Source organism: Acinonyx jubatus, chromosome D4 (genome assembly GCF_027475565.1).
Source record: "Acinonyx jubatus isolate Ajub_Pintada_27869175 chromosome D4, VMU_Ajub_asm_v1.0, whole genome shotgun sequence".
Lineage (NCBI taxonomy): Eukaryota > Metazoa > Chordata > Mammalia > Carnivora > Felidae > Acinonyx > Acinonyx jubatus.
The window spans coordinates 66140202-66212290 of record NC_069391.1 but is presented as its reverse complement, the minus strand read 5'-3'; the positions used below and the strand labels follow the sequence as shown (position 1 = coordinate 66212290).

At 44.4% G+C, this 72089-nt stretch overlaps 1 protein-coding gene and 1 long non-coding RNA gene across 7 annotated transcripts; both read left to right on the top strand.

The window, feature by feature from the left end:
• Positions 1-37827: 37827 nt before the first annotated feature.
• Positions 37828-41971, top strand: LOC128312212 (uncharacterized; the record flags this gene model as incomplete). Its single annotated transcript, XM_053205189.1, is given in 3 exon segments — positions 37828-38911; positions 38914-40214; positions 40293-41971. Coding segments are annotated over 3 exon segments (3501 nt in total), but the record flags the coding sequence as incomplete, so codon positions are not given.
• A 113-nt stretch (positions 41972-42084) lies between these two features.
• LOC106978592 (uncharacterized) lies at positions 42085-70753 on the top strand. Of its 6 annotated transcripts, none has more exons than XR_008291215.1 (10): positions 42085-42159; positions 45634-46472; positions 46630-46847; positions 54639-54744; positions 58990-59709; positions 59833-60797; positions 61980-62105; positions 62217-62386; positions 64054-65959; positions 67814-70753. It is a non-coding gene; the product is annotated as an uncharacterized LOC106978592 (long non-coding RNA). The 6 variants fall into 6 exon arrangements; XR_008291218.1 differs by lacking the exon at positions 67814-70753 and having other exon boundaries at positions 58990-59089; positions 59598-59709; positions 60106-60797; positions 64054-66268; XR_008291217.1 differs by lacking the exon at positions 67814-70753 and having other exon boundaries at positions 58990-59089; positions 59598-59709; positions 64054-66268.
• The last annotated feature ends 1336 nt before the right edge of the window (positions 70754-72089 follow it).

The following is a 72089-nucleotide window of genomic DNA, read 5'->3' as shown; positions in this document are numbered from 1 at the left end:
CCTAGTCCAGTGGTTCTCAAATGTGGTTCCGGGACCAGCAGGATCTGTATCCTCAGGAAGCTGGTGACAAATGCAAATTCTTGGAAGTCCCAGGCCTATTCAGTCAGGAACTCTAGGAGTGGGGCTCAGCAACTGGTGTTTGCAAAAGCCCCTCCAGGGATTCAGACGTGTACTGCAGTTCGATCACCATTGTCCTCAGCCAGGGTTCTTTCCTCTGCACTGCGGTGCCCGTGTAAAGTATCCTCTTACAAATATTTTTGTTCCAAATGCATTCAGAGACCCCTAGATTATCTTCCCAACTCAGTCTCTACTTCTCCACCATCTCTGATGGATGGGTAGGTGCCTGGACTATTTTGCTTAGAAGAAGTAGTGACATGATTGATTAGCAAGGTCTGTCATTGCAAGAGAGGGACAGTGCTGTCAACAGCTTCAGCCCTCCTTAGCTCTGGGGGGCGGGGGAGGGCAATGCACGATTGGAAAAAAAAAATGACATGCTTTCACATTCTCTTTATGACAACATTGCAGAGGGAGACGCTTAAGTTGTCCTTGGTTTGTACTGTTTTATATCGTATTTGCAACCTTTGTAACGTTCGCAGAGATCTTATTTTGTATTAACCACAAATGTCTACATGAGGAAAATCAAAGCAAAACAAAACAACAGAAAGAATTTACTGTTTGCTTGGGTTTTAAGCCGATGCTGCAAATGGCCCACGTTGATGGAAAGCTCTGTATTTGTACTTGGCAACTGGACCAGGAGGGCCCGGGCTAGACTCGTATTCCCTTCCCAGGGCGCTCGCCCTGGGCCCTCCTCCACGCCCGCAGAGGGCTCTGTGGTTACTTTGCATAAGCTGCCATAATTTTCAAAGCCCACAGGGCTCATAATCAGATTTGGGAAAACTGCTCTATTTGTAAGCATCTGAGGCTGGCTTTCACGGGGTTGCTTCCCGAAGGGAGCGATGAGTGACAGCAAAGACATCCTTTTTTTCCCCCACTCAGGGAAAATCCTTTGTTGAGCAGATCTTTATGGCTGCAGAGGAAGTTTACTCAGCTTCTGATCGCACTGGCCTGATTCCACAGTGACACCAGCCTCGCACCCGACCCAACTGACTGCCCAGAGGGACGAGACTGGGGTGGGCGCGGGGCCGTGTTTAGGTTCCAGGCAGATCCTGTTCTCCCCAGGCCCCTGGATTTTGTCCTCCCACCTGAACCTCGGAGTCACCCACGCGGGAGCTGTTTTCAGCTAGGGTTCTAGCAAGATGCGTCTTGCGGCAGGGACCAGGCCTGTCCTCCAGGGAAAGAGCTGGGGCCCCCCCTTCGCATTCTTGCCACCACTTCTCCTCCGTCTCCAGAAAAGCCCCACCCGTGGGAAATGGAGATTCTAAATCACACCCAGTTTCTCAGTGTCGATCAAATGAGTCTTTGGCAAGGCTCCTCTCCTGGACTCCTTCCCTGTTCACAGTGTGCACTTCCTTAGGCTTCTTCAAGGACAGTATTTTTCACTCTGATCCGGTAAGACTCCCTGAGCTTATTGCTTAACTATTGTTTTCACTCTTGCTCTGGAGGACTTCTCCCTCAATTTCCAACGTCACGTCCCTTGAGTCTTATCAAGTAGCATGCTCACAAAACAGGACAATTCTCCTGACCTCTCGTTTATATTTTATAAGAAAATACAGTTGACCCTTGAACAACACGGGTTTGAACTGCATGGATCCACTTATATGTGGATTTTTAAATGTTTTTATTTATTTTTGAGAGAGGGAGAGAGAGATCGTGCGCATGAGTGGGGGAAGGGCAGAGAGAGAGAGGCACACACAGAATCTGAAGCAGGCTGCAGGCTCCAGGCTCTGAGCTGTCAGCACAGAGCCGGACTTGGGGCTCGAACTCCTGAATGGGGAGATCATGACCCGAGCAGATGTCAGATACTTAACCGGCTGAGCCACCCAGGCGCCCCTATCTATATGTGGGTTTAAAAAAAAAAATACATACAGTACAGTACTGTAAATGTCTTTTCTCTTCCTTAGGATTTTCTTAATAACATTTTCTTTTCTCTAGCTTATTTTATTGTACGAATTCGCTGTCTAATACGTATAATACCCCAAATATGTGTTAATTGACCATTTATGTTGTCGGTAAGGCTTCCAGTCAACAGTAGGCTCTCAGTAGTTAAGGTTTTTAGGATTCAGAAATTATATGCAGGCGCTCCTGGTTGGCTCAGTCGGCTGAGCATCTGACTTCAGCTCAGGTCATGATCTCATGGTTTGTGGGTTCGAGCCCTGCACTGGGCTCTCTGTGGTCAGCACAGAGCCCGCTGCAGACCCTCTGCCCCTCCCCCAACTCTCAAAACTACAGAAACATTTTTTTAAAAAAGAAGTTAGATGCAGATTTTTGACTGCAGTGTTAGGGGAGGTGGTTCAGTGTCCCTAACTCCCACATTGTGCAAGGATCAGCTGTAATCATATTCATTACAACTAACATTTATTGAGCACTGACTACATGCCTCACATTCTTCTGAGAGTTTTCCATTTGGTAATGCCTTTCTCCTTGGCAGTGAAACCATGTGTGGTAGTTATAAACTGCAATTTAAATACGAGGATGCGAAGTCTCAGAGAGGTTAAGTAACTTGCCCAAGGTCACATGGAATGCTTCATTTTTCCATTTGGCTCAGCACTTTGGTGTCAGTGCATCATAGTTTTTGGCAAAAAGGATCCTACTGCTAACAGTCTATTTAGGAGTAGATCAATCTTTGGCCATGAACGAAAGCTTTCTCATAGTAATATTTACTGCTAGGTGGGTCTTGTGGGTTTTGAACCCTTGGGCCTTGTTAAATATTAAGCTCCAAACAACTGAGGTTTTTGGCCAGTGAAGGGCCACGTATTTGCAAAAAGGAAAGCAAGATATCTTCACCCCCAACTGGTATGGCTTTCATCAGCTAAATCCTATTTCTTGTTTCATGGCTCAGGAATGCAAATAACATTTTTCCCTGACTGACACAGCTTCTCCAAATTCACCCCTCCCCCTTCCTTCTGGGCAGAGACCGTTTTTAGCCACCTTTCTGTTCTCTTGGCATTGACAGTGGTTCTAATGCTGGTTTCTTTGCATTTGTCCCTGGTGCATGCTTCTCTAATAGAGGCAAATACATGTCTTTTTAATTTTTTTTTAGAGAGAGAGAGAGAGAGAGAGTGTAAGCAGGGGAGAGGGGCAGAGGGAGAGAGAGAGAGAATCTTAAGTAGGCTCCATGCTGACTCGAGGCTTGATCCCACTACCCGGGAATCATGATCTAGAAGCCAAAATCAAGAGTTGGATGCTCAACTGACTGAGCCACCTAGGTTCCCCAATGGCAAATAAATGCCTTAATAATCAGTGTTTTTTTGAAGTTTTTATTTAAGTGTTTAGAATCTTAGAGACTCAACTCACCAATAAAATGCGGGATGCATTTTTGTCTCAAATGTACTTCCAGACTCGAAGATTGTTTCTTTTTTATTTAGAGAGAAAACAAGTCGCCATATTGAGATCATTCCAGTAACTTTCTATGAGTATGAGCTGTGTCTACTGGATGTTATGTTGTGTTCACTTCTTTCTTTTCGGCCTTAAAATGCAGGGGTGTCACCGAGAGCAGTGTGACTCACCTTCCCTGGGGGAAGGTATTGTGGCTGTCCCGGTCCCTCACTTACCTCGCAGATGTTTGTGAGATCACAGGCAGTGCTGAGCCTGTGGGAATGCGCTCCCCGTGGGTTGTAATTCTAGAGGCGCAAATGCAGTTGCACGCTCTATTATGCCATCATTCGACATGTTTCTGACTGCAGGAAGGAAACCAGAGAGAACTAATAATCATTCCCTGTTCAGGGGATGGTGCTGGATGTGGGATTCTAGTCAACAGGTGTGGGAACATCTGGAGCTACCCAGCAGTGCCTTCTGGAATAGGGCTTTACAAGCATAATTAATTCCACTTCCAACTGATTCAACTGTATTGACAGAGAAGAACTAGATCAGAGGAACAAAGTACTGAATGTAGCCCGTTGCCCTTGGTTAATTCTGTAACTGGAAATCTTGCTTTGTAAGGAGTACCTCTACACTTAGCAATTTACCAAGCATCATTTTTTTGGTTCAAGTTTTATTTTGTCACTTTTCATAATTTTCTCATTCATTTTCATTACCTTGTCAATTTCTTAAGTTTTTATGGAAAAAATTAGGTATAGTTTTAAAAATTCTTGCTTGAGTTTAAGGAGACGAAGTTTATTCTTTTTATTCCTTAGTGACCAAAACAGTGAAGAACACAGTAATTCTTTGTAAATTTTTTAATGCCTTATTTTATTTTTGAGACAGAGCATGAACACGGGAGGGGCAGAGAGAGAGGGAGACACAGAATCCGAAGCAGGCTCTAGGCTCCAAGCTGTCAGCCCAGAGCCTGATGCAGGGCTTGAACTCATGGACCGTGAGATCATGACCTGAGCCGAAGTCAGATGCTTAACCGACTGAGCCACCCAGGCACCCCAAGAACACAGTATTTTTCCCAAGTAGCCTGTCCATGAAAAGTAGGACATGATAGAGAGTCTGTATCATCAGGCATCTAAACTGGAAGGCGGGAGTGACCAGCAGATCAATGAACTGTGTTTGCCTTTAACTTTTTCTTTTTTCTCTTTAGAAAGATCTAATTGCTAAGTTGTTTCAAGTCCAATACACTTCCACAGGGAACAGAAATAAAAAGCATTCTCATTCATCCCTGCTTCCCGAATGAGCGGTGCTTGACTGGAACCCTTTATTTCAAAGGTTTGATGTTGTAATTTCTTGACCTGGTGAGGAATTATTATAAATCTTGGGTTTGAATTCTAGGTCCAAGTACGTGAGTTTTGGTTGTAACAGAGCACTTGTCAGTCATAATGCCGCCATGTGGCTGATTCCAACAGCTCTTGTCTTTCCTCTCCCCCAATATACAAATGCTTGCTTTTCAATTAGAACTTGATTTAGCTCCAGAAAGTTACCAAAATAAACTCACTATTAGTGAACTCCTAGGAAAATATTGCCCAGGTGCTGTGGCTAGCAGGGGTCGTGATCTTTAGCCTTGTCTCCTGCTTATCCTCTCTCCAATTCTCAAGAAAGGCCTCTCTACATGAATCGATGGCCTTTAAGTGTCCTTAGGAATTTGAACAGATTGAAACTGCCTGAAGCCATGGAGTTGACTGAATGGTTTTAAAAAATAGACATTTCAAAGAGCAGGGGAGAAAGCAGAGAAGGGGACCCTCCTTCAGAATGTCCCCCCAGTTTTCTTGGTTAACAATAGGCAATAGACATGTATTCCAAAGCTAGTAATGCTCAGGAATTAGTTTGACAGCCTACAGCAGATGCTACTAATGTGTGTGTGTGTGTGTGTGTGTGTGTGTGTGTGTGTGTGTGTGTTGGGAGGGGTAGCAATCTGTCAGCTAAAAACATTTTATATATATGAAAGCATACACCTCTGTATATGCATTACATGTATTTGTATATTATATTCATGTTCTATTATACCAATACATGAAGTACACTGAAACACGTATACAAATAGAATATTTAAAAGGATGAAGTAAAAGGGGTATCTGGGTGGTTCAGTCAGTTAAGCATCCAACTCTTGATTTCAGCTCAGGTCATGATCTCACAGTTCGTGAGATCGAGGCCCGCATTGAGCTCTATACTGACAGTGCATAGTCTGCTTGGGATTCTCTCTCTCCCACTCTCTCCTCTTCCCCTGTTTGCATTCTCTCTCTCTCGAAATAAATAAATATTAGAAAAATAAAGAAAAGGATGATGTGAGAAAAAAACTGACTAGCTGTTCTCATATTTTCTTACTACATGCTGTTGCACACCCCTGGGGCATGCTCACCTTACTTTGGGGTCTGCTTCTCTGGAGAACACAGTGACATATATCACCCTTGAATAACTCACGGTCTAGCTATGGAGAGTGTTGTGGAAACTAACCCCTGTGTGGAGCAGAAGGGGCATCGAACTAGGAGCAGGTACACAGGGGCTGGGCCCTGTCTTTCCAAATAGCTCAGAGCTGCTGTTTCACTTCCTTGGTCTTCTGCTTTGTCACATGAACACGAAAAGGGCTGAACTTACTTCATTCACCCTGGCTCTCTGGAAAAATGACTAAGGTCTGGGGAAGCTGGAGAAGGTGCCGGAGAGATGTTAAAAATGGGTGGGACTCAGACAATCGGATGGAAGGAAGGTGGGGATTCCTCTTGGGGGTGAAGACAGCTCCAGCAAAAGGCTGATGCAGGGATGGGAAACCGTGAAGCAGAAAAGTTGGGGTTTGGTGGGCAATGTCTTCGGGCAGGCAAGGAATGGCACTCCCGATTTTGGAGTCCTCAAAGGAAAGCAGAGAAGTTCAGCTTGCTGCTATAGATGAAAGTAAGTCACTTGAGTAACAGGTTAATTGCGATTTTTTGTAGTTTTGTTTTTTTTTTTGTTGTTGTTTTTTTTTTGTTTTTTGTTTTTTGTTTTTTTTTTTTTAAGGAACATAGGGTATGTAGGATGAACTGAAAGGAGATAAAAAATCTAGAATTAATGTTGTGGCCTGGAAGGCTGGTGCGTTTGTTCACTTATTCAATCAATCAAGCTTTCGGTCACTGGCCACTGATTATGGTATGCTTACTATATGTGAGGTTAACAGATTTGACCAAGAGTCATGCTCTTGGCTTTCATGAGCTTTTAGAATTGAGTGAAGAAGACACATACTAAACAAACAGACCTTTTTTTAGTTAGAAAGCGTGACGAACACTCTAAAGATGAAAACGTTGCTCATGAGGACAAGAATAAATCTGTGACAATTCATGGAAAGGGAGAGAAACAATGTTTTTAACAGAGATAGGAGAGGAACACTAACACGGTTTGAAGGCAGATGGAAAGGAAAGATGGAGGTATTAGAAGAATCCAAGATGACCCCAAGGTATCTAGTCTGGAAGACAGGGTTCTGTTACATCCCCCACATTCTGGATTTTGATGATTGTATCCTCTGGTGTTATTTTTCATGTCCTCCTAGCCCCTGTATTTCCTGTAGGCTGTCAGTATGATACGGAGCTTGATTAGATTCAGGTTCAATTTCATGGCTAGCATATTCTGTCCATCCTAGCACCTCGGCTCAGAAGGTGATGGATACTCTTTGATGGTCGTTCTTATGTTTGTGATGTTAATGTTGATTAGTGGCTTTGGGTGCTGTCAGCCTGATTTCACCCATTATATTGTTTCTTACCCACCTTTCCCCTGATGTTTTAAGCAGTCACTGATGATCACTAAGGGCTATCCGATGGTGATTTTCTGATTCATTTATTGGTTACAGTTCCCTTGTCAACTCTTTGGTTGTCCTCACAATCAGATTAAGTGAAAAAGCTAGAATGAATATTTTGATAATTTCTCTTTATTTACCAATTTTCACAAGGAGTTGGTTCCCTAACATCCTCCAGAGGTGACCAATGTTTGCTGTTTACTATTTATAGCATCATGAAGAATTTATTATTATTATTATTATTATTATTTTGGACAGAGAAAGAGAGAACGAGAGCATGAAAGTGGGGGAGAGGGGTACAGAGGGAGAGAGAGAGAATCTGAAGCAGAATCTGAAGAGAGAGAATCTGAGCTTCATACTCTGCGTGGATCCTGACACGGGGCCCAATCTGACAACCCCGGGATCATGACCTGAACTGAAATCAAGAGTCAGACACTCAACTGACTGAGCCACCCAGGTGCTCCAAGGATTTCTGAGTTTTTTAGCATAATTGATCTGTTTCAATTCATTGCAGTGGTAGGGAAGGAAAAAAAAAACCCAAACAAACCTTTTCTTCAATCCTCTTAGGTTGAGTGACTGGGGCCTGTGAATCAAACTGATAAAAGGCAGATTAATGGAAGAAAAGATTTGTGTGTATGCACACAGAGGCCTCAAAGAAAAGGAAGAGAAGATTTAAAGAGGGAGTTAGACCATGGGCTTATATATCATTTTAACAAAGAGCAATAAATTCGTGGGTAAGTGACAAGACAAAGGAAAAGGCTTGAGCTTGTAGGGTAGTAAATTGTGGAAAGGTAAATATTGAGAGAAGTGAACAGAAGATAAGGATTATTTTAGTAAGAGTTTCTGTGTAGGTCCATTTTGCCAGCATCTCTAACTCTGGTGATAAAGGTTGTTCTTTCCTTCCTGGTATGACAGAAGGGGACACTTTCAGGAAGGAAAAGAAAATATTTGGCATGTTGGAGAAAAAGAATTATGGTTTAGGGCTTTTTAAAAAACAATTTTCAAAATATTCCTTAATAGAGCGCCTCGGTGGCTCAGTCGGTTAAGTGTCTGACTCTGAATTTGGGCTCAGGTCATGGTCTCTCAGTTTGTGAGTTCAAGCCCCGTGTCAGGCTCTGTGCGGACAGCGGCAGCCTGCTTGGGATTCTCTCTCTTTCTGCCCCTCCCCTGCTCGTGCTCTCTCTCTCTCTCTCTCTCTTTCAAAATAAATAAATAAACTTCAAAAATCCCCACCCCGCCAAATATTCCTTAAAAATGTTATAATGCCTTTTTCTCCATTAAAAAATCATACAATTATGGAAACTCTGAAAGAGCACAAGACTCCCGAGTGTTGGAAAAACAGGGCTGCTGCTTCCACCAAGATTAGTGCTAGCCCACACAGACGCCAACCAGGGATTTCTCAGGGGATTTGACCCTGTGCAATTGTGGGAGCTGGCGAAATGGTCTCTGTGTCTGGTGTTGGAGCTGATGTTGGAGAAGATGGAAGGGAAGGTGGATGGAAGGTGGGGGAGGGGTGGAGAGACAAGCTGGGACCATAAGCAGGAGTTAGAAACCATGAGAATGGACTAGAACGCTTAGTCTCTCGCCACTTCCACCTTCAGTGAGGTGGATGATCTGGAGCAAAGCATGGACCTGGGCCACGAGCTGAAGAAGGTGAAGGAGAATTGGGGAAGGCGGGGCCACCGAGGTCTGGCTGCAACCCCATGTCATGAGGTGATATTCCATGGAGCCTGACATCTCTATGCTGCCCTTGTGAAGGCAGTGATCATTGCTGCTTCACTTACACTTTCTCAATCTCAGGATGCTTTTTGTGGCCCACTTGATTGATTTGTTTAGTCTTTGTCTTCATCAAGAGGGTGTGATCCCACATTTCTTTCTTGTTCCTCTTTCAGGTCTGCGTTACAGTTGTGTTGCTGCCTGGGGCAAGTGTTCTTAGCACTGAACTCACAAGGCTTACATCTTATTCCTTTGGTCTCTCATGACAACAAGGTCGCATAATGAGGTCTTTCCCGCAGGGTCACCACTTTGCCATGAGTGGGGGGAGACCCGAGGGAGTAAATTATAGTTTTAGTGAAAACACATTTCTCCCCCAGGGTGTGGATATGCGGTTACAACCCTCCCCTAGAAACGAATGAGAACTCACAGAAAATACCCGTGCCAAAGTACCAGAAAATAAATCTGCCCATGAGCTCACCGGGGATGGTGAAATCAGCAGATAGAGTTTATTGCTGATGCTGGATGACGTGCAAGGAACACATCGTCTCATAAAGACCGTGGGGATTTCAGACATTCTTTTGGGTTTTGTACTTGAGCGTAGCAACAATTAAGGTAATCTAATTAGGAACTTACAATACTCTTGATTCACGTCTCCGTGGCGGCTTTTACAGAAGAAATCTGACTGCTCTTGAAGGGAGGTTCCAAATCCATTGGAAGGCGACCTCTATTCATTGGTTCACTTCTGCTTCTTAATCTCCTCTCTGGGAGTGATTTCCACACTTGTGAAAATTGACTTCTGTTCTGCCCTAACTAGCCCTGTGATCGCACTCAGAGGCTCTGGAGCCCCACCTGCCACATCTTGAAATGACAGGGTTGGACATGAATGATTCCTAATGCTTCTAATGGCTTTAACGATATGTGTGACTATGATGGATTAAATGACCACTTTCCCGTAACCATTGGGTTTCTCTCTTCATGCTGCAGAAGACAAATTTATGGCCCCATGTGACACATAATTAGTACTAAGCTTATTTCTGGCTCCATTTAATGCATACCCTCGTTTTCTCTTTATTATTTCTCTTATCTCATTCTGTTTCATGCTCCTTCATTGTACTTTATATTATCTTTGCAAGCCATCTTAAATATACTTTGGAAAACAGCAGGGTGCAAATGCCTATTTTTAAAATTTCCATGTGCAGGATCAGTAATACAGGATTATAATTAAGAAAATAACATCCCAAGCGTTGAATGTAGAAGAAGGATTTCTATTATTTGAGGACTTGAGTTAGTTGAGTTGCATGAGGTGTTGTTGGGAAGACATTTCAATATGTGCTCAAGCACAGGCACATCAGAGAGAATGATGGGCTTTGCTTTATCTGTTCCCTCCTTTATATGGGCTCTGCCTGGTTTCTCTCCTTTCTGTGAGGGAAAAGTGCATTCTCAACTTCAGATCTTTGCTCCTTGCTCTTACATTTCTACTGACCCTTTTCTCCCTCTCTAAATCACGGGGCAAGAATATCTGTCCTCACGTATACATTTATTAGCCATCCTTCAAAGCCCGTCTCAAACCTTATCCCCTCCACCGACCATCTCTTTCTTCCCCAGTGCATGCTGGATAAGTCTGCATTGTGGAATGGAGTATATCAGTTCATACCATCCCACACTTCTCGAAAAAAGTACAGATTTTAGTACTTTAAGGCTTGCCAAAGCCAAGTTTTATGTGGCTTTGCTTCTGAATATGCTACAGGTTCGACCACAAAGAGCTGGAGCTCAGAAAACACCCCTTATTTGAGCAATAGTCATAATGAAAACAATAGTAAACAAAAGTGTAAGCTCCAAAGAGTCTAAAAATATTTTGAAAGGGGTGGGGGGAGTGGAGCAGGAGATGATTTAGTGGTCATTGAGAACCCTCAGTGTTTTGACTGAAAATAGGAACTCAGACATTTAAAAAGTGGCTCACACGTTTGTTTTTGTTTCTCGCCTAGGTTTCTGTGATTGGCAGATACGGCAGGGGATGCAATGGTCCTGCCCATCGTGGCTAATATGGGAAATAGGTGTTGTGGCTTGAGGTTAAGTGGCACACCTGAGCGCACACATCATTTAGGACTTCTCTGTGTCCAGGCTGAGGAGACTCTGGGCAACATGGCGATTGCTCATGGAGCTGCTGCTCGTTTCCGGGAGCAGAACTTGGGCCTGTCACTTCCACCACTGGTTGCCCAGACGAGGCCCACAGAGCCAGACACAGCCCAGACACAGACACCCGGGAAATGAATTTTGAACCACAAAGCAAACGCTTCCGGAGCAGGGAAGGCTTGACCCACCAAAAGGTGTTTGGGTATTTTTGTTGCCGGGCAAAGAGTTGTGGGAAGTGGGTTTTGAGACAGATGTTGAGACCCATGGCTTTTTGCCAACACAGCCTGCTGTCTGTGCACACGTTTAGCATAAGGTGCTACTCCTCCAACGTTGTTAAGGTTGGGATGCATGACTCTCTTTATTTGGCTTGTTAAACCACAATTCCCTTCTGAGACCCAAATTATTCAAACGGAGTGGAATTCGAGGATTAGTAGCTGCTTGGTGAATATGAATTTTGTAGCAATGCAAATCACAGAATTTAGAATAGAAGAAATTCATGCTTAGGATTGGAATATTACTACAATTTTGCTTCCAAAATAAATATAGCTTGTGTGTGTGTGTGTGTGTGTGTGTGTGTGTGTGTGTGCATGCACTATGAAGTCCTGGATCAAACTTGTCCAGACTGGTGTTTTCTCAGAAAGAAAAATTATATTCATTACTAGAGCAACTGTATCTCATTAATACTACCATACTTGTACAATGTATACTCAGACTGCTTCCCAAAGATATGTGGTTATTAATGTGAGTTGCTTCAAATATCACAAATTCTGATGTAGTGATTACTTCGTGGTGGCATTGTTCTCTATATATTTATTTATTTTTATATGTGGTTTGATTATATAACAGTATATCTGCGACCGCATTCTGTTTCTATGTACTAACTCATTTAACTGTCCCCATTTTACAAATAGGGAAACTGAGGCACAGGAGAGCTAATTAACTACCTCAAGGCCACACGGCCGGTGGGGGCCAGAGCCAAAGATCCAGATCCAGGTGGCTTAGCTTCAGAGTCCAGGCCTCTGCTCTCTACCTCTGTGCTGAATATGCGAGTAAAATCTGACACGTCACTTATTTCCGTCTACAGAGCAATGGTTCAGCTCACGCATTAGCTCTTTGAGGAATCTTTCTCTGCCCGTTTGTGTCCCTCTGTTGAAATAGCACTGCATGTTTAATTTTATTACACCACCCATCGGGATGTATAATAATTGTTCATGTCTTACCAGACTTTTCCAATAAACCCTATCTTCCTTGAGGGACTGTGTCTGATTTGTTTTTGGATCCCTAGTGCAGATCCTGACCTGTACTAACTCTTTAAATATTTGTTGAGTGAATAACGAATGAATGAATGGGTGAGCCAGTGAATGAGTGAATGACTGGATGATTCTGACCCTGTATCTTCAGCAGTACTTTTAGTGGGAGCCTTACCAGCTCTTGCCCACTGCACACTCAATAGAAGCTTGGCAAAGTGGGGCAGTGCATGCCAGAATTCAAGACTAGCTGTCTAGTGGATAGCTGCATGTTTCAAAATCATCACGAGAGGGGAAACCGTATTGTATTTGATAGGAGAAATGCTGGTGTGCAAAGAGAGGTCCACGTAGGTTTCGAAGAGGTGACTGCAAACTTTTTTGACAAAGAGGATGAGGTGCGCTGGGTAACTCCAAGGAATTTGTTATTTACAGGCACGTTCCTGACGTTTTGGCCATCAGGCATTTTTCTCAAATGAAATGCCAAGAATGTGCCTGAGAGCAACAAACGCCTTTTGTTTGGAGGCTATCACTGTGCTCCTGGTGAGGTGGCTCCCCCCTCGGGTGTGCCCTCTGTTCCGCCCCCCCCCCCCCCCCACTCCAGCTCAGGGAACACTCACCAACCTTCTCGTGTTACACTGGCCACACATACCAGCCCTGGGGAGTGCCATGACACTCCGCCATTTCCCCATAGAAACCCTGACTAAGCTGACCTGGTGGCGAAGCTCTCAGAACCCTCCCCAAACACTTGTATATTACCTTATGAGTTCAGTTTCAGGCATTGTGGCCTGATATACCCTCTCTGAAGGGTATGTTTCCATCTTTGCCTTGGCTGCCAAGAATTTGAGAATGACACTGAATTACAATAACTATATTTCCTTTCTGTCTATACAGAGAAACATGGCTTTAGAGAAGTGTGTAGTTTGCTAGGCTGACTTAACAAAGTATCACAGACTGGTGATTTCTACAATGGGATGCATTTTCTCATGGTCCTGGAGGCTAGAAATCGAGATCATGGTGTCAGCAGGCTTGGTTTTTTGAAGCCTCTCTCCTTGGCTTCTAGATAGTTCTCTCTGTGTCTTCTCTCGGTACCTGTGTCCACATTTCCTCTTCTCTTTTTTTAATATTTATTTATTTATTTATTTGGGGAGAGTGCAAGAAGGGGAGGGGCAGAGAGGGGGGGACAGAGGATCTGAAGCGGGGTCTGTCAAGTGGGCTCTGTTTGAACCCCCCAGCAGCGAGCCCGATGTGGGGCTCAAACTCACAAACCTGAGCTCGTGACCTGAGCCGAAGTAGGATGCTCAACCAACTGAGCCACCCAGATACCCGTACATTTCCTCTTCTTATAAAGACACCAGTCATATGAGATTGGGGTCCACCCTAGTGACATCATTTTTAACATAATTACTTCTTTAAAGGCCGTGTCTCCAAACACAACTATATTCTGGAGTACTCAGGGTTAGGTGTTCAACATATGAATTGGGGGCTCGGAGGCCCATAAGAAGTAACTTGTCCAAGGTCATAGAGCTAGAAAGTAGAAGCATGAGGAATTGAACCTGGGCATTCTGACCCAGAGCCTGAGTTCTTAACCACTGCATTGCAAATCTCCAGTATGTGTCTTAGAAAGCACACTGAAGCTGGCATAGGGAACATGCATTGGAGGGGACGAGGCTGGAGGAAGGAGGACCAGAATGGTGGCTGCCATTACGGTCCAGTTGAGAAATAATCACACTTAACTTGGACAGCAGCAAGGGGCGTGGCAGAAATGGATAACTTCAGGGGAGATTAAGGAGGGACAAGAACCTGATGATCCAGGGGGTCTGGGAATGGAGGAGAGGGAGGAGGGGAGAATGTCTGCCAGGCTTCTGGCTTGGGCACCTGGTGTGTGGGAGTGCTGCCTGGTGGGAAGGTAGGGAACCAGCCCAGGGCTGACCTCTGCATCCAAGCTGTCTGCAGACCCTCTGAGGAAGCTTGTCTTATCTGGTTGTAAGAATCCCTGTGGGCTGATGTAAGACAAACTACAACTATTCTCAGCTGATTGATGCTCTACAGTGCATTTATGTCTTCCTTCCAGAAAGGCTTATGGCATCCTTGAAATATGCATTTTCTTCTGTTTTCATTTAAACAGTCACTTTCTGGATTCCTCATGACTTGGATCATGGACTGATTTCTCTGACTGTCTCATTCTTTGTGTCTCATCTCAGTGAGGAGAATTCCAGGACTCTCCAGGTGTGTGTGTGTGTGCGTGTGTGTGTGAAGTCATGGGCTCTATCAGCTCTGCAGTCACTTGAAATTATAATTACACCGAATGTGGACAAAGTGCTTTCATTAGGGATGAAATTAAAACTGATAGTCTCCTTGTCACCCAGAAAGACTTTTAGAGCCAGCTATGAACTCTTCACCCATAGTCCAGATGATGGCTCCGTAAACTGCGGTGCATGAGCCAAATCTGAGCTACACATTTTATTTTTATTTTCATCGAGGTAAAAATCCACATAACATCTAGGTAACAACTCGGTGGCATTTCATACATTTTCGGTGTTGTGCAGTTCTCAGTGGAATGGCTCTTTGGTTCCAGAACATTTTCATCACCACAGAAGGAATCCTCTTACCTGTTAAGCAGCGACTTTCCATTTCCTTCTCTTCCCGGATCCTGGCAATCACCAATCTGCTTTCTGTCTCATTGAATTTGCCTAGTCTGAGTATTTCATATTGACAGAACCGTACGATATAGGAGCTCTCGTGTACATACATCAGGATGTATTTCATGTAGCATGAGGTGTGTGAGGTTCATCCATGTTGTAGAACGACTTGGTACTTCATTCCTTTTTTATTGACTGAATAATATTTCATCGTGTGTATATGCCTGCAACTTCTTTATGCATTCCCCTGGTGACGGGTATTTGAGTTGTTTCTACTTTTGGGCTCTTATGAACGGTGCTACAAACCTGTGTGTGCATGTCCTCGTTTGAGTCACTGTTTCCAATTCTTTTGGATAGACACCTAGGAGTGGCATTAGAAAGAGTCCTTTATATATTCTGGATCTTGGAGCCTTACTAGCCTCATAAAGGGAGTTAGAAAGTGTTTCCTCCTTTCCTGTTTTTCTGGGAGAGTTTGAAGAGGATGGGTGTTAATTCTTCTTTAAATGCTTACTCCTTGTTCTTATAAATAAAGTTTTATTGGAACACAGTTGCATCCATTTGTACACATACCATCGATGGCTTCTTGGGCACTGCTATCAATGGCAAGATCCAGCACTGCAACAGAAAGTATATGACCTGCAAGGCAAAAAATAATTATTACCTGTCCCTTTACAAGCAGTTTCGACCCCCAGCGTAGACCCTAAATCTTGTTTCCTGCTCCCCAAATTTCACTTTCATGGAAAGCTGAGCAATCTGCCTTTTCAGAATAGAATATTCACAGCAATTAAACAATTTCATTTGGCCGTTATATTGTGCAAGTGCTGTTTCATAGGTACATTTTGTAGAATGGAATGAGGCAGAGCCTTAACCTACCACCCTGTGAAATGATGCTGGGTGGCGTGGTGGTGGTGGGGAGGGCTGGAGTGAATTGCATGGAGGGTGCAGAAGTCAGGGAGGGAATGTGTCTGATCTGTGTAATGGGTGGGCCTGGGAGTGGGGAACCCCATTCAATAAGGGGAGACACGAGGAAGTCCATGTAGAGAGAAAGGTGATGTGTTCAATATTTGGTAGGATGAGCCTGAGGTGAAATTGACATGCCCAAGCAGAGATGGCACGAAGAGGGGACAAGTCACTATTAAGGAGGTCTCCTGCTAGCCTCTAAATAATTAATGTCCCCAGGCAGACTCTCAGATCCTTCTTGCTTGGAGAGGCATTTGCTGCCTAATTGGGCACTTCCAAAGAGATTGGATGTAGCTGACATTCCCCTCCCCCTGATTTGGAACCTTAATCCCATCTTCCTAGGCCCCTTCTGTCAGTCCCCAGAACTTTCTGCATGGTTTCCCTTTGGAGGCATATCACGTCCTCCACAAATTGAATTTCCAGTGACCTGCTGTGTTTTCTGTCTCAGGTGCCTAAGCAGATTATGTTTTTCCTAACTCACTAAGAGCCCAATTTCATGTACCCAATTTCCATGATTTGTATTAAGTTAAAAAAATTTCTAGCATGTTTCAAAAAATGTTTTTCTGCATTAAAAAAAATAACGCAGGGCAAGGGGTGAATCGTAACAAAGAACTCAAGAATAGAGAGGTGGTGGTAGAAAGACTAGTTATAAGCATGGGATCCATTCGAATACAGATTGAAGAAGAAACTCTGGGACATTTACAGTTTATGTAAATGTTTCAGATCCTGACAATATAGAAATCATATAAAGTAACCAATAGTAGAAGGTGTAGGGGCAGCAGGAGGAAGTGAAAGAAATTTCTCTTTCCTAGCAGGGAAATCGATCCAAACTGTTTAAAAATAAAATGTGTATTTTAAATCGTCAGCAGTCAATGACTTCAGACTGCTAATGACTTCACACTTTCTTCTCAATCTTACATGGTAAAGAAATATTTACCTAAAATTCTGAAATCTCCTTTTCTTCAGCTTCTTTTTCCTCTGTTAAATGTGTGCAAAATAAGGTTAAATGTTTTATTTTTATTTATTTTTTTGATGTTTATTTATTTTGAGAGAGAGAGAGAGGTGCAAGTGGGAGAGAGGGTCAGAGGGAGGAAGTGAGAGAATCCTGAGCAGACTCCACTCTCAGCACAGAGCCCCCCCCCCCCTCCCCCCCCCCGTCATGGGGCTCGATGGCGAGGTCATGACCTGCACCTAAATCAAGAGTCAGATGCTGAATCTACTGAGCCACCCAGGAGTTTCCAGATTAAGTGATTTAAAATGACACATGTTATATGAATTCATTCTAATGAAATCATTGTTTGTCTTTATATCTATCTATGTGTATCATGTGTATCAAATTTTAATTTTTTTCTTTTATATTTTCCAGGTTTATTGAGATAGAATTGACATATACTAGTCATTCTTTTATCTGTATATTTTTCATTCTGTTATAATAAAATTTGTAGACTTCAAAAAAAGTTTTTTAATGTTTATTTTTATTATTTAGGAGAGAGAAAGAGAGACAGAGCATGAGTGGGGGAAGGACACAGAGAGAGCAAGACGCAGAATTCGAAGCAGGTTCCAGGCTCCAACCTATCAGCACAGAGCCTGACGTGGGGCTTGAACTCACGAACCATGAGATCATGACCTGAGCCGGAGTCAGACACTTAACCGACTTAGCCACCCAGGCACCCCTGAAACTTGTAGACTTTTAACATTACTTATTTCTGGATGGTAAAATTGATACTGGGTCGTTTCTTTCTTGGAACTTTCTACTTGGCTAAGCCTTTCTACACTATTATTACAAATATAGGTATCACTTTGGGTAAATTTAGATGACACTTTCCCATGAATTCAGTTTTTAAAGGTTTCAGATTTTAAGATTTCATTTAAAATTCCTGAATGCATTTGGGATTTCACTTACCATCATGTCATGAAGACTGTTTTACTACCCGCTATTCATGTGAAAGGAAGATTCTGGTATTTTCCCAAATAGTGCTGAGCTCACACATTTAATCTTGCAGGTGAAACTTGCCCAGAGGTGTGAGCCTTTCCCTTAAGTTCCGTAGTCTCTCTTTCATAACCGGATCAGGCTTCTATTTCCAATACAGAATCCCAGCCCAAAGGGAGGAACATCACACCAGCAGTTTTAGTGGTCTTGGAAAAGAGTAAGGCCATTGAAAATACTCAAGGAAATGGAAAAAAAACAACAAAAAACCAAACAGTACATGTTACATGTGATATTTGGATCTATTGTAAAAGGGGAAAACAAATTGGAAATTAAATACAAACTGTGCTGTTCTGGTCGAATTCCTAATAACTAGGAAGTTTGTTTAGGGCTGACACGTGAGACTTAGCACGTTCCTTTGTGACTACGTTCGCATTTGAATGGAAATGGACTGTTTTAAGAAGGAAATGGAAGCTTTAATCCTTGCATTCTCAGCTTCTGTTTCTCTTATCCTTGTTACTTCTCTTCTTACCTTTCCTTTCTCTCTAGCTCTATTCCTCATCGTTCCTCTCCCCTGCATCCCGCCTCCTCTCTCTTTAGTTTTCTTCTTCTGTTCTTTGAGATGCATGGAATTGTTTATGTAGGCCTCCCTTCCAGATCCTGACAGATGCCCTAACACCTTGCATCCAAGTCAAGCTTCAGGTTACTCCCGCTCCACTGTTTATGCTGCCCATTAAAGGCATCGCTTTTTGGAAATGTATAAGGAGTTAAATGATCTCTGACAGCTGTGAACTGTAGAAAAGAAACAAAAAAGGACCGTATTCTTCAAAGAGCTGCCTTTAATACTGAGAAGCCCTTGCGAAACGTCCGAGTCTGAAGTATGGCAAATGTGAATTGGCCGTAAACCCAGAAGGAGCTGGTTCTCTTCCCTTCCCTCAACCTCCCCAGCTCACTTCCCCGCTGTCCGTTCTCCAATTCTCCTCTCCAATACAACACTCCCCAGTGCGTTTTAACTCACCTCTGATAGCCTCTCAGACTTTTGGGAATACCATCTTCTTCCGGTACTTTTTTCTTTCTAGAAACCAATAGTGTACCACTCAGACTCATGAGGCAAGAAAGCAGAAGTTCTGAACCTTTGATGGTGTCCCCGACAGGCTTCCCACATACTTCTGCCCTTGAAAACCATCAAATGTCCCTTTCCTCCTACTGCCTTGACAATGAACTTGAGGGGCATGTGGCTCAGTCGGTTGAGCCTCCAACTTCTGCTCAGGTCATGATCTCGTGGTTCACGAGTCCGAGCGCCACATCAGGCTTGCTGCTGTCAGCCTGTCTGTGCAGAACCCGCTTCAGATCCTCTGACCTCCTTCTCTCTCTGCCCCTCCCCCACTTGCACTCTCCCCAAAATATATAAATATTAAAAAAAAAAAAAGAGCGAACTTGATTATGCCTGGGCGTTTTATAGACAGGTAGCAATTGTAATAAGAAATAGTGTAGACCATTATTAAGTCATTCAGAATGAAGGAGAATCCTGCAACTCTTCATAGCCTTCTTCCTGTCTCTGATGTTCTACCTAATCTCTTCTATGATCTAAATCCAATGTGTTCTATTAGACTCAACTCAAGCCCCCATTGATCATACTTTTTCTGATTTCTCCTTTGGACACTGAGTAGCCACTGAGAGCTTTGTTTTCTGACCTACATTTGTAGTGCCTATAATAATTCAATACAGTTGACCTTTGAACAACTTGGGGGTAAGGGGCCTCGATCCCCTTGCACAGTCAAAAATCTGTGTATAACTTTTGAATCCACAGAAACTTAACTACGAGTAGCCTACCGTTGACCGGAAGCCTGACCCATAACATAAACAGCCAATTAACACATATCTGGTATGCTATATTTTTATATACTGTATTCTTACCAAAGAGTAAGCTAGAGAAAAGATATGTTGTTAAGAAACATTTACACCACTGTACTGTGTTTACTGAAACAACAACAACGATAACCACCACAACCCAAGTATAAGTGGAGCCATGCAGTTCTAACCCATGTCGTTCAGGGTCAGCTGGACTCATATGTTTTGCTAATTTATGTATATGTTTGCCATTATTTAGATCCCACATAGCTTTACTACTTTAAAGAATCATCCATTGCAAGTGTATTGGCGAATATGGTGAAATACTTGCACCTCGGAGGTCGGTTTCCAAATTTGAAGAGTGTCTTGTTTTTGGGTTGTATCATTTATGGACATCGTCTCTGGGGTCTATACCACATGGTTTGGTGCCTAGTTATGTAACGTCAATAGATTAACATTTCAAACGGCCTGCTGGGGTGGTTCCTATTGAGTACAGGTTTCTGTGCATTAGTTTGGTATCCTTAGCAAGGTTGTAAATTTCTTTTCTTTTTTAATGTTTTTAAATTTATTTTTGAAAGAGGGCAAGCAGGGGAGGGACAGAGAGAGAGGGACAGAGGATCTGAAGCGGGCTCTGCATGGACAGCACTGAGCCCATTGTGGGGCTTGAACTCAGGAATGTGAGATCATGACCTGAGTCGAAGTCGGATGCTCAACCGACTGAGCCACCCAGGGGCCCCAAGGTCGTAAACTTCATAAGAACTGAGACCATGGCATGTAGTTTTATCCTCCCTCCTCTTTCCATCCTCAGATCAGAGCTGAACACATTCAGGGGCTCCATCAATACTCTGAGTGCTCACAACAGAGGTTTTGAGAGCTGGAAGAGAGCTTCGAAATCGTCTGTCACTCTCTCACTTCCTGTTTAATTAGTGTATTTGCTTCTGTCTCAAATTCTTTCATGGGGCTATGCAAACAACAATTTTACTTTTCATTGTATAAAATTTCATTGAAAACTGTGTAATTACCTGAAAAGAAGAAAAAAAAATCTGCTCAATGGCTAAGTTTCAGTTCCCAAACCTCCCCCTTGGTAAAGCCTTCCCTGACTTTTCCTGGATGATTCATTTACTCATCATCCTAGGCCAGCCATTATTTCATAAACTATACTTCCCTGTAGGTTATATGCTTGTATAAGTTGATTGTTCTTCTCCTCACTAGACTTTGTAAGCTCCTTAAGGGAAGAGACCACTTCACTGAATTTTGCAAGCAAACACCGACACTTTCAAGAAAATGGCAATGATCCAAGAATGCTTCCCTGCATTCTTGGGACATTATGGGGCAAAGAGGGTGTCAGTGGGGGTTGCTGGACACGCATCATTCTCAAACTAAGTTTCCCCCTCTCTCTCTTTTACATTCTGTCCAACTCTACAGAGAATAGCAATGCAGCCAAGAAAAGATAGGACAGACTTAAAACAAAGAAACGTCTTTGCTTCTCTTTCATATTAGAAAAGCAATAGAAACTGATTGTAACAAATTTGTAACACATTTAACTGATTGTACAGACACGTACAGAGTTAAAAGGAAACGTTTTTTTCTTGCTCACTCCATTTCCAGTCCCAGAAATAAGTACTGTTAACAACTTGGGGGTGTCATTCTACAAGCTTTTGGAGTGCTTACGCAAATCTCTCCAAACTAATGCATATCCCCACCCCACCCCCCAAATTCAGTCGACTATTGTGTTGCTTTGGCAATCTACTTTTCTTTTCATTATGTGGCATAGATATATTAACACATCTAGAAGGATCTCATGAAGTAGAGTCGCTTCATAGTTTAGAGTGTTGTGAAATGCATTTTACCTTTTGACTGTGATTAACATTTAGGTCTTCTCTATAATTTTGCCAGTATCAACAAAGTTGCAGAATGTATATTTGTAAGAATAGCTTTAGGTCCACCTGCTAGTTGGTCATATTTCCTTAGTAAGTGCTCCTCAAAGTGGAATCATGGAATGTAAGGAGTCGTCCATTTGAGATTTTCTGGAATGTTGGCAAATGACTGTTCAGAAGGTCGTACTGATTCATCCTGCCAGTGTTCCAACTGAGTACGCTCTACCTTTGACATTTTGCTAGGCTGACAGTCATTGAAGTTTGCATTTCTGTAGTTACTAGTGATGTTCAACATCTTTTTTGTATTTTAGCCATATGCATTGGTCCTGTGAATTGTCCATTTATAATTTCCCCTCTCCTATTGTGCCACACATCTTTAACATTAATTTATAGGAATCCTTTATATACCAAGGATTTTATCTTTTTTGTTTTTGCAAATATATTCTTTCAGCTGGCTATTTCCCTTTTAAATTTTGTTCATGTGTTTCTTGCCTTATAGAAGTTTTATATCTTTATGTAGCCATTCCTATCCATCTTTTCCCATGAAGAAAGCGCTGTGATTTGTATACTCAGTGCCATTTAGTGAGATGCAAGGAAGGGACTTGGGCACTAATTGTGGCTGAGTGATCTTTAATAACTAACCCAGGCATTCAACAAGCATGGGAGCATTTTCTACGTGCTGAGCACTGGGATAAATGCTGAATGCGACACAGTCTGCCCCCTCAGGAAGCTTAAAGTCTCTTGTGAGAGACTCAAAATGTTTGTAGACTAGAAGGGTCGGTGCTACGTTAGGAATAAGCATAGAGCAGGTGGAGGGCGCTGCGGGAGGACTTGCTGGGCGGCCAGGGACAGAGTCAATCTGGAGGAAGACCTAAATGAGCTGCATTCTTAGCTTGTCCCAGAGAGAGGAAACGGAGCTGGAGGAAAGATGCTGGTGGCCTATCAGAATGCCTCCAACCAGCATGTCTCAATTTATCGTCCCACTAGGAGACACCCAGGTGTTCCTGAGCCAAGGAACATCACTCCAGGCCAGACACAGGCTCGGCGAAGCCACATCTGGGTCTGCAGTGCCAGTGACGGACAGACTCGCTTGTTATTTAACTTCTTAGTGCCAGTTTCCTAAACTGCAAAACTAAATGAGATATTAGCAGCTGCCTCACATAATGGGGGAGATTCGGCTGCGTAACAAGTGGGACGCCCCTTGCACGATACTTGAAGCCAAATTTTGTTTCTCCAATCTCCCCCTCGAGTTTTTCCTAGAGTGCCAAGTTCTGGTCATTTAAGGAATTTTTTTTTTTTGATATAGACAAAGATAAGCCGCTGACTTTGTCTAAAAAATGATCCCTAGGCTGTCACTAATGACTTATGTTAAAGGTGTTTGTGGATTAAAAAAAAAAAAAAAGACTAGGTTTCTATCTCCCACAAATATGAGATGTGGCATTAAGTATCCAAAAAAAAAAAAAAAAAAAAAAAAAAAAAGAGAGAGAGAGAGAGAAAATTGTATTTTTCTTCTTTATATGAAATCAGCTTCTCCTCTCTTCCTTATTTATTACATTCTGCCCCAAGCGGGACTCTGTTTCTGCTATTTGAAAAATGCATGCAAGTTATTTCAGAGGATTTAACAAATCCCTCCCCCCACCCCCGCCCCATACCTTCCTCCCTCTCTCTGCCTTTCTTATGTGTGTGAACACACCCTTATGTGCATTTATACATTTGACCATTGTGGCATGATGATTTCATGAAAAATTGATGTCTTTTTTTTTTTTTTCAACGTTTATTTATTTTTGGGACAGAGAGAGACAGAGCATGAACGGGGGAGGGGCAGAGAGAGAGGGAGACACAGAATTGGAAACAGGCTCCAGGCTCTGAGCCATCAGCCCAGAGCCTGACGCGGGGCTCGAACTCACAGACCGCGAGATCGTGACCTGGCTGAAGTCGGACGCTTAACCGACTGCGCCACCCAGGCGCCCCTGATGTGTCTTTTTTTAAATACTAATTTATATACTTTTGAGAGAGAGAGAGAATGGGGAGGGGCAGAGATAGAGGGGGACAGAGGATCCGAAATGGGCTTTGCATGGACAACAGCAAGGCCCCTGTGGAGCTTGAACTCACCAACCTGTGAGATCCTGACCTTGGGGTGAAGTCAGATGCCCAACTGACTGAGCCACCCAGGCGTCCCTAATGTGTTTTTTTGTTGTTGTTGTTCTGTGTTTTTTTTTTTTTTTGCCTTTCCTGATTAAAAAAAAAGAAGAAGGTGGGCTCTCTCTCTCTGTCTCTCTGTCTCTCTCTCTCTCTCTCAGCTTTAGAGATTTTACGGAATCTAAATATAAAAGCTGCTGCTTGTGAGCCACCTCTTTTGAAACATAAAGCTCATTGAAGTTGTTTTCTTTTTTTTTAATTATTTATTTATTTTTGAGGAGGGGAAGAGAGAGAGGGGGAGAGAGAGAGAGATCACAAGCAGGGGGAGGGCAGAGAGAGAGGGAGAGAGAGGATCCCCAGCAGGTTCTGCAATGTCAGCACAGAGCCTGATGTGGGACTCGAACTCACGAACCGCAAGATCGTGACCTGAGCCAAAACCAAGGGTCAGACATTTAACTGACTGAGCTGCCCAGGCACCCCTGAAGATGTTTTCTGAGACATCTCATGGGGTGGGGGCAAGAGGGAGAAGTACCTTGGAGAGCAGCATAGCAAGAGCAATCGTGAGGGGCAGTTTCTAAATCTGAAACAAGGTCAGAGGCCAGCAAGTTTCTCAAGTGACGGTACCTGCACCTACCAGGTGAGATATCTCAGGGAGACCTCTGAAAGCAAAAGGCTTTGTGGTGCTGTGGCAGGGCAAGGGCCTTAGCTTTAGAATTTCTGTAACCGAGCTCTCTTACCCTGCAGGGAGGCCTCTGGGCCTGACAGTGAGACCAAGGGACCATGGTGTTCTGAAGAATAGGGTCCTACAACAGGTTCTACTTCCTGAAGATGCTCTGGATGGTATGTCCCGTGCCACATGCCTTTCTTCAATATGGCCCTGCCACACCCTCATCAAAGGGAGGGGATTTATTTATCTTCCCTTGAATCTGGGCTGGCCTAGAGATTTATTTGGAAATTTAAGAAGCCTTGGAGCTTCTGGAAAGCTCGTTCTCTAGAAACTCCTTCCTGGGATGTTCTACCTCAGAATCCCGCTGCTCTGCTGTAATAAACCCAAGCTACGTAGACCGGCCACATGCCCACGCTCCAGTCAACGGTACTGACTGAGCTCATCTTTACAGCCAACTCAGCCCACTGTCCAGCCCAGTGCCTGACATGCCAATCAAGAAGCCTCCACAGGATTCTAGCCCCCAACCATTCAAGTCTTCCCATCAGAATCCATGGTCATTCTGGAGCAGAGACAAGCCAGACTCACAGTCCTAACTGAATTCCACCATAAGATTCATGACTGCAATGAAATGGTTCTTGTTGTTTTTTTTTTTTAAATGCAATTCAGTGTTATTTTATGCCACTAACTTAAAAAAAAAGAACAACAACCTAGTTTTATTGAGATATGAGGTATAATTTACGTAACATAAGATCAACCATTGGATGTGCACCATTCAGTGGGGTTCGATGTCACCCACAGTCAATTTTAGGATAAGCCCACCACCCCCAAATTTCCATTTTCATCTTTTCTAGTCAATGTTCACTCTCAATGAGTAGATAATCCTCCCAGCTGGGAACTCACTTAATATTATAATAAACCATAGTTATCCTCACTACTTATGGGACTGTCCTAGACTCCTTGATGTTTTGTAACCCAATCTACATTGTTCTGGAACTGAATCCAGGTGGCTTTCTCTCCAGTGACAATCTCCTCCACCAATGACATCTTCAGAGACTAAGAATTAAAAAAAAAAGAAAAGAAAAGAAAAAAAATTCTCATGGAGGTGACACTAAAGCATCTGAGAGAGACCAATAAAAATATGACCTAGGGTTTAAACAGTTTGAGACGTGAGGGGGTTACATGAAGCAAAGAACACAGCCCCTATCAACAATACTCTCTTTCTTCCTTGTTTTTAAATCACATCGATTTGCCAAGAGAAGACATGTGAGTGCCCTCCTTAGAGCTTTTGGAAAGAGTTCCAAGCATGCTGGAGTGTCTCAATAAATAGGGAACATCTCGATAGTGGCTTATTTGCCTAATCGATCCTTCCTCTCAGACATTTTGATATTTAGGTTGGCAAAGAATAAAAATAGGAAGTTCCTGAACTTCTAAGGAATTTTAAGTCTAGGATTCCCTGAGACGATGGAAGCACAATAGCTTCCCACTGGAGACTGTGACTTTCATTTCCTTGTACAATCCTGAAGCCGACCTGAGAAGCAGGTCCGTGTGGCGGCACCCAGAGAATGACCTGGTAAGATTGGTAGCATTTCCCACTTAAAGGTAGTCCATGGGGGTAGAGGAGACTACTCTGCTCACCATATTCTGTAGCTATTTGTGACTCATGGACATGTGTAGAGCCCTTAGATACTGTTCTAGAAATCAGTCAGCCCCTTGACTTCATCACATTATGAACCATAGATGAACCTGAGTCTATCAACTCATATAAACAGGGAACATCGAATCCCAATTTCCTTAAAATCTGGGTGAATTAGCCTAAAGGAGCATTCAATGATCTTTCCATGTAGCTTGGGTTTTCTCTAGAAAAGTCAACCCCAAATGAGGTCCTGGGAGGTCACAGATATTTGGAGGATCTTTGACTGTGTTATGGTCCTTAACTCTGTCTCTTTGAAAAAGTTTTATTGAGATATAATTGATATCACAAAAATTTGCATATATTTACTGTATGCATTTTGATCAGTTTGGCTGTGGATATACATCCATGACACCATCACTACAATCAAGGTACTAAACATATCTATCACCTCCAAAAGTCTCCTTGTGTTCTTGTGTGTGTGTGTGTGTGTGTGTGTGTGTGTGGTAAAAACACTTAACATGAGATCTATCCTCTTAACATATTTAAAGTGCATAATATGGTATTGTTAAACGAACTACAGGTACTGTGTTGTACGGGAGATATTTAGAACTTTTTCCTCTTGCATAACTGAAACTTTATACCTATTGACCATCAACTCCTCAATCCTCCTCTCCACAGCTGGCAACTGCCATTCTATTCTCCGCTTCTATGAGTTTGACTATTTTAGACACCTTGAATAAGCGGAACCACACAATATTCGACCTTCCGTGACTTGCTTCTTTCCTTTAGTGTAGCGTTCTCTAGGTTTCGGGTATTAACCTCTTATCAGATAGATGGTGTGCAGACATTTTCCCCCAATACGTAGGTTGTCCTTTCAGCCTGTTGATGGTTTCCTTTGTTGTACAGAAGCATTGTAGCTTGATGTAGTCCCGTTTGTCTGTGTTTGATTTTGGCTGGTGCTTTTTGTGTCCAATCCAAAAAAATCATTGCCAAGACCAATGTCAAAGAATGTTTTCTTCAAGTTTTACAGTTTCAGGTCTTGTGTTTAAGTCTTTAACCCACTTAGAAGTGAGTTTGTGTATGAAGTAAGATGGGAGTCCGGTTTCATTCCATTGCATGTGGACAGTTTTCCCAGCACCATTTGTCAAAGAGATGATCTTTTCGGCAGTGTACTTTTGACATCCATGTTGAAGACCAATTGACCATATATGCATGGATTTGTTTCTGGGCTCTCTGTTCTACTCCATTGGTCTATGTATCTGTATTTATGCCCGTACCCTGCTGTTTTAATTATTATAGCTTTGTAAATTATTTTGAAACCAGGAAGTGTGATACCCCCAACTTTGTTCTTTCTCAAGATTCCTGGGGCTATTCAGGGTGTCTTGTGGTTCTGTATGAATTTTAGGACTATTTTTTCTATTTCTGTAAAAAATGCCATTGGGATTTTGACAGGCATTGAATTGAATGTATCGTTTGCTTTAGGTAGTATGAACATTTTAACAATAGTAATTCTTTTTTTTATTAATTTTTAAAAAATGTTTATTTATTTTTGAGAGAGAGAGACACAGAGCATGAGCAGGGGTAGGACAGAGAGAGAGGGAGACACAGAATTGGAAGCAGGCTCCAGGCTCTGAGCTGTCAGCACAGAGCCCAATGCGGGGTTTGAACCCATGAACAGTGAGATCATGACCTGAGCCAAAGTTGGATGCTTAACCAGCTGAGCCACCCAGGTGCCCCACAATATTAATTCTTCCAATCCATGAACATGGAATGTGCTATGATCTGAATGTTTATGTCTGCCCCAAATTTATATGTTAAAATTCTAACCCCCATGGTGATAGCATTAGGAGGTAGGGCCTTGGGATGTGATTAGGTCATGTGGACAGAGTTCTCATGAATGGGAATAATGCCTTTATAAAAGAGGCCCCAGAGAGCTGGATCTCCCATTCCATTATGAGGACATAGAGAGAAGTCAGCAGTATACAACCCAAAAGAAGGTCTTCACCAGGACTCGACTATGCTGTTGATCTTGGACTTCTGGCCTCCAGAGCCATGAGAGATAAGTTCATGTTGTTTATAAACTACCTGTAGTATTTTGTTATAGGAGCCCAAATGGATGAAGGCAGTTTGTCTTTCCGTTTACTTGTATCTGCTTTAATTTCTTCCATCAGTGTTTTATAGTTTTCAGTGCACAACTCTTTCACCTCCTTTACTTATTCCTCAGTAGAAGAAGAGAGAGAAAATTCAAATAAATAAAATTAGAAACAAAAAAGGAGATATTAAACTGATGCCACAAAAATACAAAGGATCAAAAGATAATACTATGAACATTGATATGCCAACATGTTGGGTAACCTAGAAGAAAGGGATAAATTTCTAAAAACATACAACCTACCAAGACTGAATCATGAAGAAATGGAAAATTGTTCATGACCAATAATGAATATGGAGATTGAAATCAGTAGTGAAAAACTCCCAACAAAGAAAAGCCCAGGACCAGTTGGCTTCACTAGTGCATTTTATTAAACCTTTATAGAAGGATTAACACCAATCCTTCTCAAACTCTTCCAAAAATTTGAAGACGAGGGAACACTTCCAAACTCATTTTATAAGGCCAACATTGCCCTGATACCAAAACAACACAAAAAGGCCACAAGAAAAGAAAATCGTAGGCTAATACTCCTGATGAACATAGGTGCAAAAATCTCCAACAAAATTCTAGCAAATCAAATTCAACAATACGTCAAGTAGGATTTATTTATTTTTGGGATGGTTCAACATATGCAAATCAATCAATGTGATAAATCACATTAACATTATGAAATGAAAAATTAACAATCATATGGTAATCTAGGGGGCTGGGTGGCTCAGTTGGTTAGGCATCTGACTTTTTTTTTTTTAATTATTTTTAACGTTTATTTATTTTTGAGGCAGAGAGAGACAGAGCATGAACGGGGGAAGGTCAGAGAGAGAGAGGGAGACACAGAATCTGAAACAGGCTCCAGGCTCTGAGCAGTCAGCACAGAGCCCGACACAGGGCTCGAACTCACAGACCGTGAGATGGTGACCTGAGCCGAAGTCGGACGCTTAACCGACTGAGCCACCCAGGTGCCCCAGGCATCTGACTCTTGATTTCAGCTCAGGTCATGATCTCATGGTTCGTGAGACAGAAAACTGTGTTGGGGTCCGTGTTGGCAGAGTGGAAGATGCTTGGGATTCTCTCTCTCCCTCTTGCTCAAAATAAATAAATAAACATCAAAAACATTGTACGATCGTCTCAATAGATGAGGAAAACACCTTTGGCAAATTTCAATAGCCTTTTATGTTAAAAATGTTCAATGAATTAGGTACAGAAGGAATGTTCCTCAACATAATAAAAGCCATATATAAGAAGCCTCCAAGTAATGTCATACTCAGTGGTGAAAAACTGAAAACTTTTCTTCTAAGATAAAATCAGCCGCATTGTATACATTAACAACCAGCTATCTGAAAAGGAAATTATGAAAAGAATCCCATTTACAATAATATGTGAAAGAATAAAATACTTACGAGTAATCTTTATTCCCATGCTTCGAAAGCGCCAGGGAGATGGCAGTCTGCCACCTGTATATTTTAGTCTCAGCTAGTGTGGATCACATCAGAGCTGCCCAGGAAGCTCCATGGTGGACCCACTGAAGGGCACTAAAGTTCCAACCTAGAGAAGAGCAGCTCATCGTGTACGTGTGTGACTCCTGGGGGTGCTACATCAGGGATGGTGACATCTCCAGGAGTGGCCAGCAACGTGTCTGGTCATAACTCTGTTCTCTGGGTTCTGGTTCTGTATTCCACTGCCATGCATTCCCTTGCCCTTCACCATATGGTGTGTGGTCCACATCTGATTGCCATCAAAACTCTTAATAATATTGGAGTCTTCAGTCTCTGCCTCTAATTGCATGAAGTTCAGTTTTCTAAAACACAGAGATGTCCTGCTTTTCGGACTCACTGTTATGTGACTGTCTCCCTGTCCAGTTATTTCTCTTCCTATTTGTTACTGTATGGATCTATGCAATTCTGTTCACGCATATTTTGAGCGACTGCTCAAAATTCTCAAAGGAGAATGCTTTCTGCTTACATATGACCTTAGAAAAGCCTGTGGGAGAGGCTTACATTCAGTGACCTAGTTGCAAATTGAAACTTACAGACTACATGCTACTTGGAAGTTTTCTCGGTATTCAAAGGCTCTTTTTTTCTCTGGCCATTTTCAATCTCCTATTATTCAAGGTCCTTTGGGTTGAAAAAAAAATGCAGTTTAAAATGATGTAAGGAGGTCACAACACTTTGCAGCGTCCCTGTTGGCTTTCCTTTTTGCTAGGGACAGGACAGGATGCACTAAGGTTGCTGATGTTAATTAGTAAATAAGAAGAGAGAAGAAAAGATGGGAAAGGGGAGGTGGGAGGAGCAACTTCTCAGACAATCAGGGTACTTTAGATGCATGGGCCCCACTTGCTGTGGGTGCGTGGAAATGAGCGAGAACACACGTGAAGGTGTCAGAGTGGGCACGTCAGGCACTTTCAGTTAACCTTTACTTAGGTGGTCTTAGGTGCCTCTGCCTTTTATCCTTTGGAACGGTCTGCATTCATCGCCATTGGCTGAAATTTTGTTTTGTGTCTGAGCCAAAGCCCATCAAGCTTTCTTTAAAAATAATGAGTCGTCGTCATTTTCTTAAAAAGGGGAAAAGAAAAGGCTAATCAGTAAGAGTGATATGGAGGGAAAAATTGGCATGCACGCGTCAAGTGATTTAAGTCCCTTTGCAAGTGAGGGCTTCCTCCAAGGGGCAGACAGCGCCTGGTAGACTTAATTGGGAGTCGGGCGGGAGTCTGGCGGCAATCCAAGTCAGAGCAAGCCCTGGGGGAGAGGCGTGTGTGGGAAGCCGGGTGAGGGTGAGGGGCGGGCTGAACACCTGAGCAGTCAGGATTGCAAAGGTCTCCAGGCAAAGGCGGCCCTGGCCTCAACAAGAGCCAATTAGGGAGAATGACATGGCTTCCCAACTCATTAATTCCTGCCACTAGAGAATACAGATCCTTCCCCCGTCTCAAGGCCAAGGCCACAGTGTGCTTGTAGCTTGCAGAGTCACTGAGTGAGCCTCACTGCGGCGGGACTCTCCCCCACCCCCGCGGTTGAAGGTTGGGTGGGGCGTCCTTGTGATGGACAGGTGGCGAAGTCATGGAATGTGGGGAGAAAGAACCTCTCAGCCAGTCCCCACCAACCCTTACATTTTGCACAGGAGGAGAGCGATGCTCAGAAACCCTGACTTTTCTGGGAACATGACTTAGTGGCAAAGCCCCACCTGAACCCAAGCCTCCTCATTCCAAGGCCAAATGCTTTCTCCTCTTCTGCTCTGAGGCTTTGTGGGTGTGTGTGAGTCTGTTTGGGTTGCTGTAACAAGCACCATAGACTGGGGCTTAAAAAACAGAAACTTGGGGCGCCTGGGTGGCTCAGTCGGTTAAGCGTCTGACATTGGCTCAGGCCATGATCTCACAGTTCGTGGGTTTCAGCCTCACATTGGGCTCTGTGCTGGTAGCTCAGTACCTGGGGCCTGCTTCGGATTCTCTGCCTTCGTCTCTCTCTCTCTTCCCCTCCTCCACTTGCCCTCTCCCTCTCCCTCTCTCTCTCAAAAATAAATATATATTAAAAATTTTTTAAAAAAACAGATACTTATGTCTCACAGTTCTGGAGGCCAGAAATCCAAGATCAAGATATTGGCAGGGGTGGTTTCTCCTGAGGCCTTGCTCCTTGGCGTGTAGATTTTCGGGCTTTTATGCTGTGCCCTCGTGTGGTCTTCCCTGTGTGAGCAACTCTGATGTCCATGCTCAAGTTTCCCCTCCTCTTTTAAATTAAAAAAAAAAATGTTTTTTTGTTTATTTATTTTTGAGAGACAGAGTGAGATAGAGCACAAGCAGGGGAGGGGAGGAGAGAGAGGGAGACACAGAATCCGAAGCAGGCTCCAGGCTCTGAGCTGTCAGCACAGAACATGATGTGCGGCTTGAACTCATGAACCCTGAGATGATGACCTGAGCCGAAGTCAGACGCTTAACCTACTGAGCCACCCAGGTGCCCCACATTTCCCTTTTGTATCAGAACACCAGATTGGACTAGGGCCCAGCCTAATGGCCTCACGTTAACTAACTCATGTTTTAAAGGCCCTATCTCCAAATACTGTCACATTCTGAGACACTGGGGGTAAGTCCTTAACATATGAGTTTTGTGGGGACACAGTTTGACTCATAACCAAGTGTGACAAAAGCCACCGAGAGCATGGAAGGGAGATCCTAGTCTGTGCTTGTGTTGTTTCTGTGCAGTCACTGGCTCAATGTGAAAACACTCATTATGTAGCCGTAACCCTATGTCATTGTCTTTGTTTTGCCTCAGAAATGATCCTTCTCTGTCATAGACCTTTAGAAAGTGAGCCACATTCCACAAGGGGGCTGACGTTCCCTCTCCATAGTTGGCTATAGCTGCAGAAAGGTTGGGGGAGAGCTAGTGTGAGAATCTGTAAGGCATGGTGGTCTTTAAACTTCCCTGGAATGCTCCGGAGAGAAATCCTAATTTCCAGTCCTAATTTCCTTCTGTTTTGTACGTCCTTTTTTCCTTTCCCTCAGGAATACACTTTAAGTCGTGTAACATTTTTTACAATGTTTTTTCTTTGACATCTCGAACATTGTATAATTTCCCTTTGTATTTGCATTGCCATCTGTACACCTGCAAAGAAAAACAGCAGTTACAAAGGCCATTGAGGCCCTGTCCTTGGGGGGAGTTTAGGGTTATAGCTGGAATGGAATCTTGGATCCTAGATTTTATGTCTCAACTGTCACTGTCTGTGCTCCAGGTACAGAGAGTATAATGTTTTCTTTTCTTTCCTTTCCTCTTCTTTTCTTTTTAATGTTTAATTTATTATTTTTGAGAGAGAGAGAGAGAGAGAGAGAGAGAAAGAAAGAGAGTGTGAGCAGGGGAGGGTCAGAGAGAGAGAGTGGGGGACAGAGGACCTGAAGCAGGTTCCACGATGACAGCAGAGAGCCCCATGGGGGACTGTTCCCTAGGACCTCATTCACCCAACTGATTCCAGTCTCTTCAAATGTGAAACGGGAGAAATTTCTGCCAGGCCTCTTTCATGGGTTGTCACGAAGATACAATGAGAATATATGTGGAATCCGGAACTGTGTAATATACATCCATGTTTGCACAGTTACATCTCTATGTATGCTTGTATGTATAAGTAGTTAATGCATATGTGAATGTGTGAACTACTCTTACCATCTCCCAGTGATTGTTTGTTTTTTTTTTAAAGAATTTTTTTTTTCAACGTTTATTTATTTTTGGGACAGAGAGAGACAGAGCATGAACGGGGGAGGGGCAGAGAGAGAGGGAGACACAGAATCGGAAACAGGCTCCAGGCTCTGAGCCATCAGCCCAGAGCCTGACGCAGGGCTCGAACTCACGGACCGCGAGATCGTGACCTGAGCTGAAGTCGGACGCTTAACCGACTGCGCCACCCAGGTGCCCCTCCCAGTGATTGTTTTATGTGCGATGTGACAATAACAAAGGACTAAGATAGGGGAGACAAATTTGAGTTTCGAATTCAAATTCCAAAAGGATCCTATGTTTGGGAGGGGAAGAAGGTGTCGGTATATGACTTCATTTGTGGTAAGAGTGAAGGATGTGTGGCTTACGGATTGTCTCCACTTTGTTTTCCAAAAATTACATTCCTGGACATCTAGCTTTATAAAGATGAAATGTATCCCTGATGAAAGAAATGATTGTTGTCAGTCGGGGCTATCAAACAGAGCATGTAAGTGTGTGTCCTTACGATGTGGTTCAAGAGGCCTGTCATCCTCCCCTGCTTTCCACCCCCCCTCGAGGAGATGGCAGTTAATTAAAAAAAAATTTTTTTTTAATGTTTTATTTATTTTTGAGAGACAGAGGGAAACAGAGCACAAGCAGGGGAGGGGCAGGGAGAGAGGGACACAGAATCCGAGGCAGGCTCCAGGCTCTGAGCTGTCACCACAAGGTGACGCCCATGCTGGGGTGGGAGCTGGTCTGGGTCTGGCCCACCTTAAGATGGCCCCCGTCTATCTATCCTTGGCTGGGGCTCAGAATCCGGCCAGACTCATGGAAGGACACGGCCGGCAGCAAGACTATTGAAAGACAGGTCAGAGTTCTGGATTCTCCTCTCCGGGTGCCTCTGGAATGGATGCAGAGTTGATGCTGGGTTTCCCAGGCTGGAGGGGCACTGGCCGGTCCGACGTGGACAGAGCCATCCATGCCCGAGGGTTGTCTCAAGCAAGGAAAAAGCTCCCAGGAGTTCCTGTAAACTCCAATCTGTTTTGTTATTGTGTTTGTTTTTAATGATACCTACCTCAGTGGGCAATTTTTCCCCTCCCTTGAACCATGACTTATTAGTTTCATTTAATGGTTTCCTCCTACGCCAAAAAATAAAACGGAGCAGCTTACTGAGATACTAAAAGAGAATAAAGCAAATAAATAGAAAGACCCCTTGTGGTGCGTGGGAAGTACAATGAAGGTCAAGTGAAGGCTCAGTGTGCAGACTTATACAGAGATCATTTGCTTGGTGTGGGGTTGTCTCTGGTTCTCTAGGGAGGCGCCATGCCCTTCACCTTGGGTTTCCCATTGTACTGTATCCTGTGCAGGGCCCAAAGGTGTTCAGCGTGATGAGGGAGCGTAAGGCAAGCTGACAGACCACAACCCCCTCCCAGCCCCGAGGTGGGATGTGTGTGATACTCCTGGGCACTCCTGGCTGCCCAAGAACAAAGGAAAGGGGAAAAACAAAAGATTAACTGATAGCGATCACAGTCCTGTGGGACACCGGTCTCCACCCATTTACAAATATCTTAGTAAATTACAAGAAAAAGGCAGTCTAATCAATAGCCTAATCCCCAGAAACTTATAGATTCCGTTTCTTGGAGCCCCAAAATCACCCTCCCCTCCTTAGTGATGTGGGGAAGAAAGGCAGAAGGAAATGGCAGGTAAAATTACATTTCCTTATAACCTGCAGCCCATTGGCAAATACTTGAGGCAGGCAGAGCAAAATGTTTCTCCAGGAACTGCCTACTGTCTCAAGGTTAATGCTTTGCTAGAGGGAAAAACACCCTTAGCTAGACACTAGCTAGGCCTCCAGGGTCCTGGGAGTCTTCTTTAGCATATGAAAATCTCACTGGAAACTTCCCCTGGATTTTACCTCCCCCAACTCCCAGGTATATAACCAGTCTCTCTTCCAGGTTCCTGGGCAGCTTTTCCTGCCCACAGGCCCTGTCCCCGTGCTTTGATAAAATCATCTTTTTGCACCAAAGACGTCTACAGGAATTCTTTCTTGGCCGTCGGCTCCGGACCCCACGAACCCCACCATCACCCCAAAAAACTCATCAGTAGAGCTGCTTTGGCCATAAAGGCCGCTGCTTCGTTCGCTGTGCCCTCTCTCTCTTTCCTGACTGCTGGTCAGATGCAGCCGAAGGAATGGCCTGCCCGCCGACCGGGAACACGAGTTAGAACTTTATACAAATGAGAATAAGCTTCTGCTGCGTTTGGTCTTGCTTGTCGAAGCAGTTAATCTATGCGATTAACACACTTTCCACTGTACTCTGCGCAGCCTCGGGAACGAGAACTCGGGAGACAATCAGAATCGAGTGTTGGCTGTGAGCCTCTGAAAGGCCTAGTGGTCTTTGGGGATCACGAATTCTGGGCATAACATTTGGGGGCTCGGCCTGGGATCCCCAAGACCCCGAGGGACCCCCGACCCGGAGAGCCTGACTGGCCACGGTTAGTGTCTGTTTGTTCTGTCTTTTCTGTGTGAGCTCATTTCTGGAATTCTGGTAGTGCCCGACGCGGTCTAAGTGGACGCACTGGAGGACCATGGGCCGGGAGTTTCGGAAGACGTTCCGATTCTCCCTTCTGGAGGGACGTGGAATCCCCTCAAAGGTCTGAGACAAGGCGGGTCGCTCCCGCTGGTCGGCGTGAGGCCGTCGTCTTTGGAGGGACGTGGAATCCCCTCATCAGTTTTGGAGGGACATGGAATCCCCTCAAAGGTCTAAGCTAGCTTGCAGTTTTGCTTCCATGGAGTTGGAAGACTTTCTAGGGGCCCTCTGTTTGTCTGTTTTTGTGTTTCTCTGTTTTGTTCTGTGGACTTACTGGACGGACGTTATGGGACAGACTCACACTACTCCTCTAAGTATTATGATTGATCACTTTAAGGATGTGAGGGGAAGAGCTAACAACCTCAGTGTGGAAGTCCGAAAGGGTCGATTGCAGTTTTTTTGTTCTAGCGAGTGGCCAACTTTCAATGTCGGATGGCCACCAGAGGGGACCTTCGACCTCCCTACCATCCACCGAGTCAGGAGTATCATCTCTCAGCCTAAGGCGGGCCATCTTGATCAGCTCCCTTACATTATCACTTGGGAGGACCTTGTAGAAGACCCACCCTCTTGGCTTAAGCCCTTCCTAACCCTGCTCCCTCCGGAGCCAAAACCCATTCTTGCTTTGCAGGAGACAGAGAAGAGGAAAAGTCTTACCCAGCCTTCAGCACCCCTCTACCCTGTCCTACAGGGGGGTACTGAAGAAAAATTAATTTTTCCTCCCCCGTATAACCCCTCTAGGATGCGGAAGAACACCATCCTCCCCCTCCGGGGGAGGCAGACGCTGTTCCCAGAGCGGGAGGTGGAAACGCTCCAGGGGGAAGCCCGCCCTTTACCAGACAAAGGGCTCAGAGGGGGCAATCTGCCTCCGCCGCCGACTCCACTATTCTGCCCCTGCGAGCCACCGGACCCCCAGATGCGGAGGGGAATTAGCCCCATCACTATTGGCCTTTTGCCACTAGTGACCTCTACAATTGGAAAGCTCAGAATCCTAAGTTTTCCGAGAAACCGGCAGGGCTTATTGATTTATTAGACTCTGTTCTTTTTACCCATCAGCCCACGTGGGATGATTGCCAGCAGCTTTTGCAGGTCCTGTTCACGACTGAAGAAAGAGAAAGAATCCTCAGTGGGGCCCGAAAACTAGTTCCAGGCGCAGACGGGAATCCCACCACCAACCAGGCTCAGATAGATGCCTCCTTCCCCTTAACTCAGCCCCAGTGGGATTTCAACACGGCAGAAGGTAAGGAGAGGCTCCGGGTCTACCGCCAGACTCTAATGGGGGGTCTCCGAATGGCTGCTAGAAAGCCAACCAATTTGGCCAAGGTAGGAAATGTACAACAGGGAAAAGATGAATCTCTGGCTGCCTTTTTAGAACGGATCATGGAGGCATTCTGTACCTATACCCCCATGGATCCAGAGGCTCTGGAAAGCAAGGCAGCTGTTCTCATGGCCTTTGTAAACCAATCGGCCATAGACATTAGGAGAAAATTACAGAAAATAGATAGACTAGGAGAAAAAAGTCTGCAGGACTTACTGGTGGTAGCCGAAAAGGTATATAATAACCGGGAGCCTCCTGAGGACAAGCAGGCTCGCGCCATGGTGGCTGCCAGCAGTAAGCAGACTCGAGACCTGGCCACAATACTACTAGCTACCACTGCTGACTTCCCCGAGGAAGGAGACCGCCGTCTCCGGCAGCTGGCAGATGACACAAGAAAAGGTAAAAGCACCAACGGGGGGAAGCAGAGGCTGCAGAAGGATCAGTGCGCATACTGCAAGGAGATAGGGCATTGAGCCCGAGATTGTCCAAAAAGAGCTGGCGGGAAGGGAAGCAAGACTGATCGAGTAAAAGTCCTAGAGCTGGATGAACTAAGTGATTAGGGGAGTCAGGGTTCGGACCCTCTCCCCGAACCCAGGGTAACTCTTAAAGTGGAGGGGATCCCTATTGACTTCCTTGTCGACACCGGAGCACAACATTCGGTCCTCCGCACCCCACAAGGAAAACTAGCTAGCAAGAAGTCCTGGGTACAAGGGGCAACTGGTATGAGCCAGTATTCATGGACTACCCGAAGAACAGTAGATTTGGGAACGGGCCGGGTATCCCACTCCTTTATGGTAATACCAGAATGCCCCTACCCACTGTTAGGACGGGACTTACTGACCAAGATTGGAGCTCAGATAACTTTCAGACAAGGGGGGCCTCAGGTCACCGATGGCAAGGGCCACCCCATCCAGGTCCTGACCATGAAACTGGAGGATGAATACCTCCTCCACCAGGAGGCGCTCCCGAGAGAGAATAATATAGACAGATGGCTACGAGAATTCCCCTCGGTTTGGGCAGAGACAGGGGGGATGGGACTAGCCGCTCACAGGACCCCAGTCCTGGTAGAGCTCAAGCCAGGAGAGAGTCCGGTAAGGATCAAACAATACCCCATGTCTCAGGAGGCCTGGAAGGGGATCCAGCCACACATCCGGAGACTACGAAGCCTAGGGGTACTAGTTCCTTGCCAGTCTGCCTGGAACACCCCCCTACTGCCGGTCAAAAAGCCTCACACAAATGACTACCGACCGGTACAAGACCTCCGGGAAGTAAATAAGAGGGTCGCGGACATACACCCAACTGTTCCCAACCCATATACTCTCTTGAGCTCCTTAGCGCCCTCCAGTGTCTGGTATACTGTACTAGATTTAAAGGACGCCTTCTTCAGTCTGCTGCTGGCACCCTAGAGCCAACCTTTGTTCGCCTTCGAGTGGCATGATCCGGAGGAGGGCTACAGTGTGCAACTCACCTGGACACGGCTACCTCAGGGATTCAAAAATTCACCCACCATCTTCGACGAGGCACTACACGAGGACCTGGGTGAGTACAGAAGGGAGCACCCTGGCCTCACCCTTCTACAGTATGTAGATGACATCCTGATTGCTGCGGACACGGCCAAAGACTGTGAGCGAGGGACCCAGGACCTGCTGGTACCCTGGGGGCCTTAGGATACCGGGCATCCGCGAAGAAGGCTCGGATATGCAGGGAGAGGGTAAGTTACCTGGGATATATCCTGGAGGGTGGACAGCGGCGGTTATCAGAAGCCAGAAAAGAAACTGTCCTAAAGATCCCTACTCCCACCTCCCGAAGAGAAGTGAGGGAATTCCTAGGATCAGCCGGCTACTGCCGCCTCTGGGTTCCAGGTTTTGCTGAGATCGCCAGGCCCCTATATGAAGCTACCAAAGAGGGGAAAACATTTAAATGGGCTGAAAAAGAAGAAACTGCCTTTAATCAGTTAAAAAAGGCCCTCCTAAGTGCCCCAGCCCTGGGCCTACCAGACATTACAAAGCCCTTCCACCTCTTTGTAGACGAACATAAGGGAATAGCAAAAGGGGTTCTAACTCAAGCCTTAGGCCCCTGGAACCGTCCAGTGGCTTACCTGTCTAAGAAACTAGACCCAGTGGCTGCCGGCTGGCCGCCATGCCTAAGAATTATTGCAGCGACAGCACTCCTAGTCAAGGATGCAGACAAACTGACCCTAGGACAGGAGATCTGGATCACGACCCCACACGCCATTGAAGGGGTCCTGAAACAGCCTCCGGATAGATGGATGAGCAATACACGTATGACTCATTACCAGAACCTCCTACTCAACCCTCCACGAGTGCCGTTCCACCCCAGTGCAGCCCTCAATCCTGCAACCCTGCTGTCCGACCCTGACCTAGGTGCTCCATTACATGACTGTGCGGGAATCCTGGAACAGATACATGGTTTCCGGACGGACCTGACCGACCGGCCCCTCCCCGATGCTGAGGCTACTTGGTTCACTGATGGCAGCAGCTTTGTGCGAGACGGACACGGGTATGCGGGTGCAGCGGTGGTCACCGAAACAGACACCGTATGGGCGGAGGCTCTACCCTCTGGAACGTCAGCCCAGCGAGCAGAGCTCATAGCCCTCACCAAGGCGCTGATGGTGGGAGCTGGAAAACGGCTTAGCATCTACACAGACAGCCGTTATGCATTTGCCACAGCTCATATTCATGGGGCAATTTATCAGGAGAGGGGGTTACTGACGGCAGAAGGACGGACTATAAAAAATAAGCAGGAGATACTTAACCTGCTTACAGCCTTATGGCTTCCTGCCAAGCTAGCCATTATCCACTGCCAAGGGCACCAAAAAGCTGATAACCCAGTAGCTAGAGGTAATCGAAAGGCTGACCAGGCAGCCAAGGCAGGAGCCCTTACTCCAGTCCCCACCATGACCATACAACTACCAGACCCGGGAGACCCAGTTTTACCAGACCAGCCCAAATACTCCCAGGAGGAGTTACAGCGGATCAAGAAACTCCCTATGGCCCAGGAGATAAAGGGACGGTGGTATACACATAACAAGGAGCTCGTGTTGCCAGACCAGCTCGGAGTCTCAATATTAGAGCACATGCATCGGTCTACTCACATGGGGGCCCGAAAATTAAAAGACTTAATCCGACATGCTGGAATTAAGATTCACCAACAGGACACCAAAATAGAGCAAGTTGTATCTGCCTGCAAGACCTGCCAACTCACCAACGCGAGGGCCACATCAAATAAAAAAGGAACCAGGCTCAGAGGCACCAGACCGGGAGCCCAATGGGAAGTCGACTTCACTGAAGTCAAACCAGGAAAGTATGGTTTTAAATATCTTTTAGTATTTACAGACACCTTCTCTGGCTGGGTGGAGGCATACCCAACCAAGCATGAAACGGCTCAGACGGTGGCTAAGAAGCTACTAGAAGACATCTTACCCAGGTATGGTTTTCCTGCCATGGTAGGATCAGACAATGGACCAGCTTTTATCTTGCAGGTAACACAGGCAGTAGCCAAGGTGGTGGGGGCAAACTGGAAATTACATTGTGCTTATAGGCCCCAGAGCTCAGGACAGGTAGAAAGAATGAATAGAACCCTAAAAGAGACCCTTACCAAATTAACCATGGAGACTGGCGGGGACTGGGTGACTCTCCTACCGTACGCCCTTTACTCGGTTAAAAACACTCCTTACACTCTGGGTTTTACTCCCTACGAGATCATGTTTGGCAGGCCACCCCCTGTTATTCCCAGCCTTCGAGCTGAACTTATTGCTGAGTTTAAAGATCAAGAACTTTTTCTTTCCTTGAGCGGGCTCCAGAGGGCACACGAGGACATTTGGCCGCGCCTCCGTGCCATCTACGAGGCTGGCCCGATCCCAACACCTCATCAGTACAGACCGGGAGACTGGGTCTACGTCAAGAGGCACCACCGAGAGACTCTTGAGCCGCGCTGGAAGGGACCCTACATCGTGGTGTTGACAACCCCCACCGCTCTCAAGGTAGACGGCATCGCGACCTGGGTCCATCACACCCATGCTCAGCCAGCAGACCCCTCCTCGATCCGGAAGGACGTTGTCACGCGATGGGCCATCAGTCGGGACCAACACAACCCGCTCAAGCTCAAGCTACAGCGCATTTGACCTACCTAATATTGGTAACTCTGTTAACTCTGCTTGTCATTGCGCATGCTGCCGGGAGTCCCCACGCCCCCCAAAACATCACCTGGCAGATCACAGACACCAGCTCGGGGACAATACTTAATCAGACGTCCCAGAGCCACCCCAGGGACACTTGGTTCCCAGAACTTTGCGTAAACCTCCAAACTCTGTTCCCCTTGTCACCATAAATGCAGCCGGTCCCATGATTGGGTCCCTAAGCTACATGACAAGGGGGGGAAATGAAAGGGCGGGCCTACGCCAGCTGACTCCATCTTGTTCTGTGTCCTTCACCTTGACCACACCTCCTCCCCTTGAGTAACCCCCCCCTCACCTGCCTAACAGGACTCGGACCCTTCCCCAGGACCCTTCCCCAGCCAATCGGCTGAGGCCATAGCCATTACTTCACCAACTGCCCCCAGGCCCCAATAAAACCTTTGTCCTTTTGAAACTCGCTCTCTTTCCCTGGTATCTCACCGCTGCGTTGGTGCAGGTAGGGGATTGAGCTCGAGCTAGCTCGAATAAAGGCTCTTTGCTTTTGCATCGGACTCGGCTCCCTAGTGGTCTTTGGGGATCACGAATTCTGGGCATAACACCTCCACCTGGTGATCTTGAGAATTTGGACTTGCCCTCTGAACCCTTTTTCCCCTGGTGTCTCAGCGGGGCCACAGGCCTCCTTAGGACAGATTTCTGGTTCTGCCACAGAAGTTTCCCTCAGTCTCTGACTATTGTCTCCGTAAGTAAGGGTCCTGAGTGATAACTTTCCGGAGGTGGGCAAGCCATCCCTTCACAGCACAGGGGCGCTGGAAGGGGGTGTGCAACTGCCTCGGTTCTGGAGCCTCCTGCTTTGCGAGCTCACAGGCCATGTATGGTCTCATGGGAGGCCAGCCCCGGCCTCTGGGAAGGCTCATTTCTCCCCCCGGGGCAACTCTAGGTGTGCAAATAGCTCAGGGAAGGATCATTTAAAACCGCCTTTAAAGCCTGATTTGTAAATAATCTAAGACTGAAGACAGAGCAAGTTAAATATTTATTTGAAGATTATGTCTCTAAAGAGGGATTGTTGAAAATTAGTGAGTGCTTTGCCGTCTTCTCTTTCCCCTCCCCTGCTGGAGGGCATATTATTTTTACGGTGGTGTTTGACAGTCAGAACAAGCCTCTGTAGATTTAGTGGTTGTTTGTAGTGGCATTTATGTGTTTGAATGAGCTGGGCAAACAGGAGGGAGGGAGGTGGGGGTGGTTAATTAACTCTGCGAATCTCTTGCTAACACTTCCACACTCAGAACATGCCAGTAAAGGAAGCATTCACTGGTTTTTACGAAAGAAATCCTTCCCTTAACATGGCAGGTTTGGAAAGCACAGCAAATCCACACCCCTGCCTTACAGATTCAGGATCTTCAAAGAGAAATACTTGCTTCTGGGCAGAAAATATCTGTGGCCATAACTTGCCGGGCCAGCTGCCCGGCCAGTTCCTGGGATAATGTCGCTCATTCAACTCATTCATCACACATTTACTCATCACCTGATGGTTCTAGACCCGTAGGTATATAGCTATACATACCCATATACATATACAAATATACTTCCATATATGGACACATACACGTGTATTTACACACACATGCATGCGCTCACACACATACATATTCATACACGTGTACATGCACACACATGTATGCAGACACACACACATATTCATATACGGATACATATTCGCACGCATGTACACATACATGCAAATTTATATATACAGATGATGCACACACATATACATACATACACATACATACAGAAATATATATATATGGATACATATTCATCCACTGGACACATACATGTATATTTATACATATGTATATATACACACATACATATACATACACATACATATACAGATACATATATACGCCAAACCTGCTTTCTAAGGTGAACACAGAAAGTTATTTGAAAAATTGCTAATTTTTTTGTAGTGAATTAAAATCAAGCTTGAGAAAAAATACTGCTCAAAAAATATTGCTCAACTATTGCTCAGTCAATATATCAATTTACCCAGAACATTTTCCTCTCCCAGGAGATTGTGTTAGAAGGTGACCCCTGAGAGTGTGAGTCCCATGTCCCCCTGAGATTGTGAATTCTTGGTAACTGACTTCTCTGGGCCTTGTCTCTAAGAGATTGGATTAAATCAGTGTTCCCTAAACTTGCATGATTTTTTTTTTTTTATGTTTTCATTCATTTTCGAGAGACAGACAGAACGTTAGCTAGGGAGGGGCAGAGAGAGAAGGAGACAGAATCTGAAGCAGCCTTCAGGCTCTGAGCTGTCAGCACAGAGCCCAATGGAGGGCTCGAACCCATGAACTGTGAGATCATGACCTGAGCTGAAGTCAGACGCTTAACTGACTGAACCACTCAGGTGCCCCTAAACTTGCATGATGTTAAGGATCACCTGGATGTTCTGCTTCAGTAGATCTGAGATGCGGCTCGGGAATCTATAATTTTTTTTATGGTTTAGGTCCACTTTCTTGGTCTTCTTCTATAGTTCTAATAAAGGCCCAGGTGATGCTTAAGACCCAAAATGTTTGGAAAATCCTGGAACAAATGATCTTTGCGGTCCTGCCTGGGTATGACCTTTTAATATCTTTTTTCCAGGGCCTCTTTAGTCCCCTTCAATGGATATCTCTGGAAAAGCTTTAATAAGAACACTGATGATCAGTAGATTTTTTTTTAAACAAGTAAAAGAGAAAAGTGTGAGAGAAGGGCCATACATGAATTTTTCACCATCATTGTGGAACCTTAGCTCACTGATGATCTTATTGAAGGGGGTAGAGGTGACATAATGGGGGCAGATTCCCTCAGCGATAAATAGTCCAGTGGCAAAATTAGGACAAGGCTACTGTATTGTGTCAGGGCCCGAGGACGGTGCAGACCGCTCGCAGCTGTTGAGTGAGGGTCAGGACCCAGCGTCCGTGCGCTGGAGGCCACTGGGCACTGCAGGCACCTTTTCTCTCCCTGACCTGTCCCCACATGGGACAGGGAGGTCAAGAACTCATAGGCACTTCCTCTCTGCCCTTTCCTCAGTTTCCCCAGCCCTGGGACACCACCTCCTCTAATACCTGCTCTCCTTCTGTCTCTTCTCCAAGGCACCATCACACCTGTCCTTTCCTCCACGGAACATGCCTGTTCTGGCTTAGCAGCCCACCCCTCGTGCAGGGGGGCGGGGAAGGGGGGGAGGATGAGGGGTCTGTAAGCTCTTCTGATTCCCTGGGCTCAGATTCCAATGGTCTCTGCCACTCTTCCCTCCAACCTGGCCCTCACGTTCAACACATCACCCATCTTGCCTGATGTGTCCACATCCATGCCCTTCTGTGCATTCACACCCTTCCTTACGCCATCATTGTCTCTTGCTGCAAAGGCCTCTGCCGGTCCGGACCTGGCCTTTGTTCTCTCCCCACCTCCCATTCACACCCGAGCTTCTGGGGCGACGTGAGTCAAACCATTCCATTCTGCCTGCTGCAGACAGTGAAGGTCCAACCCGTCATGGCAAATGAGCACTCCTGTCCCCTGACCCAAGCACACAGCCTCGCGCCCTGCAGGTGCCGTCCCTCCACACCCCATCGTTCGGACATACCTGCCTTCTCGCATGCACTCTGTCCCCTCCTGCCAGAACGCCCTCCTTGTTTTCACCTATCTTCAAGTCTTGGTTTAATGCCAGCTCCAACCTAAAGCCTCTCCTAATCCTGCTATCTGGAACTAATCTCTCCTTCCTCAGTGAGCTCCTTCGTTTCTTTACACAACTCCTTTGGCTCTTATCACGTTCTGCCTGGTGGGATAGTCACACGGCTTACATCACCCCAGATGGTGAGTTTTTTGGATGAGAGGCTTGTTCATATTTACAGCTCCTATCCAATATTTGACCCTCCGTGGAGACCGGGTGGAAGTCACATTACTGGCACTCAGTATGCCAACAAATTTACTATGCTTCACAGCAACGCTTTTATATAGATTTCTCTCTATTTGAACCTATCTATCTTCTCAATCACACAGCTGTTTTTCGTGGAAACAGTACTTGTTTCTCTTTTTAACTCAGTCTCTTAAACATGACCAACAGACATTCATCATTTACTAGACTAACTTTCTCATACGATTATATACGGAGTGTCTGTCACGGACACGTGTTGAGCGATTTACGTATTTTATTTTATTTTATCCTCTCCAGGGAGGAATCTCTTCATTGTACAGGTGAGAACAACTGAGGCTCTTCGAGACTGCAGAGTTTGACCAGCCTCACACAGCTGGTAAATACCCGGCCGGGGCCTGAAATGAGATTTGGATGACTCAGAACCCCGCACTGTGAAAGGGGATGGGCTGTTTCCTTTCATCTTGGGAGGAAATGTTGCTCCCGAAGAGAAAACAGAGCAGGTGACCACTCCACCTCTGGTTTGCTCCTGATATTGGAACTGCCCTCCAGCTTGGATTTCCCTGGACAGTAGTAAGATGGCCCAGCTTGCCTCCTTTCTAGTGACGGGGATTCCCTCTGACTCCAGCCTGGTTTCCTCGCCAGCTTCTTTATGATGAACCCCATCCTCACCCAGGTGGGCTCAGTCGTCCTAAATCTCAAAAACTCAACAATCCAAAAATAGTTTGTCTTTCCAAGAGCCCCATGGGATGTCAACTCTGGCCTTCCTGGAGATGGATCTGGCCATTGGGAATGGTGCTGGTACTCTGCACCGTCACAGAACGTGCCAAGAGCAATGGAATTTCTGGCCTGGCCTCCGCTAGGGTCTCGGTAGGTGGAGCCCCAGGCAGGTCTTTCTGGGGCTCTCTTGCCTGCCAAGTTGGTGTGACCTTGGGACATGGTGAAAGGTAGAGCTTTTTGGTTAGCTATTTTGCAGGGCTTTTGGATTCTCTTGCTTTCTTTCCCCTTTGGCTTCTATTTGCAGAGAGACTCGGCTTTGAACCCAAATGCATTGAGGCATGGGTGCCGGGAGCAGCCAGGCTCATTAACCGGAATCCTGCAAGTGAATGCAAAAGTGTGAACACAGTAACAGTGCTGAGGTGACTCTCCTTTTTTTAGATAATCCTCCCCGTCTTTTTTTTTCCCTCTCAAGTTTCTGTTGCCTCATGCCCCCCCCACCCCGCCCAGTTTCTGTCTTTCCTTTTGCCCTCCCTGAATCCTTCTCTTCACCATTGTCTTTTACTTCTCTCTTTCAAGGCAAAAAAGGACACAGCTTCTCAGCGTCTGACGTCCGCCTGTCAGACTTCTTGGCCCTCGGGCTGGAAAAGCTCTGGAGTTCTCAGGAATCCTTGCAAGCCTGGCTCCGAGGGGATGCTCACCCATGCAGACCACAGGGAGGAGCGAGAAGCCTTCAAGGCGCAGACCAGGTTGGACTAGATTCAGAAGCCTAATTACCACCAGAAAATTAAAGAAAGGTAATAATTGCTTTTAAACACTTCACAAAAGGCAATCTCACCTCGCAGGTTTGTAAATTTGTAGTGAGAACTGATTACAAGGGGGCACTTGTGCTGCTTTCTTTGTGTTTGATTTGCAAACCAGAATGCACACGCCCCCATATGCATAATTGGACCCTCACGGTCTCCGCATCAATGTGGCAAGGCAGCCCAAGTTTATTTATCCAAGGCTCATTCAAAGAAAAGCTGAATGGAACAAGAAAACTCCCACTTTGCGATGGGATTAGATACCGTGGAGTATTCCTCCCCCCCGCCCCCCCCACTCTTTCAAGGATTTTTTTTTTTTTTAAGTTTCTAAATCTGCTTGGGAAAAAAAAAAAGTAAATTACCAGAAGTGAGATTAGTGGTGAATATTGTTCTTAGGACAATAGTGTCTTTATGGCCTGACTGGTATGGGCTCCCTGCTTCAAAAAAATACAAGGGCTGGAGGTGTGGGGGTTCTTAATTGCCTACATCTGATCAACTGGTAGCAGAGAAAGAAGAAGAAAGAAAGAAATCTCATTCAGCTCTGATTTAGCCTGGATCAAGTCCACTTGCTAATCAGAGTTTAATGAGGATGCCACTGGCCCTGTTGTATTTGCCAACGCTCCCACTAAGGTCCCTGGCCTTCTGTTTGTGCAGGGAGCACTTTCGTCCGGCTGCCCCACGAAGCAGGATGCGGGTTGACATGATAGAGTCCCAGCCCGGAGAAGTTAATTAAGTTTGGGCCCTTGGCATTTCAAGTCACCGGAACCCATGGTGGGAAGCCTCACCCACCGCACAAAAGAGACCCACACGGAGCTCTGAATGATCATCCTCGGCGGGGGTAGAGGGGCTCCTGCGTGCCCCACTGCCAGCTCTTAACCCCGGGGACCGTGTCCCCTCCACTGCACAAACTGAATAGGCCGGCAGGACCGCGGGCCGCTTCGGGTGCGGGAGGATTCGGGAAGCGCCCGGGCCATCATCCAACGTCTCTGAGAGACGTGCAGACTCCACGGTGCTCAAAGAATCCGCAGACCTAGGAAGGCGCAGATAAAGGAATGATCTTGTTTCCAAGCTGTGTTCATTCTCTGCGGTTTAGACAAAAATGACCTCAAGCCAACGGTTGACCTTTAGACGCACAAGCTGCTGTCTTCTCCGGTTTTAATTGTGTATCATAACTTCCCAGGAGGGAGTGAAGCATCCGAGGTCTCCATGAGGATGCGGGAGGGCGCTGACACCGAGGAGGCCCAGAAACGCAATTCACGGGGTGCGAGGAGCCCCGGATAAATGGTCAGGACCTCTTTGCTGCGCGTTTGCGTTTGTGGCACGTGAAGGCCGTGAGGGCAATAGAAAGAACAGCCAGTTGGAGGGTAGTGGGCTTGGGTTTTGCGTTCCAGGTCCGCCTGAATTCTTGGAGGGTTCGTACCTTCTGACAAATTTAATGTTTCCCATGGGGTCGGGATTGGGATAGTACGAGTGAGCACCGCTTTGCGCAAGGTCACGTGGTAAACGCTCTCGCTCCCTCTGGACCCGCAGTTCTCCAAATCTGGAGGCCAGCAGAATCCCCTGCAGAGCTGGTGAGCATGTGCACTTCTGAGTCCCACCCTCAGAGAGTCAGAGGAGCAGATCCAGGGCGGGCCTGAGACTCTGAATTCCTAAGGAGCCCCCTGGTGATGCTGCTGCTGCGGAATCGGGATCGTTGGCCACGCTTTTAGGCACTGCCTTGCATCACCCTTCTTTCCCTCCCTCCCTTCCTCTTTCTTTCCTGATTTGTGTTATTCGCATGTGGTTTCTCTAGTGCCTACAACAGTGCCTGGCCCATTGTGGATGCCCCAATAAAATGTATCGAACAAACGACAATAGCCACATGAAATAGATGAAAAGACAAGGTTCCAGAAGGATAGGCAATTTGGCCCAGACTACACAACCAAGAGAGAGTAGAGAAAGAACAATTACCAGATATTTGTGGCTTCAAAGCCAGTGTTTTTAACACCCATGCCACCGTCTCTCACTCCCAGCATGCTCTGGGCTGAGGCTAATTTGGGCATAGTTCCTTTGGGAACCTGGAAATCCTGACTGCCAGCCTCACACAGAGCTCTGAATGGCCCCTTCTCTCCCGAGACAGCAAAACTGAAAATGTAGGGGGTGGCCGATTGGCCTCAGATGGCAAAGGTGGTCTTCTGAGAACCTACGACTCGGCCAACCCATTCTTTTTGAACCCCTGGAAGTATCCAGAGAGAATTTTACCAACACCCTTTCCCTCATTTATCGGACAGCTGACTGGAATGTTTTTCTGCCTCACAATTTGGATTTACCCACCAAGAAAATTCTTCCTCCAGACCTTGGGCAAGCTCTCGGATCTCGTTTTATAATCCCAGCTGTTGCAACAGCAACTATAAACTCTGTAGAGATCAATGGTTATAATGCATAATGAGATGCTCCAGAAATGTTTGAACAAATTAATGGACAAACCATTTTTAAATGGAACTTTTTATTTGGAGTTAATTATAGATTCTCACGCATTTGCAAGAAATAATACGGAGATATTTCTTATGCCCTTTACCCAGTTTCTCCTAATGGTGACATCTTGCTAAACTATAGTACAATGTTGCCTCTAGGATATTGACATTGATGTAGTCAAGAGCATTTCCACCACCAACCACATGGATCCCTCATGCTGCCCTTTTACAGACATGCCTCATTCCTTTTTGCATCTCCCTCCCCATCCAGAACACTATGGAAATCACTAATCTGCTCTCCATTTCAATAATTTTGATATTTCAAGAACGCTAGGTAAGTGGACTCATACAGCATATTTCCTACTGAGATTGATTTTATTTCCACTTAACACAGTCCTCTAGAGATTCATCCAAGTTGTTGATATATCATGCATTTACTCCTTTCTTGCCAAGTAATATTCCATGGTACTGAAATGGAAGTTTGTTTTTACCATTTAACTGTTGAAGGACATTTGGAATGTTTCCAGTTTCTGGCTATTAGGAGTAAAGCTGCTGTGATGATTCATGGACAGGTTTTTGTGTGACCATGTATTTTCCATTTTCTGGAGCAAATGCATCAGGAGTATAATTGAGGGGCTCTAAGATAGTTTATATTTATTTATTGTTTCGTGAAACTGCCAAACTGTTTTCCAGAGTGGCTGTACCATTTTGCATTCCCATCAGGTAATGGGAATTCAGTTTCTCTGCATCCTCCCTAGCATTTGTTACTGTCACTATGTTTTATTTTAGTCTTTCCCTTTAGGTGTGTAGTGATAACCTATTTTGGTTTGAGTTGTATTTCTCTAGTGGCTAATGGTGCTGCATCTCTTTTCATGTGCTTCTTTGGCAATACTCATCCTCTTTGGTGAAAGGTCTGTTCATGTTTTCTGCCCATTTTCTAATGGGATTGTTTATTTCATTACTACTGAGTTTTTAGAATTCATTATATAATCTAGATACTAGTCCCTTTGTTAGATATGCCATTTGCAAATATTTTTTCCCCAGTCTACAAGCTTGTCTTTCCATTCTCCTAACAAAGTCTTTCACAGAGTGAATGTTTTTGATTTTAATGAAGTCCAGTTTATCGGTTTGTCCTTTTATGGACTGTGCTTTTGGAGTCAAGTCTCTGAACTCTTTGCCTAGCTGTAGATCCTGAAGATTTCTTGTTTTCTTCCAAAACTTATAGCTTTGCATTTTACATTTCAGTTCATGATTTACATGTTGACTTAAATTTTGTATAAGGTATAAATTTAGATGTTATGTTTTTTGTCTGTGGAAGTCCACTTGTTCCAATGATCTTTCCTCCATTGAATTGCTTTTACACTTTGGTCAGAAAGTTGAGTGTATTTGTGCGTCTGCTTCTGGGTTCTCTCTCTATTCTGTTCCATTGATCGCTTTTCATCAATACCACCCAGTTTTGATTCACAGAGCTACAAAATAAGTGTTGAAGCTGGATAGATTGATCCTTCCCACTTTATTCTTCGTTTACAAAGTTGTTTAGCTACTCTAGTTCCTTTTGAGTTTCTGTATAGAGTTTTGAATGATCTTGTCTCTAGCTACAAAAACTCTTGCTGATATTTGGATGAGCATTGGCTTAAATATTTCTAAAAATTTTCATTCTTATCATGCGAAGTGTTCAAGTGCACGTCCATATGACACATACGATGTTTTGATTTCTTTCATCAGCGTTTTGAAGTTTTTGGCATACGAGTTCTGTATGTGTTTTGCTAGATTTATCTGTAAGTTATTTCATTTTTCTGAGCTATTGTGAACGGTATGCTATTTTAAATTTCAGTTGCCATGATGTCATGACTACTATATTTCTGGTATATACCTGTATACAATTGACTTTTGTATGTTCTTGTATTCTATGACCTTTCTGAACTCACTTACAGAATTTGTTTGTTTCTTATAGATTTCTTGAGAATTTCTATGTAGGTAGTCACATAATCTGTACACAGAGGTAGTTTTATTCCTTCTTTCCAAATTTACTTTTCTTACCTTATTTCACTTTACTTTTTCTTGCCTTGCCATCTAGCTAGAACTTTCAGTACTATGTTGAATGAGTGAATATTGAATATTGAATAAATACTGTATGGTTTTCCTTTTGAGATATCCTTGCCTGTTCTTAATCTTGGAGGGAAAGCATTCAGTTTTTTACTATTAAACATAATGTTAACTTTAAGTTTTTTTTTTTTTTTTGTTCTTTTTTTTGTAGATGCTCTTTATCAGGTTGAGTAACTCCTCTTTATTTCTGTTTTTCTGAGAATTTTTATCATGATGCCTGTTGGATATTGCCAAGTGATTTTTCTGCATCTGTTGATATGATCACATGATTTTTTTCTTCTCAGATTATAATGACTGATTTCCAGATAGTCAATCAGTTTTGCATATCTGGAATAAAACCCACTTGCTCATGGCATATTATTCTTTTTATGTATCATGAATTTTATTTTCTAATATTTTGTTCAGGAGATTTGCATCTGTATTCATGAGGGGTAATGGTCTATAGTCTCTTTTTTCTTCCTTTTTTCTTTTTTCTTTCTTTCTTTCTTTCTTTCTTTCTTTCTTTCTTTCTTTCTTTTTTTTGTTACTGTCATTTTCTGTGTCTGGTTTTGGTATTAGGGTAATAGTGGCATCATAAAATGAATTTGGGAGTGTACTCTCCTCTATTTTCTTGAAAAAACTGTGTAGAACTACTGTTAATTCTTTAATCATTTGAAAAAAACTCTTCAATGAAACCATCTGGGCCTGGAGATCTCTGTTTGAGAGTTTTTAAATTACACATTTAATTTTCTTAATAGTTGTAAGGCTATCCAAATTTTCCAATTATCTATTTCATATTGGGTGAATTGTGATAGTTTGTGCATCTTGAGAAACTGGTCTATATCCTCTAAGTTGTCATGTTTATGTACATAGAGTTGTTTGTAGTATTTCCTTATTGTTTTTTGATATGAGTAGGGTTTGGAATTATATTTTCTGTTTCATTCCTGATACTGGTGATTTCTGTCTTCTCTCTTTTTCTCTTTCAGTCTTGCTAGAGTTGAATCAATTTGACTGATTTTTTTTTCTTTCTGAAGAACCACTTTTGCATCACTGAAATTCCTATGTTTTATTTATTATTTTACTTCCTTTGAGCTTTCTCTTCGATTCTTGGATATTTTTTAGAAGTGTGTTGTTTAGTTTCCAAATGTTTAGAAACTAGAAAGAGCTCACACTGGGTTCTAAATTCTTCCATTAAAAAAAGTTTCATGATATCTAACATTGCTAATATAATATGGTCACAAGTGACCAACAGTGGCAGATAATTTAGCTATGGGTGCTGTACTGTGAGATTAGGCTAACGCATTGCCTGATCAGAGCAAAATTTGGCATTGGCTTTCCTTTCTTTTCAGGGTGGTGCCTGAGAGCCTTGACTTCTAAGTCTCTGGTCCAGGTTCCCAGCAATGCCTGATGGGGCATTGAGAGTCATGCTTTTGTGCAGCCTAGAGGGTGCCCTTCTTTTAGTAATGTCTTCACTGGAGACTGTAGACAAGTGAGAAGCAAACCAGCCAAGGATAGGCTATGTAAAAATGAAAGCTCTCTGGAAACATAAATGCGTACCACTAAGTGAAAGAAGCTACTCTGAAAAGGTTACATACTACATGATTCCAACTATACGGTGTCCTGGAAAAGGCAAAACTGTGGAGACAATAAAAAGATCAGTGACTTCCAGGGGTTAGGGGGCAGAGAGGGGTGAGTAGCCAGAGTGCAGAGGAATTTTAGGGGAGTGAAAATACTCTGTATGATACCATAATGGTGGATACATGTCATTGTACATTTGTCAAAACTCACAGAATGTACAACACCATGAATGAACCCCAGTGTAAGCTACGGACTTTGGATGATAATGGTGTCAATGCAATTGTTATTAATTATAAACAAATGCACCACTGTGGTTGAGAATGTGTAGTGTGGGAAGTTGTGCATGTGTGGGAACTCTGTGTTCCATATGATTCAATAATTCTACTTCTGTGTGTATCTTCAAAAGAATTTAAACTAAGCAGTCAAATAGATATTTACACACCCATGTTCATGGCAGCATTATTCACAATAACCAACAGGTGGAAATAATTCAAGTGTCCCTCAACAGGTATTGGATAAGCAAAATAGAGTATATCCATACAATGAAATACTATTCAGCCTTAAAAGGAAAAGTAATTCTGACACATACTACAACCTGGCTGAACTTTGAGGATGTTATGATAAGTGAAATAAGCAAGACACAAAAAGACAATTACTGCAGGATGCCTCTTCCATGAACTACCCAGAGCTGTCAAGTTCAGAGACAGAAGGTAGAATGATGGCTACCGGGGGTTGGAGGAAGGAAAAAATGGGGAGTTATTTAATGGGCATAGAGTGTCAGCTTTACAGGGTTGTACAACAATGCAAGTATACTTAACCTCACCCCACACTTAAAAATGATGAAATGGTAAATTTCATGTTACATATATTTAACACAATTAAACCTTTCCAAACACTAAAAAAAAATTAAAATTAAAAAAAATTAAAAAGCAAGCTCTTGGAAGCAGGAAAATGTCTACCAGCTTCAAAAGTTCAGGAGGCTCCATTTAATTTAATCTGACCTCCCTTTGAATGCAGCACCTAACATTTTTTTTTTTTTTTAATTTAAATTTTAGTCGACATCCAGTGCAATATTGGTTTCAGGAGTAGAATTCAGTGATTCATCACTTATATACAACACCCAGTGCTCATCACAACAGGTGCCCTCCTTAGTACCTCTCACCCATCTGGCCCATCCCCCACCCACTTCCCTCGGTCAAACCTCAGTTTGTTCTCTACCCTTATGAGTCTCTTATGGTTTGTTTCCCTCTCTCTTCCCCCGCCTCTTCCCATAAGTTCATCTGTTTGGTTTCTTAAATTCCACATACGACTGAAATCCTATGGTATTTGTCTATCTCTGGTTGACTTATTTCCCTCGCATTTTTATTTCTAGAGGTGGGCACTGTAGTTTTTCTCTCTCTGGTTCCACTGTCTCTAGATTTTTCCATTCAACTTTCCCAATAACGTAACAATACTTTCACACAAGGCCCCGTGAGAGCACTGACACGACAGGCAGAGGCAGGTCTTGGCCCCGAGGGGCTCATAAACTGACGCAGACAGATGCTTGCTTACAGAATGTGATCCTGTTCAGATAAAATAGGATGCCATTTGAAATCTAGCCTCTTATTCAAGTTTTTTTTTTTTTAGACAATTGTTGCCATTTTATTTATAGCTAATTTCTCATTTCCAGCACTTTTCCTGTCCAAGTCAAAACTGGTTCTCTTCCACATCCAAAGTGTGTGGGGACGACAAGAGACACTGGCTCATCACCCGGCTCCTAGAGAAACACAATGAAGGTGTGTGATATGACCTTCTATTCAATAATATAAGCAAAAATCCAGCTTGATTTATTGTTATTGTGGTAAAATATACATAGCATAAAATTTAACATTTTAACCATTTAAAAATACATAGTTCAGTGACATTAGTGTATTCTCACTGATGTACAACCATCACCACCAGCCATCTCCAGAACTTTTTCATCAGCCCTGTGATGAGACTCTGTCCCCATGAGGTAATAAGTCCCCGTTTCTCTCAGTGCCCCCAGCCCCTGGTCCAGTTTTATTTTTAATTTGTGGCCTGGGTAAATGAACATGCAGACCTGGGAGACTTATAAGGTACATGATCTTGCTCTCCCTTGCTTCTCTTTTTGAACATAATCCTTTATAATAGACCTGAAATTGTGTGTATTAGATTTCCCACCCTATATAGTAGAGCAGGAAGCCAGGCTTAGCAAGCTAACGTCCCTCCTTTTAACTGTGTATAGTTTTCTTCCCTGGCTTTTCCTTCTTTCCTGGGCAAATTATCTATCTGCTAAGACTCCGAGAACTGAGGCACATTTCCTGGCCTCTGTTGTTGGCTCAGGCACTTGCCTGGAATTTCTGGGATGCCAGCCCCCTGCGCGTATCTTGGAGGTGCTTATACCGATGGGTTACACCAAGGAAGCAGACGCCGTTCCTATGGGGGTTTCAGCACCGGGAGGTGAGATCTCTGGCTGCGAAGGGTTCTTAGCTTGAGTTTCAAGTTTGACTCTCCTAACAGCTGTTCAACTTTGAGATGACTTAGTCCTTCTGGATCTCAGCTTCCTCATTTAAAGGAGCCTCAGTTTCCTCAATGTGCAATGAGGATGATGACATATCTGATATTTCCACTTGGCATCTCCAATTCGACGGAATGAAATGGCGCTCTTGATTCTTCCTGCCAGATTGATTTCTTCGGCAGCCCTTTTCAGCGTGATCCCACATTATCCATCTGATAGTTTATGATGGAAACCTGGGGACAGTCATTTCCTTCCCTGCTCATCAGGAAGCCCTAATGATTGCACATCTGACTCCCATTTTTGACTCACACTGCACTGCTCTCCAATTTCCCAGCCACCACTAAGGACTATGGGAGCAACCTCCCAACTTGTTTACTTGCTTCAGTTCTTGGTTCTTCTCCAACCCATCGTTAATCATCAGAATCAGGATAAGAACACTTCTATAGTGTTCTCTACGCTGGCCACTGTTCTAAGTGCATTATGTGTATTACCTCATTTAATCCATATACTAGAAGTAGATGAATCCCTACTTAAAATGAATCCAGGCTTCCTATTTTAAGAATCATGTTCTACCTCCCTATCTTGCTCTGCCAGATTCTGAGTGTTGTGTTCTGGCTTCCAGATGTCTTCATCAGGTCTATGTGTCAAGCAGGTCTTCTACAATGACTGACTGAAAAGGCCAAGGTCAGGGGCAATGCCTACTAAGTACTAAGAGAATTAAGAAGCCATCTTTATTTCCTGTAGCTCTCTTCTTGTGGTCCTGCCTTAGTACATTTTTTTTTTTAAGTCTTCACTATGGAAAATTTTTAACAAATGTAAAAGTAGCCAGAATAATAAAATTAATTCCTGTGGGTATGTCCCCCAGAGCCAATAGCCATCACATCATGGCCAATTTTATTCCATCTATGTGCCCATCCATCCCCCATCCTAAATTATTTCAAGGCAAAGCCCAGACATTATATCATTTCTTCTGTAAATATTTTAGTATGCATTCCTAAAAGATAAGATCTTTTTTACTATGCCATACCCAAAATACCATTATCATACCTAAAATTATTTAAAAAGCCACTCCTTAATGTTGTCAGTTGTTATATATATCCTATTATCAATTATTATATGTCAGTTATTATCTCATCCTTAGAATACATACTTTTATAGTTTATATCTGAATTTATTCCAATAAAGTCCACACATTTTCATTGTTTGATGTATCTGACCAGTATTTATAGGTTTCCCTGTTTTTGTTTTTTCTTGAAATCTTCCTTTTAGGAAATTGTATCATTTATCCCATCAAATTTTCCACGCTGCATATTTATGATTATGTTTCTGTGGTGTAGATGAGCATTTCTTCCCTTTTTTGCATTTCCTATAAATTGTAGAGACTTGATCAGATTCAAGTTCTATTCTTTTGATAAGAGCACATTCTAGGGTCACCTGGGTGGCTCAGTCGGTTGAGCGTCTGATTCTTGATATTGGCTCAGCTCGTGATCCTGTGGTTCTGAGATTGAGTCCCACATGGGGCTCTGGGTTGGGTATGGAGTCTGCTTGGGATTCTCTCTCTCCCTTTGTCTCTTCCCCCACCCCCCACTGTCCCCCTCTTGTGCTCTCTCTCTGTAAATAAATAAATAAATAAATAAACATTAAAAAAAAAAGAAGAAGAAGAACACATCTTAGATGGTGTCCTACTCTAGGTTTTCTAGAATAAGACTGTTCAATAGAACTTTCTGATGATGAGACTATTCTATATTTGTGTTGTAGAATTATGGTAGCCACTGGTTCATGTGGCTATTGAGCCCTTAAAATGTGGCTAGTGCAACCAAGGAACTGATTTTTAAATTGTATTTAATTATAAGTAAACAAAATTTAAAATTTAAAGCACTACATGTGGCTGGTGGCTGTCAGATGGAATAACACAGCTCTAGTGTTTTCAAAGGCACTGTTGGTTTGGTGAAATAAAAAACCCGGCCAGTTTGGCCAGTGGGGCTGGAGTTAGGCTTGTGGAAGACTATCTTTATTAAATAAACAAGCCAGTAACTGCCTTCTTTGTGTTATGTAGTTAATGCAGTTGTACCCATCAGTGCCTGGAAGGACCAGAGTTAGGATCCAGTGCCTGTCCCTGAGCAAAATCTGTGTTCCCTTTGCAAAGAGGAAGGAGAATTGGCTATTGGCAAGGTAGATCAGATGTTGTGTGGCTTCATGATTATACACTTTGAAATCTCTCTTTAAGAAAAGGCATACACAATTCTGAAAATGAAATTAAGAATAAAAAATAAACTTCACAACATTCTTGGGTGCCTGGGTGGTTCAGTTCGTTGAACATCTCGACTCTTGATTTCGGCTCAGGTCATGATCTCAGGGTTGTGGGGTTGAGCCCTGTGTGGCTCCATGCTAAGTGTGGAGCCTACTTGGGATTCTCTCTCTCTCTCTCTCTCTCTCTCTCTCTCTCTCTCTCTCTTTCTCTCTTCCCCTCTCTCCCACTTGTACTCTGTCTATAAATAAAAAAAACTAAAAAAATGGTAACATTTTAAGTAACTGCCTGCCTACTTGGCATTCTCTCTCTCTCTCTCTCTCTCTCTCTCTCTCTCTCTTTCTCTCTCTCTCTCTCTTTCTCTCTTCCCCTCTCTCCCACTTGTACTCTGTCTATAAATAAAAAAAACTAAAAAAATGGTAACATTTTAAGTAACTGCCTGGCACATCCCTCTGAAACATTTTATTCGAAATCCTCCTCACCTGACAGTGAATTTCTGCATAATTTTTTTTAGCAACGATAGAAAGACCATTCAGTCTTTTCTCACCATGGGGGATCAAGGCGTTTTTTAAATCAGTAGTTTAAAAAAGTTTCAGCCTGACAACTTGCTTATTGGTAATGTTATGTAAAGATGTAAGGTTACTGCCAACTTTGACAAAACCACCCCCCTGGTTTCTTTTATAAATGAATTGTAAGATCTCCAGGTATTTCAAGTTGTCTTGTGTGTTGGCGAATCTCAAACACTCTTTCCATTCATGCTACTCGTAAAAGAGTTCATTTTCAATGTCCTCATTGTAATGCGTGTTATGAGTTTTGTGCTAAATTTGTTGTTAGTCTTTCGTGCCAAATTATTAAGAAAGTAAGATTGTTTCCAGTGCGTCCGCATGATTTGAACTATTAATCACATTAGCAAATAATCCCCAGAGGCTCTTCATTACTTTTATCCTCAGTCTATCTTTTCTTCTTAATATATTGCTGCTTTAAAAAATATATGCTGGGTGTAATCCAAATGGTTCCCAAACCTCACTATTTTCTTTTAACCAGTGCCCATTTACCTTGAAGGGAGCCACGTCAACCTGTTCTAGTAAACACAATCTAAGTGTATCCTCAACCCAACTAACCCACCAGTACACCCTAAACCGTCTATTGGCACTCTGCTACCATTTAGCACGAGAGGAGATGTGAGTGAAGAAAACTGGGGTAGAAAACGGAGGTGGTTATACTTCACGGTGGTAAACAATCTTACTCACACAGGTAACCTTAAGGCGAGAGCTTCCTTTTTCCTGGCTTTGGAAAGGAGCCCAGCCAAGTGAGTGACCTGGGAGCTTAAGCTTCAACGGCTTCGTGGTAAATGGTAAGTCTACCTCTGCCTTCCACGTAGGCAACCACCAGGGTCTGCTGGCATAACGTCCGGAGAGTCAGAAATCACCAGGAGTGGTGAACTGAGGACGGTCTAGAACCAGGGATTGGTTTGGATCGGAGGAACCACACCAAAGCTGGTTTCCAGGAGGACCCGGACTTGGGAGCAGAATGGAGACAGGAGGCACGAGGTCCCGGAGGAAGTGCTACGATGTCTGGTGAGCAAGGAGATGTAGCAGATGTGCAGGGGCCAATACTGATGCATTCCAGATGGTCACGGCTGGACCAGCAGGCAGATGGACATTACTGATGGGCATGAGGAGTTTGGAAGGGTGGGATTGTCACATCCTGTCAGGGGCACAGCGCGACTTAATGAAACTGGTCAAGAGGGGTTGAGATCTGGGGTAGCTGAGCCCTCCGCCGGCGAAGGATTCTTCTTTAGAGTGTGGCCAAGCTGGCCGGGAACCCAGTTTTTCTGACTCCTGTTTTTTTCTTTACTCCAGGCTGCTGCCCAAATAAAACCTTTACCTCAAGCTACGCATTCGAAACTGGAAGAAGGCATTCGTTCTTGCCTAGGGAGAGCCTTCCTGGGAGGTGGCTCATCAAACCCTCGTGGTGGGTGGCTCCCCTTATTGATGGCCTTATCAGCGGTAGGGGATCTTTGCCTGGTGCAAAGAAACATCCCTAAGACAGGGGAGGGAGAAACCTATTGTATTAAATCTTTCTTTCTCCTTTCAGTTTTTTTCCCTCCTGCCTCCCACAGACACCTGGTATCAGTTCCAAAAGACGCATTTTAGTGCCTTTAAGCAAAGCTAGTTCTTCTGCCTGGGCGAACTCTGACACTGAACTTTCTGTTTCCAGCCCCCTTAAAAAACCTTCATCAAATTTCCACCACGCAAAGGTTGAAGTGTTTCGGTCACCGAAGCGGTTCGGTGATGATCGTGGTGGCTGTTTCTTAAAGGGGATACTCGTTCATTCATTCATTCATTCATTAGTTCGTTCATTCAACAGACACGTAGCAAATTCTGCAGTGTGACAGACATTGCGCCTGAAGGCAGAGCAAACACAGTCACCGTTGCGGCCATCTCGGAGACTCGCATCGAATAAATCACAAACAAACGTAAACTTGCCACACTCACCTGAATAAAAGGCACAGACCTGACTTCTATGTTCAGCCACTATGCAAATACGCTGCTGGGTCAGTGTGAAGGTATTTAAAGGCGTCCACGTGACATCCTCCTCAGATGGCCCCCATCCTGCCCTTCCCTCTGCTGACACAAAGGCCTTCTCACCCGTCAGAAGATGAAGCCTTGTCCCTGCCTTGAATGGGGCTGGCCTTGGAACTTGCTTTGAGCCCGAGAACACTGTGAAGGGATCTGTGTGAGACAGTTTGGGGCCAACACCCTAAGAGAACTGATGGCCTTCCACGACTTCCCTTCCCAAGTCATCTGCCGCAGACAGAGCCCAATATCCCGAGACCACAGTGCTGTGAGGAGGCCAAGCCAGCAGCGGGGAGAGGCCACACGGAGAGAGGGATGTTCAGCCGGGTCCCAGCTCTTCAGCCTTCCCAGCTGAGACGTCAGACGTGACTGAAGAAGGCCATCTCCTCTCGGGGCATTCTTCTCCCAGTGGACACCACGTGGAGCAGGAAAACCACCCAGAGGAAACCAGCGCACATTGCAAAAGAAGAATAAATGGTTATGGTGAGTTATTAAGTTTTGGGGAGGTTTGTTACACAACAATAGATCATTAAAACAGCAGTATAGCTGCTGCCTTGAGCCCCTTGAGTGGCCCCTCCCCTGTGGCCTAGACCCCTCAGATCTGTCTCCAGCACCTCCAGGACGGCTCCCCACCATGACTTAGCACTCAGCAGTCAATTCCCGGCACAGCAGGAAGCTTCCAGTTTCTTGTTCCAGAGTCCATTCTGTGTTCTTTGGGCTGACGTCTGCACATTTCCAGTAAATAAATGCTTTGAATACCTTCACCGAGGGCCGGGTGGCATAGGGCTGTATGGGGGGGGTCTTTGACCTATTCAGAGAGGCCAGGGAAGGATTCCCCAAGGAAGAGATCGAAAGTGTGTGAAAGCGTTGATTTGGGGAGAAGGGCGAGGAGGCATGACCACAGAGAAGGTATGTAAGGGAGCTCTGTGGTAGGACAGGAGCAGAAAGAGAAACTGAAAGAAGGCAGGTGTGACTGGTGTGCACAGGGCAAGAGGAATGTGAAGGGTCTGGACCTTGTAATTGTCCTCCCAGAGTACAGCTGGTTAAACTAGAGAGTTCCCCTCTCTAGGCGGGCCAGTGACCAGGTAGAGTGCTATATGCTGCAGGGTGACTAGCCAACCCAGGCCAGTCCCTTCTTTTAGAGAGTTCAAACCAGATGTACCAAAGGAGTCCACTGGCCAAGAGCAGACTTGCAGCTGAACCACTGTCATGGCGGACCTTGGCTGGGGCAATGGATGCCTCTTCCTGATTGAAGACTGAGCTCTAGAATTGCTATAGGGCAGAGGTGGCCTGCAGGCCAGCTGGTGTGGACATTACACCTTTTTAAAAAAAAATTTTTTTATTCTGTCCATCTACACAGGGTTGCCAGTACAATGCTTTGTTATTAAATTCGTTGTTAACACTGAAATATCAAGTTTTCAAATCGAAACCTTTCAAACATTTGGGAATTTTTTGAGTATTTCTACCATATCTATGGCAATCGTAGATGGAAGTGAGTAGCAGCTACTTGGGTTGGTTGGAGTATGTACAGTGCACATCAGTTTAAAACAGTTTCCACTGCTCGCTGGGGCGATCTCTCAACACACGAGACCAGTTGTCATATATCATCCTACAGAGGCCCTGCTGCATATGTTCACATTACTACCCCCCGCCCCCCAACCCTAGAGGCATTGGACATGGTGATCCCCTTTTGGGACAAGCTGGCTCCCACTGTAAACGGAGGACCCTTGATGTCCTCCATGGTGTGTGTGACGTAGGACTGCGAGATTTAGCAAACGGAGAAACGAAACGGTAAGAACGACAAAATTAAAGAGGACACCCAGTTTAATTTGAATTTCAGGTAAGCCACAAGTGATTTTTTAGTGGAAGTGTATCCTCAGTGTTGTATTTTCTCCTTCCCAGGAGGGAGGGGCAGCATTGACGGCTGAGATGAATGATGTCCTGGCCTCACTGTTCCTGGATGCAGGCCCCCATCAACTGGGGCAACGTTGAGTGAGGCTCTGCTTCTTGCCACATGGCACAGGGGCCAGTGAGCAGCCCGTTCCGAGTAGGATGATGTATGTGGACGCGAGGTGAGGGCATCCCCAATGTGGGAATTTCTGTCCCGGGCATGCACGACCCTCCTAGCACATGGGTCCATTCACCAACTCGGAAGCTCTCTAAATTCCTTCGTCTGGGTTTTTATGGAGGTTCTGTTGCATAAACATGGTTGATTAAGTCCTTGACCATTGATGAGTAACGCAATCCCCGGTTCTTTCCCCCTCCCCAGAGGCTGGGGGCGGTGGGACTAAAGTTCTAGCCCACTTTTCACAAGCATTACTTACCTGGCAACACTCCCCCTGCTCTGCCCCCATCTTCCAAGAATCAGCTCCTTAGCATAAACTCAGGTATGACTGAAAGAGGCTAAGTATGAATAACAAAAGATGCTCCTCTTGCCCCATTCCTCAGGTAATTCTAAGGGTTTTAAGAGCTTTGTGCCAGGAACCAGGGAACCAGGGACAAAGACCTTGGATCACAATATCACAGCTGGAATGGAGAGGGAAGTGACAAGGTGACTGTGTGGATGGCTGGAGAGAGCAGGAGCAGGAGGAATCAAATATGTTGGTGGCACCTCTGTAGTTATCAGATAGTGGCACCACTGCCTGGGGGTTTTATTTCCAAGGAAGCTGGGAGGAGGAGCTGCTCTGAAGAGAAGAGCACTACCTTTCTAGATGAATCGATTTTGAGGTGCAGTCAAAAGAAAAAAGTCCAGCGAGTGGCTGAAAATTCCGTTAAGTTATAAGAGCCACTAATATTTAATCTGTGCTCACTATGTGTTTCCTGTTCTAAGAACTTCGCACATATTAATTTCTTTTTTTATTAACATTTTTAAAAATGTTTATCCATTTCTGAGAGACCGAGAGAGACAGAGCATGAGCGAGGGAGGGGCAGAGAGAGGGAGACAGAGAATCCGAAGCAGGCTCCAGGCTCTGAGCTGTCAGCTCAGAGCCTGGCGCGGGGCTCGAACTCACGGACCGCGAGGTCATGACCTGAGACGAAGTCCGACGCTTAACCAAATGAGCCACCCAGGCTCCCGGCACATATTAATTTCTTAAATCCTCACAAAAATTCTATGAAAGAGATCCTACTATTATTCTTTCCACTTTTGGACGAGGAAACCAAATAACAGAGACATTTAGTAACTGGTCTAAAGTCTCATGGCCAGCGATATTCCACCCTAGCTGTCCCATAGTGCGTTTGCCACACTTCCTCCCACCTGTGACCCAGGTGTATGCTCCTCTGCTCCCCTTTATCAGATCAGTCTAGAGGTGAGAAAAACATGTTTAATTTGTCAATGTCCTATTACTCAGTTAAAATTTTTTAAGGGGAAAAATACAATTAAAACCAGACACCCAAAATTAAATTGTATTTATGTATGAAAAGAATTGGGATGAGTTCTGGCCGAATGGCACAGGTCTTTTGTGGCATCTAATTAGGATGCTTAAGTTTTACCATTGCCGTCTTGGTATTTAATTTTAGCGGAGAAAAGTAGTGAGATGGTGCGTGAATAGTTAAGTTGTGTCTTTGAAGAGCCTCTTAGACATGCTGAACGTGATTAACAATAATATATTAATTAACTGATTAATACTAGCTTTACAATGGCAGTTTTGTGACAGGAGTAGCTGAAGATACGCTGCTAGCAGGGATTCCAGGGTACTTCATCTTTAAAAATGTGTTTCTTTCGTTCTGTGTCGAACAGGAATGCATTTTCATCAATCACTTGAACTGAAGGCATGCGTTTTTTGCTGGACTGAAAATTGGTATTTTTGTCTTTTTTTCAAGAGGATTGTTGGATCCGTGTGCTCAGATTCATAACTGGCATTGCTCCCTTGTCTTGGAAACAGTGTGAGAGAGAACATTGCGTTCTTGGAATCAGAAACTGTTTCCCGAGTTCAGCCTTCATCCACACAAGGTCTACGGGAAGAGGCAAAATTTGAGAGATGGGAAATTGTGTCCATGGAGTCATCAAGGGGTCATCACCGAGGTAGCAGATTTAGGACCCAGGTGGATGGGATAATTGCCACCTCTTCCCCCTGAACCAGCAAGTGTGCTTCCAATTTCATTAACAGAAAGGGGACCTGGGGAAGAAAAATGGCTTTACCCTTATGTATCTTTTGGTCTGTTGCTGACTCTGCCACAGGCCTTTTGGGATGTGAGAACGGTCTCAGTGTGTATGCAGCCTGGCTTTTTTTTTTTTTTTTTTTTTTTTTAGCACTATATACTTCTTGTGGTCATAGAGCCGTAAGTAAACGTGGAAAAGGTGACAGCCTGGGGACCTCAAGTTAGGATTGCTGTACGGTGACATTGAACAATGGAGTGTCCCCAGTTCTCCCCAATAATTCACTGCGGACACTGACAGAACATGTGTCTGTTGATGGCAGGGTTGGGGTAGTTTGGGGTGGACTGAAGGCAAAGGCTCTCAGTGCCCTCCAAGATGCTGGTGAGTTCAGAGGACTAAGATATTCAATCATTGTAGGGCAACAGACTCTTTAATACCACGGAAAGTTGGCAAAACCTTGTGAACCTGTGTGAATCAGATACACTGGCTCAAAGTAGATGAAATGGATCAGTTCACATAACTTGGCCTAGTGTTAGGGCTATGGGAATGAAAATGCCCTAGGAGAAATCCTGTGGCAGCTTTGCTGAAGCAGGTGTGTGTGTGTGTGTGTGTGTGTGTGTGTGTGTGTGTAAGAACCCATATCCCAAATTGTTATATGACTTCCACCACTTACATCAGAATCCCTTTCTCTTTCTACTGAATGGCATTCTTAGCTCCCAACACCCTCCCAGTTCTCATGCCTGAAGGTCAACTGTGATTTCAACTTGATGCTTTTGCCCTATTGGACACATGATTTTTTTTTAAGGTAACTTTTTTTTTTAAGTTTAATTATTTATTTTGAGAAGACAGAGACAGCACAAGCAGGGGAGGGGTAGAGAGAGAGGGAGAGACAGAATCCCAAGCAGGCTCCGTACTGCCAGCTGCAGAGCCCAATGTGGGGCTGGAACCCAAGAGCTGTGAGAACATGACCAGAGCTGAAACCAAGAGTCGGATGCTTAACTGACTGAGCCACTCAGGTGCCCTGGACACATGCTATTTGTAAACCTAGGAAAAAGCAAGGAAAACTCCTTGGAGATTGATTTGGACACTTGATCAAAATGAATCTTATAATTAAAAATATTGATAACTCAAATTCTTTAAAAAGGTAAAAATCAGCTCATTTCAAGCAAGCTCTCCTGCCGGCCACTTGGAATAAAGTTAAAGCACCTTTTGAATAGGTCATCTGAATGCAGTTTTCTCTTGTAAGTGGGTTTAAGCAGGAACAGGTTGCCATTTCCTTGACATCACTATGTGCTGTTGCACATGTCTGAAGTCCAGACATGAAATGAGGTGTGTGCGAGTGCGTGTGGGCATATGGGACCAGTTTTCCTCACAATGACAAACACATGAGTGGATCCCATGCTTAACCCCTGGTTGTGCAACTTCAAGCACACTGACAATGAGACGAGCCCAAAGCTGTGCTGCTTGGCCTAGAATGGAAATTCTCCTGCAGACTCCTTTAACTTCTCTTCTAGTAATGGCTGAAGACTTAAGATGAAAACAGCAAGTAAGTCTCTTCAGAAATGAAAGTTATAAGTCATACTTTCACTTTGGGAAAACTCTGCTAATTTGATTACTTACTTGACTTAAATCCACCTGTTCACATCCCAGGAAGTTTGGCTGACTATGTGTTGTATTCTTAGCAGCAATGAATGCAGCAAAGATTAGTATTTTATTTCAAAGAAAACTTCCTTGCTTTTATTTTTCCAAATGGGAATGATGGGAGGGTAATAACAGAATAAATCTATTTGTAAGTTCTTTTTTAAAAAAAGTTTATTTACTTATTGAGAGAGAGAGAGAGAGAGAGAGAGAGAGAGAGAGAGAGAGAATGAGTGGGCTAGGAACAGACAAGAAGAGAGTATTCCAAGCAGGATCTGTGCTGTCAGTACAGAGCCTGATGTGGGGCTGGAACTCACGAACTGTAAGATCATGACCTGAGTCAAGATCAAGAGTTGGATGCTTAACCAACTGAGCCACCTAGGTGCCCCTATTTGCAAGTTCTTTAAATGAAAGTCATTAAACAACAGATGGCTTATTTTATGTTCAGATTCTAAAGCATCTAAAAAAAATCTAGGCCATTTATGTTTATTATGTTTAGGGATTATTTAAGAAAATAGTGTGAGTAAAATATTTCATTTTTCTCTAATAGTTTTACATGAAAATTTGGTTAAATGATAGAGAATTCATGTAAGGGAAAATCTTTAAAGTACTAGTGAAAAGGAGAATGTATATATTCTTCAAAAAATTTTTAAACATTTATTATTTATTTTTGAGAGGGAGCACAAGTGGGGAAGGCACAAAGAGAGAGGGAGACACAGAATCGAAGCAGGCTCCAGGCCCTGAGCTGTCATCACAGAGTCCAACACGGGGCTCAAGCCCCATGAGATCATGACCTGAGCCAAAGTCAGACGCTTAACTGACTGAGCCACCCAGGTTCCCTGGAGAATGTATATATTCTTAGTAAAGGCTGCTAATCTGGCTTTGTAAATATAAGCTGCAATCACTAAAAAGCAAATAGTAAATTTATTTTCAAGTTTGGTAGCATGTGTAGGACCATAATAATTACTGTCCAAAGGTACTAGGATGTATCATATTATATTCTTTAATGGATTAATGTTAGGGTTTTTTTGTGGCCCTTCCCAGTAAACATAGCTTAGCTGAGTAAATGATTATTTTAAGTATCTGTTATAAGTTATAGACGCCTCAGTAGCCTCTTGGTGTTTGGTTGTTTTGGGGAGAGTATTTTCACTTTATATCTTTATACAAAGATAGGAGGAGAGAAGTGTTGGGCAAGACGAATGGGCACGTTCTAATCGCCTGTGGGGCTTTGTAAAGTACATTCTCTCCCTGACAGACTGTGATATTGTAGAGCCTGTAACCCCTATACGGGACACCAAATTCCTTACTCAATCCTAAATCATGCCTAGAGATGGCTGCTGTGACTGAGGGAGTGTGTCTTATCCCTCAGGCATTTTGGGACAGAAAAAGTTTGTGAAAAAGTTAGTATTCCTGGGGCATCTGGGTGGCTCAGTCAGTTGAGTGTCCAATTTCAGCTCAAGTCATGATCTCACGATTTGTGAGTTCAAGTCCCATATCAGGATTGCTGTTGTCAGCACAGAGCCCATTTTGGATCCTCTATACTTCTCTTCCTCTGCCCCTACCTCGCTCATGCATCTCTCTCTCTCAAAAATGAATAAACATTTATTAAAAAAAAAAATTAGTATTCCTGACAGGATTTTTATTTCCAGAAATAGGGATATATTTTGTTACCAAATATCATCTGCCCGTCACACAAGACGATGCTATGAATCTGTAATTGGTTGTAATTTCCAAATAATTTATATTTTAATACTCAACCTAGGATGCAAGATATTTGCAGAGTTTGTTTTGAGCACCAACTGGATGGCTTTGCTTAAAGGACCACCATGAGGACTGTTTCAGACAAGGAATCTTCAAAGTTCTGCTCTTGAACCATGGCAGCAAGAAGAGGATATAAGCTCAGTTTCTCTTTTTAACCCACTGAAAGGTTCTGTTATGCAAAAGGTTCTAAAAGGTTCTTTGTGCTGGTACCAAATCCCAGCGATCACGAGAGAGCTTAGGTCTTTCTGGTGGACCCACCAACTTGAATGATGGTCTATCAGCTTTGGAGATTTGACCTTCTGAGATTAGAGACAGCTGTGCAGAGAAAGAATCTCCCCCATCCCATGTTCTACCATTCCCACGGAAATAAATATACTTTCATTTGAGCCAGCTTAGACACAGAGGAGTCAACACTGGAGCATTTATCTGAAAAGAAAACCCAGGAAAACCCCTGACATGTCTTGGAAAGACCTCTAAAAATCTAGACATGACTATAGTTCAAAGGCCCATGTTTTCTCCTCCCCCAGGCTCTCTCCTGGGGCAATAGTTCTCAATATTCAATCTGGAGGTTAACTTTTGGCTCTGCGATCAACTCACTGGGTGGAGGGCTACTCAGGGAGCCCCAGCATCTTCATCTGTCAATAAATTACTTTTTGGGGCTACTATGGGAAGTAAAGAGGAAAGTGAGTATGGCGATCTCAGCACAGTGATGGTCACTAAATCAAAACTAAATAAAGACTCAGCAGAATGTTAGCACCTACATCCTTGGGCACATTCACTGGTGGAGGGAGACTGTGACCTGGCATGCCAGAAAACATTATACTTGCAATTATAATCGCTCTTAGGAACATTTTAATTTTCCTAAATGTTTATTCATTTTTGAGAGACAGAGACAGAGCGTGCGCGGGGGTGGGGCAGAGAGGGAGGGAGACACAGCATCTGAAGCAGGCTCCAGGCTCTGAGCTGTCAGCACAGGGCCAGATGCAGGGCTCAAACCTGCAAACCACGAGTTTATGACCTGAGCCGAAGTCAGACACTTAACCAACTGAGCCATCCAGGAGCCCTGCTCTTATGAACATTTTAATATACAGATACAGACATATTCTGTGAAGCTGGGAAGTGCATTAGATTAGACATGGTGAACATATTTATTTTAAAATAAAAAAGGTAAATTCTGGCTAAGAATGCAATCGGTCATTAAATGGGTGGTCTGTGAGGACACAGAAGAGGAAGCAGTGTTAGAAGAATGGGCAAGTGCCGGATAAGGCAATATATATCCAGTGCCCAGTCCCTCATGTGTTTTTTTAAGCCTAAATGGGCATACATGGAAAAAGAATTACGTGAACAGAATCTAAGACTTTGATTCAAGTCTTTGAAACAAGCTTGCTTTTTTGTTTTCTTTAAATGTATGCATACATATACACATGCATTTAGTTCTGGGAAAGGATCACAATGAACTATTAATTTTAAACTCTGTGAGGACAGGCCATGTCCCTGTTTTGTAGAACAGTGCCTGTCTCTAAATAGCATCTGTTGAATGAATGAGTAAATAAGCAATGAGTCAATAAGCAAATACCCAACCACTGTTGCAAAAGACTTGGGAATAACCAGAATGAGGTTTTAATCATATTTGTTTCATTTTGGGCAACATCTATTGCATATTTTATATTTTAGCTGGGTATCTTTGGGAGAATTGGTGAGTGTGTGTGTGTGTGTGTGTGTGTGTGTGTGTTACAAACTGTTGTCTGTTCTTATAAAGTTGTGGGTGTTTTTTGTGGAGTGATTGTGTTCCAAAAGACTCAGACCTGATATGGTGAGGACTTCTGGAAGCTTATGGAGTTAAGGCGTGCACCCTTCACTTTGTGCAGCAGAAGGATCTATAACAACAAACTGGTCTACATGTAGCTGTATGTAAATATGACCGTTCCTTTACATATTGAAGTTGAACAAATATTATCAGCAATCACTAGGTGTCATTGATTTGCAAAGGAGCAAGCAGTAAGGGAATGGGGGTTCTCAATGTCAATCCCCTTGGGAGAAATTGCTCTTTGTCATGGGATGGTGCGCTGGGCCATAGGAGGAGGGCTCTCTCTCTCTCTCTCTTTCTCTCTCTGCCTTCTCTCAGGTCCTCCTGGCAAAAGTCTGCACTCCAGAAAGAAAGTAGGAGAGCTGGACTTTGAGACATGGTGGCAAAGTAGGAGCCAGGAAAGGGAATTCCTAGGACCCGAGTAGGGTAAGCACGTGGGCTAGACTGCTAAGCAAATACACCCGTTGAACAAGGTCATCCATATGGTACTTCCATGACTAGCTGGCCTTTTGGGAAAATGAATCCAACAGACTGTGATCATGTCAGTCACTCATCTGGATGACTGGGTTGGAAAAGTATCTAATGGTTTTTAAAGTAAAAGGGCTGGTGCCTCATGAATCTTCTCATCACAAATATCTCTTCTCGCTGGGAATGATTCTCAGGTTCAAGAGCCTTGATTTCATCTTGTCTGTGTTTCCCCCCTTGTTTTTTTTTTTTTTTTTTTCAACGTTTATTTATTTTTGGGACAGAGAGAGACAGAGCATGAACGGGGGCGGGGCAGAGAGAGAGGGTGACACAGAATCGGAAACAGGCTCCAGGCTCTGAGCCATCAGCCCAGAGCCTGACGCGGGGCTCGAACTCCCGGACCGCGAGATCGTGACCTGGCTGAAGTCGGACGCTTAACCGACTGCGCCACCCAAGCGCTCCTCCCCCCTTGTTAAGAGAACAGAATTATGTTTCTCAGGTCTTCCCTTTACTTGCCCTACTAAATTGGCAAACCTGTAGCAGATAATCTGGAAAAGGAAAGCGAAAGGATCCGGCATTTATTAATAAAGGATCAGTTGTCTATGAGAGGTGTTTTGCGTATGTTATTGAATTCATTCCTCTTGACAACCGTGACGCATGAGTGTTAGTATCCCCATTTCACTGATGTGAAAACGAAGACACAGAAGGCTAAGTCTCTTGCCTGATCTTGGGAATGAGAGCATTGAGCCTAGAATTATTTGGCTCCTGAACACCTGCAAATTTCTTTCAGGGTCTCTCCCTGGGCTTCACTCCCGGGCACTTTTTTCCACCTTCTGTCTGGATGGATATGCATGAGGTAGCATCGAAAGCAGGACAGATGTGCCCACGTGCAGGTGGTTTGGGGGAGCAGGAGCCATCTTGGTGAAGACTCATCTCCTGCACTTTTCCCGCTTCAGCCTCCTCCCTGCCTCCCCCACCCCTGGGCAATCTCCTGTCTCTGAAAGACGTCACAACAAGGGATTTGTCACCGGAGATCGAACCAGTGATCCGTCCAGCTCAGTTTCCTGCCTCTTGAGTTTGGCCGAGTCACGACACTTGAGCAGGAGGCAGGACGCTGGGCAGCCCCAAGGCGAGCAAACAATATTGCGTGGTGTACGTGGGACGAAAACATCCCAGCTGACCCCAGACCTGTGCGTGCCCCAAAGCAGCAGATTTAATGAAGCAAGTGGCCAGGTGAGGTCACAGACCAGATTCCAGGCATGTTTTGCCCACGCCGGCTTGAAGGGTCTCTTTGCATCTTTCTGTCAGATTTATAGACACATCGGAATCTCATTTTTAAAATTCCAGCCTCTGAGCTTTGATATATTTCCTTTCTAGTGCTTTTCTGCTGTGGCCTGAGAAGCGAAAGGAATATTTGCATCTGCGTTGCAATTACCAGAAGGGGAAACTTTTAAAGGGTTTTTACAATTATTATAATCCCATGTAAAATGTTGGCCTTTTAGGGCACAGGGAGGGAAACGGTAATCTGGTTTTTAAAACATTTTCTTGTTTCAAGTGGAGTTGGTTTATACCCACTACCCTGTCTTGTCATCATGTCATGTCACCCCCACCACTTAGGAGTGCTGACTGCCTCTGAAAGCTGTCGAGATCGTATGCCCTCGCCAAGGCTAACAGCTTGTCAACAAGACAGGTCAAAGGGGCCATTTCAGTGGCCAAGCTGGCAGATTCTGGGTCGGATACTGGAAGGAAACTGAGGCCCAGGGGCCAGTTTGGCCCTGGCTCTCGCAGTAATGGTGTGGGGAGAGGAAGAGTCCTGAGCCCAGGTGCCAAATCAGATGCGGAGGCTCATGTGGGTATTGAAGGACCAGACCCAAAGCCCCAAGGCCATGGGGATTAGAGATCCATGCCTCAGGTCTCCACAGTAAGCAGGCCAATGGTTGCCTCCTCACGTCTGCGGTGGGTCCTCGATACAGATGCCGGGCCGGACTGGATACGTGTTGGGATC